This window comes from Schistocerca cancellata, chromosome 2, assembly GCF_023864275.1.
Source record: "Schistocerca cancellata isolate TAMUIC-IGC-003103 chromosome 2, iqSchCanc2.1, whole genome shotgun sequence".
Classification (NCBI taxonomy): Eukaryota; Metazoa; Arthropoda; class Insecta; order Orthoptera; family Acrididae; genus Schistocerca; species Schistocerca cancellata.
The window spans coordinates 963019219-963091307 of NC_064627.1; the positions used below are offsets into that span (position 1 = coordinate 963019219).

A 72089-nucleotide genomic window follows, 5' to 3' on the forward strand; every position below is an offset into this window, starting at 1 on the left:
ATCGCTGCCCGAGGCAGGATGCGAACCTGCGACCGTAGCGGTCGAGCGGTTCCAGACTGAAGCGCCTAGAACCGCTCGGCCACAACGGCCGGCTATGTAGTTTACAGTTCGCTCCCATAATTTAGGTGCCAGAGGTGGATACGTTAAGTTAAATGTTAAACAAAATGATGAACAGGCACATGTAGAGACCTTCAATGTTTAAGATCCGAATGTGTTCATTGTGGGAGAGAAAAGAAGTTAATAAATACAGGCTTTGCTATGGGGAGAGTGGATAGCTCCGGAAAGTGAGGCAGAGTGCATGGTGTTTGAAAGTTTCGAGTGATTGACAATTTTGGTGGAGCGCAAATCCAGGAGACAATTGCATAGGAGAGATCAAACCAATGATTTACAGTACGGAAGATGGTTGAGAGTGCAGACGCAATGTTCGCTCGGTTAGTAGTTTAGCTTGTTGTGTACATTTTTGTAAGGTTATAAAGCGAGGTTTTCACATTAGCTTTGAGGTTCGCCGATGACATTGTAATTCTTTCAGAGACAGCAAAGGACTTGGAAGAGCAGTTGAACGGAATGGATGGTGTCTTGAAGGGAGGATATAAGATGAACATCAACAAAAACAAAACGAGAATAATGGAATGTAGTCGAATTAAGTCGGGCGATGTTGCGGGTATTAGATTAGGAAATGAGACACTTAAAGTAGCAAAGGAGTTTTGCTATTTGGGGAGCAAAATAACTGATGATGGTCGAAGTAGAGAGGATAAAAAACGTAGACTGGCAATGGCAAGGAAAGCCTTTCTGAAGAAGAGAAATTTGTTAACATCGAGTATAGATTTAAGTGTCAGGAAGTCATTTCTGAAAGTATTTGTATGGAGTGTAGCCATGTATGGAAGTGAAACATGGACGATAAATAATTTAGACAAGAAGAGAATAGAAGCTTTCGAAATGTGGTGCTACAGAAGAATGCTGAAGATTAGATGGGTAGATCACATAACTAATGAGGAAGTATTGAATAGGATTGGGGAGAAGAGAGGTTTGTGGCACAACTTGACCAGAAGAAGGGATCGGTTGGTAGGACATGTTCTGAGGCATCAAGGGATCACCAATTTAGTATTGGAGGGCAGCGTGGAGGGTAAAAATCGTAGGGGGAGACCAAGAGATGAATACACTAAGCAGATTCAGAAGGATGTAGGTTGCAGTAGGTACTGGGAGATGAAGAAGCTTGCACAGGATAGAGTAGCATGGAGAGCTGCATCAAACCAGTCTCAGGACTGAAGACAACAACAACAACAACAAACAGTTGATTCTTAGTTGCAAATATTTTTGCATATTAGGATGGTTCAAATGGCTCTGAGCACTATGGGACTTAACTTCTGATGTCATCAGTCCCCTAGAACTTTAGAACTACTTAAACCTAACTAACCTAAGGACATCACAAACATCCATGCCCGAGGCAGGATTCGAACCTGCGACCGTAGCAGTCTCGCGGTCCCAGACTGTAGCGCCTAGAACCGCTCGGCCACTCAGACCGGCATATTAGGATGATTTAAGTGGTTAGGCAGATATTACAGGGGTGGAATCTGCGTCTAGCTTGTCCTGTAATTATTACTTGTATTTTGGATTGGTTTGTGTTGACAAAACGTTGGTTGTCTGAGGAGACAAATGGTTTGCATTCGAGATGACGGGATCATTGGGGTATCAGGAGAGTGATGTATGGAATTAAGGAAAGTGGTGTATCAGTGTACTGGAGAGGGTGGACAGGAGGATTATCTATAGGCATGTAAGTGCTGTCCCAACTGCTAAGGATAAAGCCGCGAGGGTTAACCGCGAGGTCCGGGGCGCCTTGTCACGGTTCGCGCGGCTCCCCCCGTCGGAGGTTAGAGTCCTGTGTTGTCCTTAGCGTACGTTAGTTTAAGTTAGATTGAGTAGTGTGTAATCCTAGGGACCGATGACCTCAGCAGTTTGGTTCCATAGGATCTTACCACTACCACTAGGGATGAATGGTGCAAGGAGGTTCCCAAAAGTCAGTTTTAAAGTACTTCATTTCTCAGCTTACAGGTACTCAGAAGACACAAGCCTATTCGGATGCTTTGTCGAGGACGGGAAGCGCTGAAGGCTCTCCTCGTAGCAGTGAATGCAGTGGCCCTGCTGCGTCTGACGGTAGCTGCACCACGGAGGCAGGATGGGGACTGCCAGCTGGCTCCCCTGCAGGACTTGTTCCTCTGGAACGACGGGAGGGGTCCGGACTGTGCCGTCCAGCTGGTCTCTGTAGAAAGCGAAGGCGCCGTGGTGTTGCCCGCCGAGAATCAGGGGCCGCTGTCGTCCATCGACGCAGCTGGGAATACGTCTAAGTGTGACGAAGATCAGATCATCATTCATCTGCGTCGCCTGCAGGTTACATCACATTACAAATTCTTTTTTTATCAGTCTGATTGAACGTCATTTCATAATGATAAGACATTCTGATACCCTCCACGAACCACAGTGTTTAATACTGGAAAAGCAGTTTACAACTAAAGCAATTAACGTGTAAACTAAAGATGTAGAAATAGAAAGTTTTAGAGGAAGGCTAAAATTGTGAATCTGGGTATCTGTCGCTTGTACGAGGGTCACTCCAAAAGAAATGCACACTATTTTTGTAAGAATACAGTCTTCATTCTGCATGTGTGAAAGTTTTACAGTGTGTAGATCTTCGACCATAAATGTAATAGACTGGCCCTGACGTAATTTTCGTGGCTCCAGTATCTCTGGGCTAAAGTCACGTGAATGTTGGCAAAACATGGTTGTTTCGTGTTGCGCTTATGGCTGTACTCAGCGTTTTGTCGGGGGAAATGGCATTACATTTCACGTGTGTTTCTATGATAGTGCAGATGCGTTTATTGAAATCTGCTGGCGTGACTTTTATATGTTTTTTACACTTGAAATAGAGTATCACGTAAAATGGCTCTGAGCACTATGGGACTTAACATCTACGGTCATCAGTCCCCTAGAACTTAGAACTACTTAAACCTAACTAACCTAAGGACGTCACACAACACCCAGTCATCACGGTATCACGTAAATTAAAGTGTTGAAAGTGATGCCTGTAAAGTCAGACTAATATTAATTTTGGAAAGTGTCTGTGATAATTCGGTTACAGAAGTAAGTATAACTGCTTCTCGTTCCTACTCATAGGTTTCCTAAGGACGAAAACCGAAGGCAGCTTTGGATGCAGGCCCTGAAACGGAAATACTTTAAGCCATCTGCACATACGCGCCTTTTTGTAGATACAAGTGAAATTATAAGAAGGTAAGAGCACCTATAGTCGACACATGAAGAGAATTTTTTTCTACCTTCTGATACTATTAAATAAATGTAGGCTCCAAAATTATTTTCTGAAACTTCAAAGTCTCACCTTTCATCTAAAATATCATTTTTTTAAAAAAACTGGTAGTTTAAACTTTTGTAAAAATAGTAGGAACTGAACCTTTGAAGTGCACCTAAAATTGATACTCTAAAATGGACCTGCACCTAAAGTCGACAATTTTGGCACCTATAGTTGACATAATTCCCATATCCCATTTTCTTTTATAAGTGACTAAGAGCTCAAAACGAGGCGAATCCAATGTTTAAAGTTTTGACACGAGCCCACTCTTACCGTTTAAAAGAATTTTTACGACATTTTATTGTGATTGATAGTTTATAGTTATTTCGTCCTGTTGCCCACCAGAGGGGCGTTCGATGTATTTGTTAGATTTTATAAATAGTACCGTGAACAAATCTAGGTCAAATGTAGTTCTGACATAATTTTTCGCAAATAAAAAAGTAATTTTTGTTGGAAGCGTTTGGCAGTCAACTGAGAAATGTGGGTAAAATACGATACAAAAATAGGATGGCAGACCGCTGATTTGAAATCCCGCCACGTTTTGCCAACAGTCACGTGGTTAATGTTGGAGCCACACTAGCCCTATAGCTTCTGCACAGCAAGGCCAGTCTACTAGTATCTATGGTCGAAGGTGTAGATACATCCTTCCCGCTTGTTTTCGGACTTAGTTCAACCTGTTCCCGTGAGTGGCGCCGTCACAGCATGTCTTTAAGATGGCTGCTACACTTGACGTTCCTCAGAAGCAACGTGCTGTCATAGAATTCCTGTGCTGTGAAAACGAGACAGTGGGAAACATCCACAAGAGGTTGAAAAAGGTGTATGGAGATGCTGCTGTCGATCGCAGTACAGTTAATCGGTGGGCAATATTGAGGATTGTCCTCGCAGCGGCAGGCCTCGTACTGCACACACTCCAGACAATGTGCAGAGAGTTAACGAATTGGTGTCTGCTGACAGACGCATCACAGTGAACGAATTGTCACGCTACGTTGGGATAGGGGAAGGAAGTGTTTGCAGAATACTGAAAGTGTTGGCGTCAAAAAAGGTTTGTGCCAGGTGGGTTCCCGGGATGTTGACAGTGGCTCACAAAGAAACAAAAACGGTACTCAGCGAACTTTTGGAACAGTACGAGAATGGTGGAGATGAATTTCTTGGAAGAATTGTGACAGGTGATGAAACATGGCTCCATCATTTTTTACCGCGATGAAGAGGTAATCAATGGAGTGGCATCATGCAAATTCACCCACGAAAAAAAAAATTCAAAACCACACCTTCTGCTGGAAAAGTTATGGCTACAGTGTTTTTCGATTCTGAAGGACTCTTGCTTGTGGACATCATGCCAAGTGGAACCATCATACATTCTGATGCATATGTGACGACACTAAAGAAACTTCAAGCTCGACTGAGTCGTGTTCGAACACATCGGCAAAAGCAGGATGTTTTGCTGTTGTACGACAATGCACGGCCACATGTCAGTCAAAAAACCATGTAAGCGACCACAAAACTCGGATTCACAACACTGAAACACCTGCCTTACTGTCCTGATCTGGTGCCATGTGACTATCGTCTCTTTGGGAAACTGAAAGACTCTCTTCGTGGAACAAGGTCTGAAATGATGACTCCCTTGTGCACGCTGCCAAACAGTGGCTCCAACAGGTTGGTCCAGAATTTTACCGTGCGGGTGTACATGTGCATAAGAGATCTTTCACACGTTTAGCATTGTGGGGCGGAGTTTCATCCTGCATAAAAATCGTACCTTTCAGCAGGTGTTTATCAGCCAGGCTAGCGATGATGCGATTCTGTAACATATAGGTATACCTTTCACTCCTGCCGCTGACTGTTTGAAAAACAGCACTCCGCATTTCCTCGAAGTAAAACTGTCCGATCATAACTGATGAGGCAAATCCGCACCACACACTTTCTCGCCATGCATGGTGGTTTGCACGGCAGTTCTAGGCTTTTCGGTAGCCCAGATTCTGCAATTATGGGAGTTGACAGAACTTCCGAGTGTGAAATTTGTGGGCATCGTCGGTTCATAACACGTCTGACAACCATTCATCTTCCCCCATTTTTTGGAGTGTCGACAACGAAAATGCTCTTCACATCACAAAATCGTTGACTAAGAGTTCATGATGACGCTCGATTTTGTACCAATAGCATTGCACGGTTCATATGAGTACACTTCAAACAGTAATGCGTGGGCTGCCAGTGCGACGTGTGACTTCACGAGCTCTGATTCATCTGTTCAAGTCTCCATATTTTCCTGAACTGTACGAGCAGCAGAAGCAATTGTGTATGGTCGCCCACTACCGGGTCGATCATCTAAACAACCCATGGCTTCGAACTTCGTGATTATTTTCTTCACAGTGACACTTCTCAAATGATCTTTACCCATTCGAATACCCTTGTTATGGCGATAGGATCATAAAGCTGCAATCACGGATTCTCCATTGCAACAGTAAAGCTTCGCTAACAGTGCCTTTTCTGGTAACGTCAACATGCCGTGATTGCTGGCATGTACGATTCCCGTGCGGCGTCCATGACATATTGCTGTCCAGAGTCATCTGTTGGCCGGTTTTTGCAGTCTGTTTGGTTTCAGTAAAACCCTACGTCGTTTCAGGCAAGTTTTATCTCTCTACTTACATTATTCAGTGAATTAGTGCGGTTTCAAGTGTTAACGGACCTGTGCGTCACCATGTACATTATCCATAAGATACGACCAAATTAAGTATCTTTGCAAACATCTGACTGCCTCTACCTGAGGCAGTGTACATTTTTTATTTACCTGCATGAAAATAACGTATTTATTCCTATTATTCATAACAACCATTGATTATGTTACCATCAAGAGTGGCGAACCTTACGAGGTTATTAAACCAAAGATGGGAATTGTCGCCCGGAGTGCTCTGCTAAAGTGGCTACAGTCTCGTACCGCACTGCTGGACACGAACTCAGTTTCAAACCATCAGGCTGCATATCGCAACTGGTTGAAAATTTTTATGACCCAAAATTTTTATCTGGTAGGCCGAAATCGAGGCAATTATCGCTAACGTTATTTTGCTATTTGTATCTGATTTTGTAATTGTGAAAATGGACAGCTCGAATAGAAGTGAAATGAAACCTGTTTAGATCGTTATAATATTGGGAGGAGGGAGTTCGAGCTAAACTTTTAAGTTTCGATGAAGGGTCAGTTAAAATCCTCAAATTTTGATTCAGTATCTCTTGCAGTGTGTGAAAAAACAGAAACTTGGAGAAAAGTTGGTTTGCCATTCTGGTGATTACACTAACACTAATTTTGGTGGTATGAAGAGAAAGGGGAATGAAAATGTCTTCAGAAAATTTCCAAGTGATTTATAAAGACCTATTTTAGAAATTTTGTTCAGTCTCAGTGGCACACAAACCATTTCTGAAAAAAGTCGTGTCTAGTGAAAAATATAAATGAATAAATAAAGTTTAATGTTTTGGTAAACTGTTAAGACTTACAAGTAATTTCGGAAATATGTCCTGGGTTAGCCCAAAAGAAGACTGTAAGCCCACGCAAAAGCCAAAATTGCTATAGTGCAATAAAACAGTTGAAAGCGAACGTGACATTTTAAAAAAATTACAAAAGTTGTGGAGTCATATTTCTGGAAATTAATGGTTACTTTTTTTCTTACTTTCACGATGTTGGGCTGCGACTCCGTTCTGCAGTCATGCTTTAATATGTTGCCGAAGCGTGTATAATGTCTACAGCGTTGATCAGTCTCTCAGCAAATGCCCAGCGTGTGTGCAGTAAAGAAACGTCTCTTTAAGTTTTGATTACTAGTAGGTTACAGTACTCACTTCTGCTGCGTGTTATTACGTTTGTCTCTGGTTTCTTTATTCTCAGTTTGAGTTATGTTCTTGACACCCTGGCCTCTTTCTTGTAATATTTCTTATTGTAGGTAAAAGAGCACTACTACGAGGGTCACTCCAAAAGAAATGCACACTATTTTTTTTAAATCCATCTTTTATTCTACAAGTTTGAAAGTTTTACAGTTTGTAGATATATCCTTTAGGAACAATATTTTCAATTCTCTACATAATTTCCATCACTCTAAAAATGTTCAAATGTGTGTGAAATCTTATGGGACTTAACTGCTAAGGTCATCAGTCCCTAAGCTTACACACTACTTAACCTAAATTATCCTAAGGACAAACACACACACCCATGCCCAAGGGAGGATTCGAACCTCCGCCGGGACTAGCCGCACTGTCTATGACTGCAGCGCCTAAGACCGCTCGGCTAATCCCGCGCGGCTCCAGGATCGCGTGCTGAGCCACAACTTCCGTCATGCGTGGCCTTCCGGGACCCCAGACTTCAATATGTGTGATGAGTAGTTGTGGGGATACCTCAAGTCGCAAGTCTACTGCTATTGTCCAGCCTCATTAGAGATACTAAAAGGCAACATCCGATGGTAATTTCTCGCCATACACACTTACACTGAGGTGTAAAAGTCATTGGATACCATCTAATATCGTGTCGGATCTTTTTGCTCGGAATAGTGCAGCAGCTCAACATGGCATGGAATCAGCAAGTAGTTGGAAGTACCTTGCAGAAATATTGGGCGATGCTGCCTTTATAGCCGTCCACAATTGCGTAAGTGTTGCCGGTGGAGGATTTTGTGCACTAAATGACTTCTCGATTATGTACCATAAATGTTCGATAGGATTCATGTCGGGCGGTCTGGATGGCCTAATCAATCTCTCGAACCGTACAGAAGATTCTTCAAACCAATCACGAACAGTTGTTGCCTGGTGACATGGCTCATTGTCATCTACAAAATTTCTATTGTTGTTTGGGAACATGAAGTCTGTGAATGGCTGCACATAATCTCCATGCAGCCGAATGTAACAATTTCTCGTCAACGATCGGTTCAGTTGGACCACCAGCTCTTACCAGTTGAAATCAGGACTCATTTGACCAAGCCCAGTTTTACAGCCATCTAGAGTCCAACGGATACAGTCATGAGTTTTATGTTGTCTCGTTGTCTCTGTAGAGCTGTCCCATGGGAAGCAAGGACAGGATGTTATTTGATGGCCAGCATCCTGTTTCCAGAAAACAAAGTACATGCATAGATTAACTGGATTCTTTATTCATAAGAATGGAAAGTTTACTTATCTCAAGATCGACTTGTGGTACAAAGTCTCTGTATAATCCACGTTAGCCTCATTGCTGGTAAACAGCAAAGTCCGATTTGTTTACAGTTATGGTTGCTATGTGCTGCCTGTCTCTGAGTTAGCAGCAGAGCTAACTGATACTGCAATTCCTTCTGTAGTGTGGCTGATGATACTGGAACATACTCGGTGCGACAGACTGGGACAGACTCGAACAGACTCGCCCTCCAGTCCGCAGTGGCGATCCTAAGTGCTGGCGGCCGAGTGGGCGTTGGCGGCGCGTTTCTTGCGAGTCTGTTGTTAGCCTCTATCGATCGCCTCGCAACCTCTATGCCGCATGGTGTGCTGACGCCAGATTACGCCAGGACATTCCTTCCTCTCGCCCTCCCCCCCCCTCTGAAATGCCGCACTGTTGTCGTGCAGTGAGGCTGTGAACAACAATGGGGAGAGAGGCAGGAAGCTGGACATAGAGATAGGCTGGGAGCTGTCAATGTGGAGGAAGACGTACTCCTGACCATACCCCACCATCTGGCTTGTGAGGCAAGAGGAACACCCTCTGGGAAACTACTGCCAGGGCACACGTCCAGGCCTGAGGGCCTGTGCTGGGGCGATGACTGTGACTGCGATAGTGATGGCGGGTCCAGGTCTACATCTACATCTACATTTATACTCCGCAAGCCACCCAACGGTGTGTGGCGGAGGGCACTTTACGTGCCACTGTCATTACCTCCCTTTCCTGTTCCAGTCGCGTAGGGTTCACGGGAAGAACGACTGTCTGAAAGCCTCCGTGCGTGCTCGAATCTCTCTAATTTTACATTCGTGATCTCCTCGAGAGGTATAAATAGGGGGAAGCAATATATTCGATACCTCATCCAGAAACGCACCCTTTCGAAACCTGGCGAGCAAGCTACACCGCGATGCAGAGCGCCTCTCTTGCAGAGTCTGCCACTTGAGTTTGCTAAACATCTCCGTAACTCTATCACGCTTACCAAATAACCCTGTGACGAAACGCGCCGCTCTTCTTTGGATCTTCTCTATCTCTTCCGTCAACCCGATCTGGTATGGATCCCACACTGATGAGCAATACTCAAGTATAGGTCGAACGAGTGTTTTGTAAGCCACCTCCTTTGTTGATGGACTACATTTTCTAAGGACTCTCCCAATGAATCTCAACCTGGTACCCGCCTTAACAAAAATTAATTTTATATGATCATTCCACTTCAAATCGTTCCGCACGCATACTCCCAGATATTTTACGGAAGTAACTGCTACCAGTGTTTGTTCCGCTATCATGTAATCGTACAATAAAGGATCCTTCTTTCTATGTATTCGCAATACATTACATTTGTCTATGCTAAGGATCAGTTGCCACTCCCTGCACCAAGTGCCTATCCGCTGCAGATCTTCCTGCATTTCGCTACAATTTTCTAATGCTGCAACTTCTCTGTATACTACAGCATCATCCGCGAAAAGCCGCATGGAACTTCCGACACTATCTACTAGGTCATTTATATATATTGTGAAAAGCAATGGTCCCATAACACTCCCCTGTGGCACGCCAGAGGTTACCTTAACGTCTGTAGACGTCTCTCCATTGATAACAACATGCTGTGTTCTGTTTGCTAAAAACTCTTCAATCCAGCCACACAGCGGGTCTGATATTCCTAGGCTCTTACTTTGTTTATCAGGCGACAGTGCGGAACTGTATCGAACGCCTTCCGGAAGTCAAGAAAAATAGCATCTACCTGGGAGCCTGTATCTAATATTTTCTGGGTCTCATGAACAAATAAAGCGAGTTGGGTCTCACACGATCGCTGTTTCCGGAATCCATGTTGATTCCTACAGAGTAGATTCTGGGTTTCCAAAAACGACATGATACTCGAGCAAAAAACATGTTCTAAAATTCTACAACAGATCGACGTCAGAGATATAGGTCTATAGTTTTGCGCATCTGCTCGACGACCCTTCTTGAAGACCGGGACTACCTGTGCTCTTTTCCAATCATTTGGAACCTTCCGTTCCTCTAGAGACTTGCGGTACACGGCTGTTAGAAGGGGGGCAAGTTCTTTCACGTACTCTGTGTAGAATCGAATTGGTATCCCGTCAGGTCCAGTGGACTCTCCTCTGTTGAGTGATTCCAGTTGCTTTTCTATTCCTTGGACACTTATTACGATGTCAGCCATTTTTTCGTTTGTGCGAGGATTTAGAGAAGGAACTGCAGTGCGGTCTTCCTCTGTGAAACAGCTTTGGAAAAAGGTGTTTAGTATTTCAGCTTTTCGCGTGTCATCCTCTGTTTCAATGCCTTCGTCATCCCGGAGTGTCTGGATATGCTGTTTCGAGCCACTTACTGATTTAACGTAAGACGAGAAGTTCCTAGGATTGTCTGTCAAGTCGGTACATAGAATTTTACTTTCGAATTCACTGAACGCTTCACGCATAGCCCTCCTTACGCTTACTTTGACATCGTTTAGCTTCTGTTTGTCTGAGAGGTTTTGGCTGCGTTTAAACTTGGAGTGAAGCTCTCTTTGCTTTCGCAGTAGTTTCCTAACCTTGTTGTTGTACCACGGTGGGTTTTTCCCGTCCCTCAAAGTTTTACTCGGCACGTACCTGTCTAAAACGCATTTTACGATTGCCTTGAACTTTTTCCATAAACACTCAACATTGTCAGTGTCGGAACAGAAATTTTCGTTTTGATCTGTTAGGTAGTCTGAAATCTGCCTTCTATTACTCTTGCTAAACAGATAAACCTTCCTCCCTTTTTTTATATTCCTATTAACTTCCATATTCCAGGGTGCTGCAACGGCCTTATGATCACTGATTCCCTGTTCTGCACATACAGAGTCGAAAAGTTCGGGTCTGTTTGTTATCAGTAGGTCCAAGATGTTATCTCCACGAGTCGGTTCTCTGTTTAATTGCTCGAGGTAATTTTCGGATAGTGCACTCAGTATAATGTCACTCGATGCTCTGTCCCTACCACCCGTCCTAAACATCTGAGTGTCCGAGTCTATATATGGTAAATTGAAATCTCCACCTAAGACTATAACATGCTGAGAAAATTTATGTGAAATGAATTTTCTCTCAGTTGTTCTGCCACTAATGCTGCTGAGTCTGGAGGTCGGTAAAAGGAGCCAATTATTAACCTAGCTCGGTTGTTGAGTGTAACCTCCACCCATAATAGTTCACAGGAACTATCTACTTCTACTTCACTACAGGATAAACTACTACTAACAGCGACGAACACTCCACCACCGGTTGCATGCAATCTATCCTTTCTAAACACCGTCTGTGCCTTTGTAAAAATTTCAGCAGAATTTATCTCTGACTTCAGCCAGCTTTCTGTACCTATAACGATTTCAGCTTCGGTGCTTTCTATCAGCGCTTGAAGTTCCGGTACTTTACCAACGCAGCTTCGACAGTTTACAATTACAATACCGATTGCTGCTTGGTCCCCGCATGTCCTGACTTTGCCCCACACCCGTTGAGGCTGTTGCCCTTTCTGCACTTGCCCAAGGCCATCTAACCTAAAAAACCGCCCAGCCCACGCCACACAACCCCCGCTACCCGTGTAGCCGCTTGTTGCGTGTAGTGGACTCCTGACTCCAGCGGAACCCGAAACCCCACCACCCTATGGCGCAAGTCGAGGAATCTGCAGCCCACACGGTCGCAGGACCGTCTCAGCCTCTGATTCAGACCCTCCACTCGGCTCCGTACCAAAGGTCCGCAGTCAGTCCTGTCGACGATGCTGCAGATGGTGAGCTCTGCTTTCATCCCGCTAGCGAGACTGGCAGTCTTCACCAAATCAGATAGCCGCCGGAAGCCAGAGAGGATTTCCTCCGATCCATAGCGACACACATCATTGGTGCCGACACGAGCGACCACCTGCAGATGGGTGCACCATGTACCCTTCATGGCATCCGGAAGGACCCTTTCCACATCTGGAATGACTCCCCCCGGTATGCACTCGGAGTGCACATTGGTTTTCTTCCCCTCTCTTGCTGCCATATCCATAAGGGGCCCCTTTACGCGTCTGACGTTGGAGCTCCCAACTACCAGTAAGCCCATCCTCTGCGACCGCCCGGATCTTGCAGACTGAGGGGCAACCTCTGGAACAGGACAAGCAGCCATGTCAGGCCGAAGATCAGGTCAGCGGGTCAGCGAGCAGGTACGGCAAGGGTGAGGGTGCATTCTCCATCCACTCCTCATGGGGTGCTCTGGTGACACCAGTGGGCGGCTGCAAAGGCCACATGGTCCTGTGAAGTCGTGAATCTGGGGGAAGAAAAGCAGCAGATCATGAAGCAAATGACATAGGCAAATTTGGTTCTGGTGGAGGCACTGCGAAACATCGGAACCTTCAATTATTTACATATATGAGCCAATATTTTCCTGGATTATGCCTCTTTCCCTGCGCCCACGGTTGCCATAAACCCTGAATACAACAAGATCATGCAGCGCAAAGCGATACATGTGGACCACTGGCTGTGCCAGATGTTGCGGTAGATGTAGCAAATGTAGCAGCATCCGATGGCGACGGCCATGCAGAAGTTCCGCCGGTGATGGTCCGTCTCGTCGGTGGGGGCGCTAGGAGGCGAGAAAGAGTTACAGCGTCTGTCCCCATGTGTTGTTGGTGTGAAGTTTTGCCATCTGTTGTTTAAAAGCGCATACAAAGGATTCTGCTTCTCCGTTGGACTGCGGATGAAACGGAGCACTTGTTAGATGACAGATGCCATTGCGTTTACAATACTGTTCAAAGTTACATGAAGTGAACTGTGGTCCGTTATCCGACACAAGTACTTCTGGCAAATCTTCGATGCAAAATATGGAGGACAATGCTTGAATGGTGCTACGTGATGTGGTAGAGTTCAAAGGCATCGCAAATGGAAACTTACTGAAAGAGTGTACCACGATGAGCCAACGAGTGTTCCAGAATCGTCCTGCAAATGTCAATGTGCACTCGTTGCCAAAGCGATTGAGTCTCAAGCCAAGCTGAGAATGTTTGTGGCGGAGCGGATTGGTTCTCCGTGATTGCGCCACAATGTGTCGTCGTAACTGCCGTCTGCTTCACATCTCCTGTGCAGCAAGCTACGTAAATTTAAGTATTAACTGTGTTTTTCTTACTTGTCACTTCTTTTTCCGTGTTTTTTTTTTGCTTTTAGGAAGCTTTAATTTTCGAGTACTAGTAATAGTGTTCCATAGATTTCGTGTTTATTTTGAATACAGTCCAGAGGCAGTTAGTGCTTATTTTCATTGTTTTCAACAAAAAGTGTCTAGTAACCACAGTTTAGTCAGCCATCAGCCGCCTTTAGTGAATTGGCAATCTAGTTAAAAGATGATTACTTAACTCTCTACAGTAAATTTTTGATTTCTTAGGATGGATAGGTTGTGTGACTGCTGAGTACGGACGCAGGAGGAGCTGGCCACTGTTCGCGAACAGCTGAACGTGCTGATAGCCGCGGTCAGCCGTCTTCAGGCTGCTGCCTTGGAGTGTAGCGGCGGTGGGGAGTCTGGTGCGTCGCATGGTACACTCCAGGTGTTACATGCTTCACCCACGGCCCCTGCTGTCGAGACATCTTCGCGGGTACCGGGCGCGGTTGGGCCACCCTCTCCCCAAGGGGAGTGGCGGGTTCAACGGCGTTCACGTCGCACGAGGCGGAGGGTCAGTGTAGAAGTTGGCAGTGTAGCATTGCCCACTCTGCCTGTGAGGGGATATGTGGCCGCTCCTTTAGCAAGATCCGAGCAGGCACACGGGGGGAGGGGTTTATTAGTGATTGGGAGCTCCAATGTTAGGCGACTAGTGGAGCACCTTAGGGAAATAGCGGAAAGGTCGGGGAAGAAAGCCAGTGTTCACTCTGTCTGTTTGCCGGGGGGTCTCATCCGAGATGTGGAGGAGGCCCTGGCGGCGGCGATAGCAATGGGTGCGCCCGACTGCAAATTGTTGCTCATGTCGGCACCAATGACTTCTGCCGTCTGGGTTCAGAGGTCATCCTCAGTTCATACAGGTGGTTGGTGGAGTTGGTCAAGGCGGAAAGCCTCGCTCGCAGGGTGGAATCTGAGCTAACTATTTGTAGTATCGTTCCCAGAACCGATCGCGGTCCTCTGGTTTGGAGGCGAGTGGAAGGCTTAAACCAGAGGCTCAGACGATTCTGTGGAGATCTGGGGTGCAAATTTCTCGACCTCTGCTATCGGGTGGAGAAATATAGGGTCCCCCTGAATAGGTCAGGCGTGCACTACACGCAGGAAGTGGCTACAAGAGTAGCGGAGTACGTGTGGAGTGCACATGTGAGTTTTTAAGGTTAGAGAATTCCCTCCCTAGACCCGACAAGACGCCTCCTGAGGTGCGACAAGGTAGCAGTAGGCAAAACGCAACAGGGAATGACAATATTAATGTGGTAATAGTAAACTGCAGGAGCGTCTATAGAAAGGCCCCAGAACTGATCACATAGTACTAGGGACGGAAAGCTGGCTGAAACCAGATGTAAACAGTAATGAAATTCTAAACTCAGATTGGAATGTATACCGCAGAGACAGACTAGACAGTAAAGGGGGAAGCGTGTTTATAGCGATAAAAAGTGCAATAGTATCGAAGGAAATTGACGGAGATCCAAAATGTGAAATAATTTGGGTGAAGGTCACGGTTAAAGCAGGCTCAAACATGGTAATTGGATGTCTCTATAGACCCCCTGGCTCAGCAGCTGTTGTGGCAGAACACCTGATGGAAAGTTTGGAAAATATTTCGAGCATATTTCTCGACTATGTTATAGTTTTGGGTGGAGATTTTAATTTACCAGATATAGACTGGGAGATTCAAACGTTTATAACGGGAGGCAGGGACAAAGAATCCAGTGAAATTGTTTTAAGTGCATTATCTGAAAACTACCTTGAGCAGATAAACAGAGAACCGGCTTGTGGCGATAACACATTAGACCTTCTGGTGACAAACGGACCCGATCTATTTGAAACAGTTAACGCAGAACAGGGAATCAGTGATCATAAAGCGGTTACAGCATCGGTGATTTCAGCCGTAAATAGAAATATTAAAAAAGGTAGGAAGATTTTTCTGTTAAGCAAAAGTGACAAAATGCAGATTTCAGAGTACTTGACGGCTCAACACAAAAGTTTTATCTCAAGTACAGATAGTGTTGAGGATCAGTGGACAAAGTTCAAAACCATAGTACAATATGCATTAGATGAGTATGTGCCAAGCAAGATCGTAAGAGATGGAAAAGAGCCACCGTGGTACAACAACGGAGTTATAAAACTGCTACGGAAGCAAAGGGAACTTCAAAACATAAACATAGCCAAAGCCTTGCAGACCAAAAAAAATTACACGAAGCGAAATGTAGTGTGAGGAGGGCTATGCGAGAGGCGTTCAACGAATTCGAAAGTAAAGTTCTATGTACTGACTTGGCAGAAAATCCTAAGAAATTTTGGTCTTATGTCAAAGCGGTAGGTGGATCAAAACAAAATGTCGAGACACTCTGTGACCAAAATGGTACTGAAACAGAGAATGACAGACTTAAGGCAGAAATACTAAATGTCTTTTTTCCAAAGCTGTTTCACCGAGGAAGACTGCACTGCAGTTCCTTCCCTAGATTGTCGCACAGATGACAAAATGGTAGATATCGAAATACATGACAGAGGGAGAGAAAAACAATTAAAATCGCTCAAAAGAAGAAAGGTCGCTGGACCTGATGGGATACCAGTTCGATTTTACACAGAGTACGCGAAGAAATTTGCCCCCCTTCTTGCAGCGGTGTACCGTAGGTCTCTAGAAGAGCGTAGCGTTCCAAAATATTGTAAAAGGGCACAGGTCATCCCCGTTTTCAAGAAGGGACGTCCAACAGATGTGCAGATCTATAGACCTATATCTCTATCGTCGATCAATTGTAGAATTTTGTAACACGCATTATATTCGAGTTTCATGACTTTTCTGGAGACTAGAAATCTACTCTGTAGGAATCAGCATGGGTTTCGAAAAAGACGTTCGTATGAAACCGAGCTGGCGCTATTCGTCCACGAGTCTCAGAGGGCCATAGACACAGGTTCCCAGGTAGCTGGCGTATTTTTTGACTTCCACAAGGCGTTTGATACAGTTCCCCACACTCGTTTAACGAACAAAGTAAGAGCATATGGACTATCAGACCAATTGTGTGATTGGATTGAAGAGTTCCTAGACAACAGAACGCAGCATGTCACTCTCAATGGAGAGAAGTCTTTCGAAGTAAGAGTGATTTTAGGTGTGCCGCAGGGGAGTGTCGTGGGACCGTTGCTATTCACAGTGTATATAAATGACCTTGTGAATAACATCGGAAGTTCACTGAGGCTTTTTGTGGATGATGCTGTACTATATTGAGAGGTTGTAGCAATGGAAAATTGTACTAAAATGCAGGATGATCTGTAACGAATTAACGTATGGTGCAGGGAATGGCAATTGAATCTCAATCTAGACAAGTGTAATGTGCTGCGAATACATAGAAAGAAAGATCGTTTATCATTTGGCTACAATATAGCAGGTCAGCAACTGGAAGCAGTTAATTCCATAAATTATCTGGGAGTAGGCATTAGGAGTGATTTAAAATGGAATGACCATATAAAATTAATCGTCGGTAAAGCAGATGCCAGACTGGGATTCATTGGAAGAATCCTAAGGAAATGCAATCCGAAAACAAAGGAAGTAGGTTATAGTACACTTGTTCGCCAACTGCTTGAATACTGCTCACCGATGTGGGATCCGTGCCAGATAGCGCTGATAGAAGATATAGAGAAGATCCAACGGAGAGCAGCGCGCTTCGTTGCAGGATCATTTAGTAATCGCGAAAGCGTTACGGAGATGATAGGTAAACTCCAGTGGAAGACTCTCTGCAAGAGAGACCCTCAGTAGCTCGGTACGGGCTTTTGTTGAAGTTGCGAGAACATACCTTCACCGAGGAGTCAAGTAGTATATTGCTCCCTCCTACGTATATCTCGCGAAGATGCCATGAGGATAAGATCAGAGAGATTAGAGCCCACACAGAGGCATACCGACAATCCTTCTTTCCACAAACAATACGAAACTAGAATAGAAAGGAGAACCGATAGAGATAGTCAAGGTACCCTCCGTCACACACCGCCAGGTGGCTTGCCGAGTATGGATGAAGATGTAGATGTAGAATGTGACGACATCTGCTAACGTGGGTGTCCATGCCCTGAATTGTACAGTGCAGTCGCGCTAACTGTTTAGGGGGAACAATTACCCAATGTGCTTCATGCAGCAGTCACAACACATACTTTTGCAACACTTTGGGAATAAGCACACGTGAGTGTCCATTGTCATTTTCAATTAGAATCACATCCTGTTGAACTGAGAGGCTATGCCGACGTGCAAAATATCGACGCACTACTAAGTTTTAGATACTGTTCAATTGACGAGACCAAGACATGCGAATGTAATGCAATAAAATCTTGAGGTCTAGTTTTGTTTCTGTGGCCTGTGCTATTTTTCTGTAGTGCAAGAGAAAAGACTCCAGCAATTCAGAATCCTGCGCATCGATTTGGGAACAAGATGCGGCAGATGCATCAAAGCCAGAGTCTGGGTCAATCGGAAGGCGGGATAGGGCGTCTGTAGTGCCATGCTTTGCTGTAGGTCTGTACACAATTTCATACTGATACTGCGAAAACAACAAAGCCCAGCGTTGCATTTTTTGAGCGGTTCGTGTAGGAACTGGCTTTCATGAATGAAACAATGACTGCAAAGGCTTGTGATCTGTCACTAAATAGAACTTGCGACTATACAAATAGTGATGAAATTTTGTCACACCATACACAGTAGCGAGAGCCTTTTTTTCTATTTGAGAATAACTGCACTCACTTTGAGTGCGCAACTTTGAGGCAAAAGTAATCGATCTGCCTGATACACCAATTCTGTGCAAAAGCACAGCGCCGATTCCATAAGAAGCAGCGCCGACTTGCATAACGACTGTCTTGTCCGGGTCAAAACGCACTAAACATCTGTCACTAAGCAACGGATTTTTTGAGTTCCTGAAATGCGTCTTGACAATCTTTAGTTCACACAAAGGGTACATTTTTGTATGCAAGCAATGCAATGGAGCCGCGATCTGAGCGGCATTCGGTATGAACTGAACGTAGTGCGTCATCTTGCCTAGTACTGACTGTATTTTAGACACATTGCAGGTCACGGATTGCAAGTAAATGAGAAGGCTTAGGCAACGAAACTAGTGGACGTACCCATTGACTAGCTTGTATGGGACCAATTACACCAGTATCTTGCAATTCTTTCAATTCACTGGCTACTTTGTCTCTTAAAGCAATTGGAAAGGAGAGGGCAGAGAAAACTTAGGATTGCATTGTCTTTCAATGTAACATGCGCTACCAAGTTATTGGCTTTTCCAATTCCTTCTGAAAATAGTTCAGGAAATTCTTTAAGCAAGCTATCTACACTGTCTTGCGGCACAAATGTAGAGAGCGACAGTACTTTATCTTCGACGGTAAGCCCAAACAAATCAAAGGCATGTAAACCGAAAATGTTCTCACTGTGTCTTGATTTCAACACAGTAAAATTCAATGTCCTGGTGTGAGATTTGTAAGTGACAGGCAAACTACTCTGTCCAAGCACTGGAATTTCCTGTCCGTTGTAAGCAGTGAGGTGCTTGCTAGATTAGAAAGGCTTGCTGGGCCTAGCTGGTCGTACGTGGCAGTATTAAGCAACGTGACTGATGCACCTCTGTGTAACTGAAAGTACACACGACGGCCAGCAATTAGAGAAATAGTTTGTTAGAACGTCATTACACAGCACTAGGGAGAGAAGGAGGCACAACCTCAATCTTACTTTTGTCAGAACCTTTGTAGGTTCACCGCATGTGCACGAGCCTTTTTTTTTGCTAGAAGAGGGAAAAATTGACATTTTTGTGCCGTTGCAAACTGCTTGGACATGGCCTTTTTTTCTAGACGCGTAACACGTTGCATTACGTGATGGGCAATCCCGTCTTTAATGGCGAGCAAAACATCTAGGGCAAGACTTCACTAAGTTCACAGGTATGTTTACGTGGCTGCCCGTGCGCTGTGTTCAAAAAATGGTTAAAATGGCTCTGAGCACTATGGGACTCAACTGCTGTGGTCAAATAAAAAATGGTTCAAATGGCTCTGAGCACTATGGGACTCAACATCTTAGGTCATAAGTCCCCTAGAACTTAGAACTACTTAAACCTAACTAACCTAAGGACATCATACACACCCATGCCCGAGGCAGGATTCGAACCTGCGACCGTAGCAGTCCCGCGGTCTGCTGTGGTCATCAGTCCCCTAGAACTTAGAACTACTTAAACCTAACTAACCTAAGGACAGCACACAACACCCAGCCATCACGAGGCAGAGAAAATCCCTGACCCCGCCGGGAACCGAACCCGGGAACCCGGGCGTGGGAAGCGAGAGTGCGCTGTGTTCGCGCTCGCTGTTGTGGCTCCTTGGTGCGGTTATGAGCAAGGGGCGACTCGACCCGACAAATCGGGGCCTGGTCAAACTTGTCGACCGCTGTGCCACCCGAATCATATTGCTCTAAGATTTGGAACACTGAAGGAAGTGAAGGATCAGAGTACTTTAGGATCTGTTCCTGTATTCTGCTATCAGGAACATTGAATGTTATAGCATCCATAATCATTAAGTCACTGTAAAAGTTGCCACAACTATATTTAAATTTACAAAATGGCTCTGAGCACTATGGGCCTTAGCTTCTGAGGTCATCAGTCTGAAGCGCCTAGAACCGCACGGCCTCTCCGGCCGGCTTAAATTTACACTTTCTAGCCATGCCCGTTAATTCTGTATGCCACTGATGGTACATCTCCTCCGGCTTTTTCTGCAAACGAAAAGACTGGTATCTGGCTGCAGCTTCTTGAACTTGCTGGTCATAGTACTGAGTTAATGCGGCGATTACTTCGTCATAACTCAGTTCATCGCGAGACGCAGTTGGGAATAGTTTTTGTATTAACCTGAACACTGGGAACCCGGCAATCGAAAGAAAGTATTGTATCATCACAGTACCTTGAACGCGATGAACTGCACGATGAGCTTGGAACTGTGTCAGGTATTCGAGGCATTCCTCTTCTGTGTCGTTAAATTCCTGGAATATTGGTATACTGATCGGTGGCACTTGTTGGGCTTTCCGGATCGTCTGCTGGGCGGCCGATGCGACTTGTGCAGCCAGTAGTTGTTGTACCGTCGTCAGCAAGGCAGCAGTTTGTTGGTTCTTAGACTGAAAAGCTTGTGTTAGACCCATCAGACCGGCCGTCTGCGGGTGGGACTCGGGGGCACAGAGTGGAAGGGGTGAGGTAGCCATGGCTGACGCAAATACGTTACACCAAAAAAGAAGCAAGCAAAGCCTCTGAAAAGAGAAATTTGATTAGTTTTGCGGGTCCCCTCCTGGAATACATACAAGAGCACAACAAAAATTCATCAAACACTTGGATACGATCACCCCTGCAATCTGAAACACAAGAGAAGCAAGCAAATTCTTCTTCACTGATGTTTTCACGTTTTTGCTTTAAAAGATCACAATTAAAAAATACAGCTGACGGCCTAGTTAAAGAACTTGAGATGCCTTCTGGGCTTAAGGCCCAAACCCACACCAAAAACAAGAACGGCTGAAGGCCTGGCTTAGAAATCAAAATCAATTAAAAATAGAAGGTAATTTTTTCCTTTTTTAAAAAAATGCACTTGAAAACAATTAGCGGTTGAAGGCCTACACTACACGTCTGAAGGACAACTATAATTAAAACAAATTAATAAACAATTTTTCCAACCAAGAAATTTCTTTTTAAACTTACAAAAGAACGGCCAAAAGCCTAATAAAAGAAATATTAACTCATTGAACGGCTAAACAAATTTGAAACAGCGGCTGAAGGCCTGAACAACAAGTCAGACAAACAATTTAAAATGAACCCCTTTCCTTCTTATAAAAAATTTTCCTTTCAGCAGTAGACTCGGCTGAAGGTCTTATTAAAAGGGGTTCACGTAAATCGTCGGTGAAGGCCACACATAACACATCAAACAATTAACGGCTTAGGGCCTGGATTACAAACAATTTCAGATAGAACCAATTTTAAGGAAGAATTTTTATTCATTTTTAAAATAAAATCAATCTTCAAAATTTTAATTTAACACAGCTGAAGGCCTTTATGTAAAATTTAAAAAAGAACTGAATTAATACACGGCTGAAGGCCTCGCACAATACTACAAACTAAAATGAAAATCAGAATCTAAAACAAACAGAACAAGTGGTGCTCAGAAGTGTTCCAAGGGTCGGCCTGAAAAGGTAGCTCAAACATAAGGCGAGGTGAGGCAGGCAGCCAAGAGTTGAAGTTAAATAATCGGATGGCAACCCAAACTAGGGACGGCTCAAGGAACGACCAACAGTTTAACCAATTCCCTTCCGTCCGACCAACGCCACAACTTTGGAAAATATCGGCCAAGGACGAGGATACGAACAGTACTGCGTCTTCAGAAATTGAAGTCTAAAAACAGCCAAGGGACCAATAACCACTCTAAGCAAAATATGAATCAAACAAGTTAAATGGCTGTCGAATTACGCGCTGTGCTGGACAGCATCAACACGACGAGGAAAGGCACACTGCCGGAAAATTACACTAACGACCAGGGTAGGTAACTGGGACGTTAACGGCCACAGGGCAGAATACACCGCTGGTGCACTTTACTGGCAAGTAACAGTTAATTTAATAATTAATCACAATATAGGGAGATGGCTGCAAGATTTCGCCAACTCCAACACATCATATGTTGCCGCTAGCCCGAACGGCCCAGAAGTAACAACCCACAAATGAACGAAGAGATGCCACAGTAGTTGAGGTTTCATAACAGGTTAACTGATCACTCAAACTTCCGCGTCCAGGTTTGGCAGCCAGCGAACTTTGTCACTCTCACAGCTAGCGCCTCACGATCCGACAGCGCATACAAGCCACCAGCGGTCCCAGCCTGGCTCCGCATCGCAGAGACTTCCTCACTGCTCCATCCCAACCGACTGACTACCTCAATCCAGCACGCAGACAGCGTTAAAATAACTGCTCAGTCAAAACTACACAAGCTGTACACAGTTCCGCGAAAACACTTCCACAAACAACTTGAACAATACTAAAACTAGTCACTGTGGAACAACTAGGAGGAGTCACAAGTCGACACACACAGAGAACCCAGAAGCATTTGGCGACCAAATACACATCGTCCGGTGAGACGACCGACCGAACGACCAACCAAGGTCGTCCCCACTGAAGTCATGTGTGCCGGCAACGGCCGGGCGAGTCACGCCTGTCCGGACCTCACTGCTTCCCCATCCCCACTGCACTCCCGACACAAGATGACCCAGAAATACTAGCAGTCACTCCAAAGATAGTATGACAGTGTTCTTATCGATAAGCGCTGCTGCTGCCACTCATGGGCAGGCAAGCCAGGAACTTAGTGACGCCAGTAAATCGAATAAGAAACGAGATGGGAGTACCGCCAAGACAAGATGTCAAGCAGGAACGGCAAGAACATGAGCCGCGCACGGCTCAGGCATCTTTTATGTCGTCTCATTGTCTCTGTAGAGCTGTACCATCGGAAGCAATGAGAGGATGTTGTTTGGTGGCCGGTATCCTTTTTCCATAACATGAACTGCATGCATAGATTAACTGGGTTCTTTATTCATAAAAATAGAAAGTTTACTTATCTCAGGATGGTCGTTGTGGTACAAGCTCTCTGTGTAGTCCACATTAGCCTCAGTGCTCGTGGAGTACAAAGTCTGCTATGTTCTCAATTATGGTAGTTATGTGCTGCCTGTCTCTTAAGCTAGCGGCGGAGCTAACTGTTGTGTCTAGACAAGACAGCCTAGACACAATGAGAGGAAGCCGAAAGGCAAGCGCTTAAACTCACGCAGGCTGGCGTGAGGTCTGAAACAGGATACGTAATGAATGCTATAAAGAAAAGTACGTAGCTTCTGGAATACTTAACTTTAATCCACATTTGTAGAACATCGCTCTTGATGATACACTAATAGAATCTCAATATCTATACTGGTAATGGCGCCTTGCTAGGTCGTAGCAAATGTAGCTGAAGGCTATGCTAACTATCGTCTCGGCAAATGAGAGCGTAATTCTCAGTGAACCATGGCTAGCAACGTCGGCTGTACAACTGGGGCGAGTGCTAGTACGTCTCTCTAGACCTGCCGTGTGGCGGCGCTCGGTCTGCCATCAGTGACAGTCGCGACACGCGGGTCCGTCGTATACTAGCGGACCGCGGCCGATTTAAAAGCTGCCACCTAGCAAGTGTGGTGTCTGGCGGTGACACCACACTAACTGCTACCGCAATTCCCGCAGGGCTGCGACTGATGACAATGGAACTTACTCGGTGCAACAGACTGCGACAGACTTCAACAGACTCGGTCCGCGGTAGCAATCCTAAATACTGGTAGCCAAAAGGGTGTTGGCGGCGCGTTTCCTGCCAGTCTGTTGTAGGCCCCTATCGATCGTCTCGCAACCTCTATGCCGCATGGTGTGATGCAGCTAGCTTACGCCAGCACAATGAGACCAGGAGGGCACTGCAGGTGATGTCGTGCTGTTAGCAAAGGCCCTTTCGTCGGTCGTTTGCTGCCTTAACCTATTAAAAACGTATTTTCCACACTATTCTAATGCATACGTTTGTGGTACCTCCCACAATGCTTTATGCAGTTATTTTATGCAGTGCTGCTTCTTTGTTAGCACTGATAACTGTGCACAGCCACTGCTGCCAGTGGCCATTATGTGTGGGCAGTTGGCCACTGCATTGCCCATGGTGAGGGGTAATGCCTAAAATTTGGTATTCTCGGCAGACTCTTGACACTGTGGATCTCGGAATACCAAATTCCCTAACGATTTCCGAAATGGAATGTCCCATGCATCTAGCTCCAACTGCCATTTCGCATTCAAAGTCTATTGTGCGGTCTTAATCGCGTCAGAAAACTTTTCACGTGAATCGACTGAGTACAAATGACAGCTCTACCAATGCACTACTCTCTTACACCTGTTTACACGATAATACCGCCACTTGTCACCCACCCCCCCCCCCCATCAAGAACCACGGACTTTGCAGTTGGTGGGGAGGCTTGCGTGCCTCAGCGATACAGGGTCGTAGGTGCAACCACAATGGAGGGGTATCTGTTGAGAGGCCAGACAAACGTGTGGTTCCTAAAGAGGGGCAGCAGCCTTTTCAGTAGTTGCAGGGGCAACAGTCTGGATGATTGACTGACCTGGCCTTGTAACACTAACCAAAACGGCCTTGCTGTGCTGGTACAGCGAACGGCTGAAAGCAAGGGGAAACTACAGCCGTAATTTTTCCCGAGGGCACGCAGCTTTACTGTATGGTTAAATGATGATGGCGTCCTCTTGGATAAAATATTCCGGAGGTAAAATAGTCCCCCATTCGGATCTCCGGGCGGGGACTACTCAGGAGGACGTCGTTATCAGGAGAAAGAAAACTGGCGTTCTATAGATCGGAGCGTGGAATGTCAGATCCCTTAATCGAGCAGGTAGGTTAGAAAATAAAAAAGGGAAATGGATAGGTTAAAGTTAGATATAGTAGGAATTAGTGACGTTCGCTGGCAGGAGGAACAAGACTTTTGGTCAGGCGAATACAGGGTTATAAATACAAAATCAAATAGGGGTAACGCTGGAGGCGGTTTAATAATGAATAAAAAAAAAAGGAGTGCGAGTAAGCTACTACAACCAGCATAGTGAACGTAGTATTGTGACCAAGATAAACACGAAGCCCACGTCTACTATCTACTACAGTAGTACAAGTTTATGTACCAACTACCTCTGCAGATGACGAAGAAATTGAAGAAATGTGTGATGAAATAAAAGAAATTATTCAGATAATGAAGGGACACGAAAATCTAATAGTCATGGGTGACTGGAATTAGGTAGTAGGAAAAGGGAGAGAAGGAAACGTAGTAGGTGAATATGGATTGGGGCTAAGAAATGAAAGAGGAAGCCGCCTGGTAGAATTTTGCACAGAGCACAACTTAATCATAGCTAACACTTGGTTCAAGAATCATAAATGAAGGTTGTATACATGGAAGAAGCCTGGAGATACTGACAGGTTTCAGGTAGATTATATAATGGTAAGACAGAGATTTAGGAACCAGGTTTTAAATTGCAGAACATTTCGAGGGGCAGATGTGGACTTTGATGACAATCTATTGGTTATGAACTGTAGATTAAAACAGAAAAACTGCAAAAAGGTGGGAATTTAAGGAGATGGGACCTGGATAAACTGACTAAACCAGAGGTTGTACAGAGTTTCAGGGATAGCATAAGGGAACAACTGACAGGAATGGGGGAAAGAAATACAGCAGAAGAAGAATGGGTAGCTTTGAGGGATGAAATCGCGAAGGCAACAGAGGATCAAGTAGGTAAAAAGATGAGGGCTAGTAGAAATTCTTGGGTAACAGAAGAAATATTGAATTTAATTGATGAAAGGAGAAAATATAAAAATGCAGTAAATGAAGCAGGCAAAAAGGAATACAAACGTCTCAAAAATGAGATGGACAAGAAGTGCAAAATGGCTAAGCAGGGATGGCTAGAGGACAAATGTGAGGATGTAGTGGCTTATCTCACTAGGGGTAAGATAGATACTGCCTACAGGAAAGTTAAAGAGACCTTTGGAGAAAAGAGAACCACTTGTATGAATATCAAGAGCTCAGATGGAAACCCAATTTTAAGGAAAGAAGGGAAAGCAAAATGGTGGAAGGAGTATATAGAGGGGGTACACAAGGGCACTGGACTTGAGGACAATATTATGGAAATGGAAGAGGATGTAGATGAAGATGAAATGGGAGATACGATACTGCGTGAAGAGTTTGACAGAGCACTGAAAGACCTGAGTCGAAACAAGGCCCCGGGAGTAGACAACATTCCATTAGAACTACTGACGGCCTTGGGAGAGCCAGTCATGACAAAACCCTACCATCTGGTGAACAAGATGTATGAGACAGGCGAAATTCCCTCAGACTTCAAGAAGAATATAATAATTCCAATCCTAAAGAAAGCAGGTGTTGACAGATGTGAAAATTACCGAACAATCGGTTTAATAAGTCACAGCTGCAAAATACTAACGCGAATTCTTTACAGACAAATGGAAAAACTGGTAGAAGTCGACCTCGGGGAAGATCAGTTTGGATTCCGTAGAAATGTTGGAACACGTGAGGCGATACTGACCATGCGACTTATCTTAGAAGAAAGATTAAGGAAACGTAAACCTACGTTTATAGCATTTGTACACTTAGAGAAAGCTTTTGACAATATTGACTGGAATACTCCCTTTCAAATTCTAAAGGTGGCAGGGGTAAAATACCGGGGTGCCAAAGGCTATTTACAATTTGTACAGAAACCAGATGGCAGTTATAAGAGTCGAGGGACATGAAAGGGAAGCAGTCGTTGGGAAGGGAGTGAGACAGGGTTGTAGCCTCTCCCCTATGTTGTTCAATCTGTATATTGAGCAAGCAGTAAAAGAAAAAAAAGAAAAATTCGGAGTAGGTATTAAAATCCATGGAGAAGAAATAAAGACTTCGATATTCGCCGATGACATTGTAATTCTGTCAGAGACAGCAAAGGACTTGGAAGAGCAGTTGAACGGAATGGAGAGTGTCATGAAAGGAGGGTATAAGATGAACATCAACAAAAGCAAAACGAGGATAATGGAATGTAGTCGAATTAAGTCGGGTGATGCTGAGGGAATTAGACTAGGAAATGAGACACTTAAAGTAGTAAAGGAGTTTTGCTATTTGGGGAGCAAAATAACTGATGTTGGTCGAAGTAGATAGGATATAAAATGTAGACTGGCAATGGCAAGGAAAGCGTTTCTGAAGAAGAGAAATTTGTTAACATCAAGTATAGATGTAAGTGTGAGGAAGTCGTTTCTGAAAGTATTCGTATGGAGTGTAGTCGTGTATGGAAGTGAGACATGGACGATAAATAGTTTGGACAAGAAGAGAATAGAAGCTTTCGAAATGTGGTGCTACAGAAGAGTGCTGAAGATTAGATGGGTAGATCACATAACTAATGAGGAGGTATTGAACAGAATGGGAGAGAAGAGAAGTTTGTTGCACAACTTGACTAACAGAAGGCATCGGTTGGTAGGACATGTTCTGAGGCATCAAGGGATCATCAATTTAGTATTGGAGGGCAGCGTGGAGGGTAAAAATTGTAGAGGGAGACCAAGAGATGAATACACTAGCAGATTCAGAAGGATGTAGGTTGCAGTAAGTACTGGGAGATGAAGAAGCTTGCACAGGATAGAGTAGCATGGGAGCTGCATCAAACCAGTCTCAGGACTGAAGACCACAACAACAACAACAACAGGTGACAACGGGCTTCCCATTGCCACTCCATTGTCCGATATGTTGAGCATTTGCTAAAAAGCAACTGTTATGTTAATGATGGCTTTTGTACGAGGATATGAAGTGCCATCTGTTGCTAATTTTTTTTTCTATACAACCCAATGTAACTTGAAGCGCGTGTGTCAATTTTAGACACCTACCTATACTATTCCGTGAAGTATTGCATTTGTAAGTAGACTGTATAGTTTTTTTTATTGGTAACGCCACATAGCGCTCTGTATGAAAATCACTGGCTGTGCTGTGTGCAGTCTGTGGCTGGTTTGCATTGTTGGCTATTGTAGTGTTGGGCAGCTGGATGTGAACAGCGCGTAGCGTTGCGCAGTTGGAGGTGAGCCGCCAGCAGTGGTGGATGTGGGGAGAGAGATGGCGGAGTTTTGAAATTTGTAAGACTGGATATCATGAACTGCTATGTATATTATGATTTTTCAACACTCTTAAGGTAAATACATTGTTTGTTCGCTATCAAAATCTTTCATTTGCTAACTATGCCTATCAGTAGTTAGTGCCTTCAGTAGTTTGAATCTTTTATTTAGCTGGCAGTAGCGGCGCTGGCTGTATTGCAGTAGTTCGAATAACGAAGATTTTTGGTGAGGTAACTGATTTGTGAAAGGTATAGGTTAATATTAGTCAGGGCCATTCTTTTGTACGGATTTTTGAAAGTCAGATTGCGTTGCGCTAGAAATATTGTGTGTCAGTTTAAGCACAGTCATGTATAATTTTTCTAAAGGGACGTTACACATTTTCAAATGTTATCCGACTTTTTGGTCACCCTGTAGTTTAGTGTCGAACGTCTTTCGGAAATGTAGGAAGATAGAATCCACCTGTTCAGCTGTATCTGTTGTTTTCGAGACGACGGTAGCACAACAGAAAGTGAGGCGGCCGTGCGATGCCGGCAGGCGATCACGCCGGAGAGCATCGTGCTGCTGGTGACGGAGGAGGACCTGGACGAGCTGTGCGGGCAGGTGCGCGACAGCCTGGACGCGCTGGCGCGGGTCGCGGCCTCGTGCGCCGCGCTCGGCGACGACGACCGCGACGTCTACCAGGCGCTGCTGCGCGGCGTCGCCACGCTGCACGCGGACCTCTGCGCGCCCTCGCAGCCCGCCGGGCTGCGCGCGAGCTTCCTCCAGCACAGCGCCTGCCTCAGGTGCGCCGGGCCACCGTGCCGCCTCCTGTTCAGCTCCTGCCCTTTTTCTCAACATGAGGCATTCGAAGCTCAGCGCCTGGACACGAATTTCCCAAAGCATTATGACGCAGTTCGCAAAAAGAAAACTCGAAAAACTCGCATTTGAAGTTTAAATTAGTACTGTTGTGCGATTTGCAGGGGGGATGGGGGGATTTCCCCCCCTCTACATCAGACCATCCCCTCCTCTGATTTTAGTTTATGCATCCCAACCTGGGATGTTTATTTCCACGCACTGGAGTAAAACTTAACATATAATTTAAATTTGTGGAGCCGAACACTGAAAGTTTTTAATACAGTCTTAATATTAATATGTTTGCTTATTAATTTTGAAAAAGTGTTATGTAGTAGGTAAGCATTTCAAAACATTTAGAACAAAACGACAAGACGTCGCCCCAGCGTAAACGAGGCTTTTTGAGCCAGGTCTGTATTGTATGGTGAATGTGATGTGTTGCGTACGAAACTGAAACCTGCTATCAGATCCAAACGTCGTGGAAAACTGTGAAGAGGTGTCATCCTACAGCAAGATAACGCTCGCTCACATTCTGCCAAACGGACAGACGACGCAATAAAGGAGTTGAGATTCGAGGTGCTGGAACATCCACCATACAGTCCAGACCTGGCTCCAAGCGATTTTCACATGTTTGGACCCTTAACGAAAGCACTACAGGAAAGAAGATTTGAAAGTGATGAAGACGTCATTGCTGCGGTGCAAAATTGGTTACAGATGCAACAGAAAAACGTATTTTCTGATGAAATAAAAAAAACTCGTAAAACGTCGGTAAAACTGCATTGAAGTCCAGGGAGGTTACGTAGAAAAATAACGCATGTTTCAGTGTTCTATCATCAAAATAAGTTCAGCTTTTCACAAATGTGCTTTTACTTTTTGAATTCCCCTCGTATACCTGTATGTAGATGATTTTGTAAATAAGCTTTACCTATAACGTACTTTTAAAGATATAACAAGGGATGGCTTTTCTGATAGTGCTTAGATTTTGTAAATAAGCTTTACCTATAACGTACTTTTGAAGGTATAACAAGGGATGGCTTTTCTGATAGTGCCTACACGTGAATAGTGAGTTTCGGCTTTAACAACTATTTATAAATAACTGTTTGACCATGGGTAACGCCACGGTCCAAGCTAGTAACATGTATAATTATACTAACCCCCTAAGACATCCCCCCCCCCCCCCACTGGTAAAAGCACAATTGAACACTGATTAGTACAAAACATTTGTCACATGTCAAGGTAGTTTATCATGTAATTATACACTACTGGCCTTTAAAATTGCTACACCACGAAGATGACGCGCTACAGACGCGAAATTTAACCGACAGGAAGAAGATGCTGTGATATGCAAATGATTAGCTTTTCAGAGCATTCACACAAGGTTGGCGCCGGTGGCGACATCTACAACGTGCTGACATGAGGAAAGTTTATAACCGATTTCTCATACAAAAATAACAGTTGACCGGCATTGCCTGGCGATGCCTCATGTAACGAGGAGAAATGCGTACCATCACGTTTCCGACTTTGATAAAGGTCGGATTGTAGCCTATCGCGATTGCGGTTTATCGTATCGCGACATTGGTGCTCGCGTTGGTCGAGATCCAATGACAGTTAGCAGAATATGGAATCGGTGGGTTCAGGAGGGTAATACGGAACGCCGTGATGGATCCCAACGGCCTCGTATCACTAGCAGTCGAGATGACAGGCATCTTACCCACATGGCTGTAACGGATCGTGCAGCCACGTCTTGATCCCTGAGTCAACAGATGGGGATGTTTACAAGACAACAACCATCTGCACGAACAGTTCGACGACGTTTGCAGCAGCATGGACTATCAGCTCGGAGACCATGGCTGCGGTTACCATTGACGCTGCGTCACAGACAGAAGCTCCTGCGGTGGTGTACTGAACGACGAACGTGGGTGCACGAATGGCAAAACGTCATTTTTTCGTATGAATCCAGGTTCTGTTAACAGCATCACGATGGTCGCATCCGCGTTTGGCGACATCGCGGTGAACGCACATTGGAAGCGTGCATTCGTCACCGCCATACTGCGGTATCACCCGGCCGTGATGGTATAGGGTGCCATTGGTTACACGTCTCGGTCACCTCTTATTCGCACTGACGGCACTTTGAACAGTGGACGTTACATTTCAGATGTGTTACGACTCGTGGCTCTACCCTTCATTCGATCCCTGCGAAACCCTACATTTCAGCAGGATAATGCACGACCGCATGTTTCAGGTCCTGTACGGGCCTTTCTGGATACAGAAACTGTTCGACTGCTGCCCTGGCCAGCACATTCTCCAGATCTCTCACCAACTGAAAACGTCTGGTCAATGGTGGCCGAGCAACTGGCTCGTCACAATACGCCAGTCACTACTCTTGATGAGCTGTGGTATCGTGTTGAAGCTCGTGTTCGAGTATAATGACTTTTCTGGAGACTAGAAATCTACTCTATAGGAATCAGCATGGGTTTCGAAAAAGACGGTCATGTGAAACCCAGCTCGCGCTATTCGTCCACGAGACTCAGAGGGCCATAGACACGGGTTCACAGGTAGATGCCGTATTTCTTGACTTCCGCAAGGCGTTCGATACAGTTCCCCACAGTCGTTTAATGAACAAAGTAAGAGCATATGGACTATCAGACCAATTGTGTGATTGGATTGAGGAGTTCCTAGATAACAGGACGCAGCATGTCATTCTCAATGGAGAGAAGTCCTCCGAAGTAAGAGTGATTTCAGGTGTGCCGCAGGGGAGTGTCATAGGACCGTTGCTATTCACAATATGCATAAATGACCTGGTGAATGACATCGGAAGTTCACTGAGGCTTTTTGCAGATGATGCTGTGGTGTATCGAGAGGTTGTAACAATGGAAAATTGTACTGAAATGCAGGAGGATCTGCAGCGAATTGACGCATGGTGTAGGGAATGGCAATTGAATCTCAATGTAGACAAGTGTAATGTGCTGCGAATACACAGAAAGATAGATCCTTTATCATTTAGCTACAAAAAAGCAGGTCAACAACTGGAAGCAGTTAATACCACAAATTATCTGGGAGTACGCATTAGGAGTGATTTAAAATGGAATGATCATATAATGTTGATCGTCGGTAAAGCAGATGCCAGACTGAGATTCATTGGAAGAATCCTAAGGAAATGCAATCCGAAAACAAAGGAAGTAGGTTACAGTACGCTTGTTCGCCCACTGCTTGAATACTGCTCAGCAGTGTGGGATCCGTACCAGATAGCGTTGATAGAAGATATAGAGAAGATGCAACGGAGAGCAGCGCGCTTCGTTACAGGATCATTTAGTAATCGCGAAAGCGTTACGAAGATGATAGATAAACTCCAGTGGAAGACTCTGCAGGAGAGACGCTCAGTAGCTCGGTACGGGCTTTTGTCAAAGTTTCGAGAACTCTTCACCGAAGAGTCAAGCAGTATATTGCTCCCTCCTACGTATATCTAGCCAAAAGACCATGAGGATAAAATCAGAGAGATTAGAGCCTACACAGAGGCATACCGACAATCCTTCTTTCCACGAACAATACGAGACTGGAATAGAAGGGAGAACCGATAGAGGTACTCAAGGTACCCTCCGCCACACACCGTCAGGTGGCTTGCGGAGTATGGATGTAGATGTAGATGTAGATGTAGAAGCTGCACTGGCAGTTGTACCTGCACACGCCATCCAAGCTCTGTTTGACTCAGTGCCCAGGCGTATCAAGGCCGTTATTAGGGCCAGAGGTGGTTGTTCTGGGTACTGATTTCTCAGGATCTATGCCTCCAAATTGCGTGAAAATGTAATCACATGTCAGTTCTAGTATAATATATTTGTCCAATGGACACCCGTTTATCGTCTGCATTTCTTCTTGGTGTAGCAATTTTAATGGCCAGTAGTGTATAGGAAATATACTTAAAATGCAAACTGTTTTGAAACTGTGCATGACAGTGCAACAGAGACGAACCATTGTTTGGTATAAAGGTTGTTTTAATTTTATTATTATTATGCTTTTACTGCTTCATTGGATCACTTCAGTTAGTTATTTTCTTGTCATCTTTTTCTATAAGTTTTCCTTTAAAATTGCCCAGTACCTTTTCATTCGTTTGATTTTTTTCGTCGTTCCTCACTTGTAAATACTGTTTCCACTGTATGTCTTTTGCGTATTTTTAGTTTAAATCTTATTTTTCATGTTTTTCAGTTTCTTTAAATATTCTGTTTTGTTTTTCAAATCGTTCAGGTCTAAGTATAGCTCTTTCATATCCTCCCTGATTTCGTTCGTCCTTCTTACTGGTTGCTTCATGTTCCGAAGTTTCCCTCTAGTTTCTCCTGACAATCTGATTTCTGGTGTCCTCACAATGTGACAGAAAAAAAAGAGATCCTTTCCTTCCGTTTAGTGTATGTAACGGGTTCCAGTTCACTGTACATCACTTCATATGGCATTGTCAGCCATTGTCAATCTTTCTGATACTTCATATTTATGGATATTCTAGCTATTCTTCTTTCCGCTTTTAGGATTTTGTCGAGCCTGTTTTCCTGGGTGAGTTCGAAAAGAGTTTCAATTCCGTATCTAAACCCCGCTGAGCCACAGTCTTGTCAAATTTTAATTTCATTGTGATTGATAGCCATTTTTATTGTGAGTAGACCATGTTAATTTTTGAGCTTTTACTATTTTATTAGATCTTTCTTTCCATGCAGGTTTCTCGTCCAAGTTGTATGTTATAATTTCTCCAAGATGATTAAATCGTTCCACTATTTTTACTTTCTTATTATGTACTGTTATGTGGTTGATTATTAGTGGATATGCTACCATTATCTCAGTCTTGTCTACCGATATCTGGGGTCATATTTTTTGTGCTGTATCCTGTAGGCGTTTTATTTGATATCTAGCTTCTTGAATGTTATTAGCTAGTAACGATAAGTCATCTGTGAATCCGAGTAATTTAAGTTTCTTTAATCTTTATTGGTTTTAATTCTTATGTTTTTTTAGATTTTCGTTGTACGATTCATTGCATCATCATGTACTCCAGCGCGCAGTGGAAAAGTAATGGTGATAAACCATCTCCCTGTCTTAACCCTGTTTTAATTGTAAATGGTTCAGGTATTTTACATTTGGTATTTGTTAGAGTTAATTTTTTTTCATTTTTATTACTTTGGGATGGAGTCTAAAACACGATAGTATCTTCATCGTTGAAGACCTGTGCATATAATCATTAAGTTTTTTGAAGTCTGACTGTTATTATTATTATTATTATCATTCTTTCCTGTGTCAGACATTATGTCTGGTTGAAAATGGAAAGTGACGTGGACCTTGATCAAACGTGATTTCCTTTTCACTGTATGGTATATGTTACATTTCATTTAGGAACTTGCGGGTAATTGAACGTGAATCAATAATTACATATTTCTGTAGTTATATAAATATGTTTGGATGTAACTGTATTGCGTTGATGTACTGGTGGATATTGTGTGGTATGACTCCTGTAGTTGATTGTATAATTGGTATAATGTCAACTTTATCCTGATACCACATGTCCTTGACTTCCTAAGCCAGTTGGATGTAGTTTTTCAATTTTTTCTCCTGTTTTCTTCTCTATATTTGTTGTATTGGGTATGGATATTTCGATTAGTTGTGTTAATTTCTTCTTTTTATTGGTGAGTATGATGTCAGGTTTGTTGTGTGGTGTTGTTTTATCTGTTATAATGGTTCTGTTCCAGTATAATTTGTATTCATCATTCTCCAGTACATTTTGTGGTGCATACTTGTATGTGGGAACGTGTTGTTTTATTACTTTATGTTGTATGCAAGTTGTTGATGTATTATTTTTGCTACATTGTCATGTCTTCTGGTGTATTCTGTATTTGCTAGTATAGTACATTCGCTTGTGATGTGATCTACTGTTTCTATTTGTTGTTTGCAAAGTCTGCATTTATCTGTTGTGGTATTGGGATCTTTAATAATATGCTTGCTGTAATATCTCGTGTTCATTGTTTGATCCTGTATTGCAATCATGAATCCTTCCGTCTCACTGTATATATTGCCTTTTCTTAGCCATGTGTTGGATGGGTCTTGATCAATGTGTGGCTGTGTTAGATGATACGGGTGCTTGCCATGTAGTGTTTTCTTTTTCCAATTTACTTTCTTCGTATCTGTTGATGTTATGTGATCTAAAGGGTTGTAGAAGTGGTTATGAAATTGCAATGGTGTAGCCGATGTATTTATATGAGTGACTGCTTTGTGTATTTTGCTAGTTTCTGCTCGTTCTAGAAAGAATTTTCTTAAATTGTCTACCTGTCCATAATGTAAGTTTTTTTTGTCGATAAATCCCCTTCCTCCTTCCTTTCTGCTTAATGTGAATCTTTCTGTTGCTGAATGTATGTGATGTATTCTACACTCCTGGAAATTGAAATAAGAACACCGTGAATTCATTGTCCCAGGAAGGGGAAACTTTATTGACACATTCCTGGGGTCAGATACATCACATGATCACACTGACAGAACCACAGGCACATAGACACAGGCAACAGAGCATGCACAATGTCGGCACTAGTACAGTGTATATCCACCTTTCGCAGAAATGCAGGCTGCTATTCTCCCACGGAGACGATCGTAGAGATGCTGGATGTAGTCCTGTGGAACGGCTTGCCATGCCATTTCCACCTGGCGCCTCAGTTGGAGCAGCGTTCGTGCTGGACGTGCAGACCGCGTGAGACGACGCTTCATCCAGTCCCAAACATGCTCAATGGGGGACAGATCCGGAGATCTTGCTGGCCAGGGTAGTTGACTTACACCTTCTAGAGCACGTTGGGTGGCACGGGATACATGCGGACGTGCATTGTCCTGTTGGAACAGCAAGTTCCCTTGCCGGTCTAGGAATGGTAGAACGATGGGTTCGATGACGGTTTGGATGTACCGTGCACTATTCAGTGTCCCCTCGACGATCACCAGTGGTGTACGGCCAGTGTAGGAGATCGCTCCCCACACCATGATGCCGGGTGTTGGCCCTGTGTGCCTCGGTCGTATGCAGTCCTGATTGTGGCGCTCACCTGCACGGCGCCAAACACGCATACGACCATCATTGGCACCAAGGCAGAAGCGACTCTCATCGCTGAAGACGACACGTCTCCATTCGTACCTCCATTCACGCCTGTCGCGACACCACTGGAGGCGGGCTGCACGATGTTGGGGCGTGAGCGGAAGACGGCCTAACGGTGTGCGGGACCGTAGCCCAGCTTCATGGAGACGGTTGCGAATGGTCCTCACCGATACCCCAGGAGCAACAGTGTCCCTAATTTGCTGGGAAGTGGCGGTGCGGTCCCCTACGGCACTGCGTAGGATCCTACGGTCTTGGCATGCATCCGTGCGTCGCTGCGGTCCGGTCCCAGGTCGACGGGCTCGTGCACCTTCCGCCGACCACTGGCGACAACATCGATGTACTGTGGAGACCTCACGCCCCACGTGTTGAGCAATTCGGCGGTACGTCCACCCGGCCTCCCGCATGCCCACTATACGCCCTCGCTCAAAGTCCGTCAACTGCACATACGGTTCACGTCCACGCTGTCGCGGCATGCTACCAGTGTTAAAGACTGCGATGGAGCTCCGTATGCCACGGCAAACTGGCTGACACTGACGGCGGCTGTGCACAAATGCTGCGCAGCTAGCGCCATTCGACGGCCAACACCGCGGTTCCTGGTGTGTCCGCTGTGCCGTGCGTGTGATCATTGCTTGTACAGCCCTCTCGCAGTGTCCGGAGCAAGTATGGTGGGTCTGACACACCGGTGTCAATGTGTTCTTTTTTCCATTTCCAGGAGTGTATATTTGTGGCATTGTGATAGTGTAAGTGTATTGAGTGCTTCTAGGGCTGTGTTACTCCATTTCACTACTCCAAATGAGTAGATCAATATTGGTATAGCATAAGTATTTATAGCTTTTGTCTTGTTTCTTGCTGTCAATTCTGTTTTCAGTATTTTTGTTAGTCTTTGTCTATATTTTTCTTTTAGCTCTTCTTTAATATTTGTATTATCTATTCCTATTTTTTGTCTGTATCCTAGATATTTATAGGCATCTGTTTTTTCCATCGCTTCTATGCAGTCGCTGTGGTTATCCAATAGGTAATCTTCTTGTTTAGTGTGTTTTCCCTTGACTCTGCTATTTTTCTTACGTTTGTCTGTTCCAAAAGCCATATTTATATCATTGCTGAATACTTCTGTTATCTTTAGTAATTGGTTGAGTTGTTGATCTGTTGCTGCCAGTAGTTATTATTATTATTATTATTATTATTAAGTGTAAGAGAAGAAAGTGACACTTTTGCGTTATATGTGTAATTTTATTATGTACAGAGTTTAATTAACAAACTGAACACATCAGTTTCATCCTACTATAACACATCATTCACACCATTAACGCAACTTTTCGTGTTGCCCAAGGCCAGGGGCAGAACGTAACCAGATTCAGAACTTAAGGGCTATTACTAATTTACATTTCCTCACAAGTTTAATTTTAAAATCTCCTAGAATCTACACCAACACAATAAGCGTATGACTTTACAAGCGGCAGAATGTTAGATGCCTCCAAAGAAACTGAGTCATCCAGATTTCACCCACAATTTTCTGTTCTTTATTAAACAGGTGTTTCAGATAGTTTTCCTCTACCAACTGAAAAGCTAACTCTCTGAACTCCTTCATTGTCAGTTCAGACGGTCTGCCATCTATGACTTTTAAATAATCGACAAGCTGTAACTCATGCTCATTCCAGAAAACGCGACAAAATTTTCCCTTTGACTTGTCAGTTTGAAAAGTCCCATTTTGAAGTCTATTCTGAACTTCACTCTGAAGAGTTGTTTTAGGAACGTTCAGCTTAACACTGGCTTTCCTAAATCCCATTTCCTTTTTCACAACAATTGTCACTGCGTGTTACATGTTTTCTGTGGATCTACTTTAACGATTAGTTTTGCTTTCATATCTTCTGGTCGTCTATCAAAAAAGAAGAGTTGCTACTAGGAACAACATGAAAAATCTGAAAATATAGTAACGTATCTTATAAATGTTCGAATAAACACGACTACAAAAAAATAAACCTTAGGATAGACTGGTATGCTACTTGGGGTAGAACCTCGGACCGTTCTATCCCGATCTGTGAGGTCAGATACAGTTCGGAGCCCACAAAGCGCATTGAAAAATAAACTTTCTCTAAGCATGCTAAAATAAAGTGCCTAGCATGCGTTTTGAGATTTTAAGAAAGAGAAAACTAGTAGATACATTTTTTTGCTTACAGTGCAGGTAAAGAATTACTAATGTTGTAATATGCACGCGAAAAGAAATCACAAACACGTTTCTAGCACAACAGCCATACACAAAGACTTCTACAGTGGCTTCTTACGATAATCGTCTTTTGACAACAGTTCCTCAATGTAATTCTAGAGTGCAGCACTTTTTTTTTTTAGTCATCAGTCTGGTTTGACGGGCCTTCCACGAATTCCTCTCCCGTCCCATCCTTTTCATATCAGAGTAGCACTTTCACACTATGTTCTCAGTTATTTGCTGGGTGTATTCCAATTTCAGTCTTCCCTACAGTTTTTACGCTCTACAGTTCCCTATAGCACCATGAAGACTATTTCCTGATGTCTTATCAAATGTCCTGTCTTCATGTGCCATCTTCTTGTCAGTGTTTTCCATATATTCCTTTCCAACCCGATTCTGCGGAGAACCTCCTCATTCCTTACCTTATTAGTCCACCTGATTTTCAGCATTCTTCTGTAGCACCACATTTAAAATGCTTCGATTCACTTCTGTTGCGGTTTTCTCACAATCCATGTTTCACTAAGATTGGGTGCTGTGCTCCAAACGCACATTCTCAGAAATTTCCTCATCATGTCAAGGCCTACGATTGACACCAATAGACTTCTCTTCGCCAGGAACGCCCTGTTTGCCAGTGCTAGTGTGTTTTTGATGTCCGCCTTGCTCTGTCCGTCATGGGTTATTCTGCACCCTACATAACAGAATTCCTTGACTTCGTCTGCTTCATGATCCCCAGTTCTGATGCTAAGTTTCTCGCTGCTCTCATTACTCCTACTTCTCATTACTTTTCTCATTCACTGAGGATAGCAGAGTCATCAGCGAATCTTATTATTGATATCCTCTCACCCTGAATTTCGCTTCCGCGCTTGAATCTCTCTCTGGTTTCCTTCATTGATTCTTCGACGTATAGATTGAACAGTAGGGGTGAAAGAGTCAATCCCTGTCTTACACCCACTTCAATCCAAGCACTTGGACCTTGGTCTCCCACTCTTGTTATTCCCTCTTGTCTCTTGCAAATATTATATATTACCCATCTTTGCCTGTAGCTCACTCCTACTTTTCTCAGAATTTCAACAACTTGCACCACTTTACACCGTCGAACGCTTTTTCCGGGTCGACAAACCCTACGAACGTGTCTTGATTTTTCTTGACTCTTGCTTTCATTATCAACCACAACGTCAGAACTGCTTCTTTGGTGCCTTCACCTTTCCTAACGCCAAACTTAACGTCATCAGACACATCGTCAATTTTCTTTTCCTTTCTTCTGTATATTATTCTTGTAAGCAACTTGGATGCTTGTTCTGTTAAGCTGATTGTGCGGTAATTCTCGCACTTGCCAGCTCTTGCATTCTTCGAAATTGTGTGGATGGTATTTTTACAAAAGTCAGATGGTGTTCCGCCAGACTCATACATTCTACACGCCAGCGAGCATAGTCGTTTTGTTGCCACTTCCTCCTATGATTCCAGAAATTCTGTTAGAATGTCATCTATCCCTTCTGCCTTATTCGATTTTATGACTTCCAAAGCTCTCTTAAATTTTGATTCTAACACTGGATCCCCTATTTCTTCCCTATTCGTTCCTGTTTCTTCTTCTGCCATGTCAACAGGCAAGTCTTCCCCCTCATAGAGGCCCTGGATGTTCTCTTTCCACCTATTTGCTCTCTCCACTGCATTTGACAGTGCAATTCCCATTGCACCCTTAATGTTAATCGCCCTTGCCTTTAATTCCACCGAAGGTTGTTTTAATTTTTCTATATGCTGAGTCAGTTCTTCCAACAATCAATCCTTTTTCGACTTCTTCACATTTTTCATGCAGCCATTTCGCCTTAGCTTCCCTGCATTTCCTAATTACTTCAGTCCTAAGTGACTTGTATCTTTGTATTCTTGAATTTCCATGCACGTTTCTGTACTTCCTTTTTTCGTCGAACCGCTGAAGTATTTCTTCTGGTACCCATGGTTTCCTCAAAGTTACCTTCCTTGTACCTATATTTTTTATTCCAGCTTCTGTGATTGCCCTTTTTAGAAAAGTCGATTCCTTTTCAATAGAATTGTTTACTCAACTATCTACACACATCAAAAAAGGTTTTGCATCACCTCGGTTCCGACAGTTCCGGAATCTGCACAGAAAATTTGAATAGAGATCAACATAAATATCATTTCCGCCCTTTTTATTGCTCATTAAAACCACACATTGACGTCAGAGACCTTCAGAGGTGGTGGTCCAGATTATTGTGCACAGTTTGAGTCGTAACACGACGTCCTGTGGCTGCACGAAAAGCATTATTCGACATGGTGGCGTTGCTGTCAGGGTTCCTCCGAGCGATAATCCATAGGTAGCGGCCATCCAATGCAGTAGTAGCCCTTGGGCGGCCTGAGCGAGGCATGTCATCAACAGCTCCTGTCTCTCTGTATCTCCTCCATGTCTGAAGAACATCGCTTTGGTTCTCTCCTAGATTCCTGGACACTTCCCTTGTTGAGAGTCCTCCCTGGCATAAAGTAACAATGCGGATGCGATCGAACCGCGGTATTGACCATCTAGGCATGGCTGAACTACAGATAACATGAGCTGTGTACCTCTTTCCTGGTGGAATGACTGGAACTGATTGGCTGTCGGACCCCCTCCATCTAATAGGTGCCGCACATGCATGGTTGTTTACATCTTTGGGCGGGTTTAGTGACATCTCCGAACAGTCAAAGGGACTGTGTCTGTGATACAACATCCACAGTCAACGTCTATCTTCAGAAGTTCTGGGCACCAGGGTGATGCAAAACTTCTTTTGAAGTATGTATTATCGCAGTATCTATAGCCTCAGAGAAATTGTGCTGGCGTAAGCTGGGATCAGCACACCAGGCGGCATAGAGGTTGCAAGAAGATCAATAGAGGCCAAAGACACTCGCAAGAAATGCACCGCCAACGCTCTCTCGGCCACCAGTATTTAGATCACCATCGCAGAGCGGAAGTCGGGTGAGTTCCAGTCAGTCATCCAGCAAGTCAACGAGTCTGGTAATCAGTTGCAGACCTGTGAGATTCGCAGTAGCAGAGTTAGCTCAGCTTCTAGCTCATCGACAGGCAAAACACAGCGACCAGAGTAGTGTATATAACAGACTTGTACTTCACCAGCAGTGACTCTAGCCTGGACTATCTTAAGTAAGTAGCTCTTTGTGTATGTGAATAAAGAACCCTGTTATTAGTGTGTGCAGTTTGTGTTAGGGAAAGAGGATACTGGCCACCAAACAACATCCTCTCCTCCCATGGTACAAAAATGAAACGATCATACGGCATTGCCAGCCAGGGGGCCCCTCCAGGGAAGTTCAGCCACTGAATGGTTCAAATGGCTCTGAGCGCTATGGGACTTAGCATCTGAGGTCATCAGTCCCCTAGAACTTAAAACTACTTAAACCTAACTAACCTAAGGACATCACACACATCCATGCCCGAGGCAGAATTCGAACCTGCGACTGTTGCGGTCGCACGGTTCCGGACTGAACTGCCTAGAACTGCTCGGCCACATCGGCTGGCCTCAGCCACTGAGTGCGAGTCTTCTTTCAGTCGACACCACTTTGGGCGACTCACGTGCCAGTGATAAGGCTGAAATGATGATGAGGACAATACAACACCCACTCCACGAGTGGAGAAAATCTCCAACTCGGCTGGGAATCGAACCCGTATCCGTTGCATGGGAGGCAAGAACATAAGCACTCAGCTAAGCAGGTGGACTTCCCATGGTACAAGCCTACAGTGACAGTGAGATACCACAAAATAAATTCAAGCATCCTTCTTCATTTCTTAGTATTTCTGTTCTTTGTACATTGTATTGTATTTTATTGAACTGGGGACCTAGAAACGACGGAGATGCTTCGTCCCCATTGTAGCCTCAGTGGTTCACAACCCCACAACAGGCTACAGCAGTCCACTCACCCCACCGCCGCCCCACACCAAACCCAGGGTTATTATGCGGTTTACCCAATCCCCCCCCCCCCCCCACACACACACACACTGGACGCCCCTGGGAACGTCTCATACCAGACGAGTGTAACCCCAAATGTTTGCATGTATAGTAATTATGGTGTACGCGTACATGGAGAAAGCGTTTGCTCAGCAATCATCGACATAGTGTAACTGAGGCGGAATAAGGGAAACCAGCCCGCATTCGCCGAGGCAAATGGAAAACCGCCTTAAAAACCATCCACAAACTGGCCGGCATACCGGACATCGAAACTAATCCACTGAGCGGATTCGTGCCGGGGACCGGCATGCCTTCCTGCCTGGGAAGCAGTGCGTTAGACCACACAGCTAACCGGGTGGGCTCTTTGTATATAGTTTTTTCCTGACTAGTTCTTAACCTTCAGCCTACTCTTCATCATTACTAAATTTTGATCTGCGTCTATATCTTATCACTTATCAGTCGAAATAAACACCTATTCTACCCCGTGTGTCCGCCCTGCCCTGTCTTCCCGTATACCTTCCCTAATCGGCTATAGATCTGACCATGTGTACTTCCTACTCTAACAACCCTACAACAACAAAGGTGAAAAATTAATTATGATTGTAGTGTTGCTCACGCTGCTAAATATGGCATTTTCGGGCTACAACAAAGTCATATTATGTGGCAGGTGTCATTAGAGCACAGTTAATAAAGTCATTTCTTGAAATAATGGATAAACTAGGCACTCATCTTGTCGTGTTTCCCACGCTGGTCTCGTTGTGAACTCATGGCTCAATCGTCAATGATGATTCGAAGCTCGGATGCAAAGAGGCCTAGGTGTTATTCTGCGATATTAAAAAGTTTTATAGATGTGTTTCATAAAGCATTATTGAAGATTAAACTTTTACAAGTTAGGACAATGGTGATGTAAAAAAAGTAATCAGCACTTCGAATTTAAGTTACACTTCTTTTTTATTACTTTTGTTGCAATATCACGTAACTCGTTCCAAAACATCACTTCACAATATGAAACATACTTGAAAATATCTTCCTCACTGTTAAAGGTCACATTTCATAAACTGACTACAGTTTGCGTCTTTTTAACATGACGACCAAAGCTTGACTCTCCAATAACCGCTTACGCGCCCAAAAATAAGAGTTACAAGTACGTCAATGATCATAGTGACAAAAGAAAGAATACACATAAGAATAACATCATTGCAATATACAGGGTGTTACAAAAAGGTACGGCCAAACTTTCAGGAAACATTCCTCACAAACAAATAAAGAAAAGATGTTATGTGGACATGTGTCCGGAAACGCTTAATTTCCATGTTAGAGCTCATTTTAGTTTCGTCAGTATGTACTGTACTTTCTCGATTCACCGCCAGCTGGCCCAATTGAAGGAAGGTAATGTTGACTTCAGTGCTTGTGTTGACATGCGACTCATTGCTCTACAGTACTAGCATCAAGTACATCAGTACGTAGCATCAAACGGTTATTGTTCATCACGAACGTGGTTTTGCAGTCAGTGCAATGTTGACAAATGCGGAGTTGGCAGATGCCCATTTGATGTATGGATTAGCACGGGGCAATAGCCGTGGCGCGGTACGTTTGTATCGCGACAGATTTCCAGAACGAAGGTGTCCCGACAGGAAGACGTTCGAAGCAATTGATCGGCGTCTTAGGGAGCACGGAACATTCCAGCTTATGACTCGCGACTGGGGAAGACCTACAACGACGAGGACACCTGCAATGGACGAGGCAATTCTTCGTGCAGTTGACGATAACCCTAATGTCAGCGTCAGAGAAGTTGCTGCTGTACAAGGTAACGTTGACCACGTCACTATATGGAGAATGCTACGGGAGAACCAGTTGTTTCCATACCATGTACAGCGTGTGCAGGCACAATCAGCAGCTCATTGGCCTCCACGGGTACACTTCTGCGAATAGTTCATCCAACAATGTGTCAATCCTCATTTCAGTGCAAATGTTCTCATTACGGATTAGGCTTCATTCCAACGTGATCAAATTGTAAATTTTCACAATCAACATGTGTGGGCTGACGAGAATCCGCACGCAATTGTACAATCACGTCATCAACACAGATTTTCTGTGAACGTTTGGGCAGGCATTGTTGGCGATGTCTTAATTGGGCCCCATGTTCTTCCACCTACGCTCAATGGAGCACGTTATCATGGGATACTCTACCTGTGCTGCTAGAACACGTGCCTTTACAAGTACCACACAACATGTGGTTCATGCATGATGGAGCTCCTGCACATTTCAGTCGAAGTGTTCGTACGCTTCTCAACAACAGATTCGGTGACCGATGGATTGGTAGAGGCGTACCAATTCCATGGCCTCCACGCTCTCCTGACCTCAACCCTCTTGACTTTAATTTATGGGGGCATTTGAAAGCTCTTGTCTACGCAACCCCGGTACCAAATGTAGAGACTCTTCGTGCTCGTATTGTGGTCGGCTGTGATACTATACGCCATTCTCCAGGGCTGCATCAGCGCATCAGGGATTCCATGCGATGGAGGGTGGATGCATGTATCCTCGCTAACGGAGGACATTTTGAGCATTTCCTGTAACAAAGTGTTTGAAGTCACGCTGGTACGCTCTGTTGCTGTGTGTTTCTATTCCATGATTAATGTGATTTGAAGAAAAGTAATAAAATGAGCTCTAACATGGAAAGTAAGCATTCCCGGACACATGTACAAATAACATATTTTCTTTCTTTGTGTGTGAGGAATGTTTCCTGAAAGTTTGGCGGTACCTTTTCGTAACACCCTGTATACATATTGATGTATCGAAGTACTGTAACGTTGTTGCTTTAATTTGTGGTGTAAGCGGTGCTGATAGCCAATAAAAGCGGGTTAAAAACTGTGAGCTGTCTGGGGAAGTTAACCTTGCATTACTGCGCAACTGTTTCACCAGGTATCCAGTCTAGCTTACCAAATTCCCAACCAGACTAACATTAATTATAATCTTTTAATAGTCATACGACAACCGGTGATATATATATATATATATATATATATATATATATATATATATATATATATATATATATATATATAAGAGAATTTAAATAAAAAGAAATAAATCAGTTTATATTTGGAAATTTATTTCAACATTGATCATTGAAATTTCAGCATATTAAACTTGAGTCGTAACTAAGCTGGTGCCTTATTTAGGATTGTGAAAATGTGAGATTGTAATCTTACGGAACACATCAAATATGGAGCCAAGATTGGGAGACTGCATACAACACTGCATTCATAAAAATAACACACGAAGAACGTTGAAACATATGCAAGAGGAAATTAACCACAACCAACCGATTCAATTTTCCCCAAAGAAGTTACGTTCGTAGCGCAATCCTGTTCGTCATGTAATTACCACACACTGGTATACTAAGTTCATACTAACTCTCTGTGAAATCTTCCCGAAAAGAATAGCTGAGGGCTTCTTTGATTATTACACCACATGCTTCACGTGGTCAAGTTGGTTTACACAAAGAGTGTAACTCCACAATAATTTTGATAATTACAATAAATTAGATCGAAATGCAATTTACAAGAGAAAAACCTCGAACTGGTTACTATCGTCTTACTATTAACCTGATGGGTCAAACAATTGTGTAAGCACGTGGTACTGATCTCACAAAGTACACCCCACGTGGGTTGAACATAAAGAAAAGTTGCTATATTGAAAAATATTGTCAAGACGAAACGTTATAATCTCACGCACATTCGCATTGAAGATTGATGATGCTAGTTAGAGTTACTGATCAACACGTGGTTCCACTTTACTCACAAAGTAGTGACAAAGCAACTACCGGAATATATTCTGAACTGTACACTCGAATCACACTGCGTTGCAATTTAAGATAACATTAGATATTTTAGAGCTAAACCTGAAATAAAGGTGATTAAATTTTCAGTTAGGCTGAACTTAAGAAATCCATTGTCTTACGGACTTAGCAGAGACGCGCTTAGCCGGAGATCTTACCACTTCAGACGCTCGCCACGGACAGACTGACCTGGTCCCTTCCTGAGGGTGGCTCACAAATACAAACGGAAGTGGCCAGAGGGGCAGCTTCCTATACCAACATGACAAGGGATGGACAGGACCATACTAAGGATAGAAACCTCTTTGCTTTTAGAAAGCATAGCTACCTGTTCCGACGTTGGTCCTACTGTTCTCTAACAGACAGACTTGTCTGCTACCCTCAAGCATGCAACTAGAAATACATTTGCTCATTCATCCTCTCACACAGAATGGAAGGGGGATGACAGTATCTTATCATATACAGTATATAAAAGAAAGCGGATGTAGGTTCCGTATGAGACTGTGTGACATGAATTACATATAAACTGTGTTTTAAAGTGTGGTGGTGTGACAGATCGTTCTTGTTTATGTGTAAAAGTAACACGTTCCACTACTCAGTCTCCTCCCAGATAGTTAGAAACGCCACAGTAAATTTAGAAGAGGAGTGTATGCCGTAAATGGCAACATATTTCAGAAATTAACATGAAAGGAATCCAACAGAGACCTTTCAGTACCTCTACATTAATGAAATCAAATCTGAATGTTGTCACAGAATTATGTTAACTATTTTACAGAAACACAGTAAAATATTGCTGGTATCGAGAGGTTGAGGTGATGTGTCGTAATGGTTACGTAATTCAAGTACCATTACACTACTCTACAGTATATGCACAATATGTAAAATTTCGTCATTCGCTTTCCTCGCTGTTGTTGCAATTTTAAAAGCCATCAGTTGGTAATTAATGTCTGGAATGCTCGGCGCCGTTTCCGAGAGTGACCGCAGCGGTTCCCCGCGAGGCAGGAACCTGTCGCAGCAGCTGCAGGAGTGCGCCGGGCCGCGCGACTGGACGGAGTCTGAGGACGAGCGCGCCGTGTGCGCCACCTACGAGCGCATCGCCACCTGCTACCACTCCGCCACGGCCGTCGCGTGCGGCTCCGAGGCCGCCGACCTCATGCGCCAGCTCGTCGTCTCCGTTGCCAGCAGCGTTCTCGGTGAGTGCAAGGGCAAGCTCGCACACACCGAGTTATCGTAAGTAGGTAGGCGTCACCCCTGCAGCAGTTTCCAGAATCAATCTTTCACTCTATACTACAGAGGCTGGGTAAAACCGACTGGTTAATACCGGTATTTCAGTTATAAAAATCGGTTTTTTCGGTATTTGTCTGGTCTCGGTTACAACAGGTGTTTTTAATTTTTCACTGTGTTGTTGTTGTGGTCTTCAGTCCAGAGACTGGTTTGATGCAGCTCTCCATGCTACTCTATCCTGTGCAAGGTTCTTCATCTCCCAGTACCTACTGCAACCTACATCCTTCTGAATCTGTTTGGTGTATTCATCTCTTGGTCTCTCTCTGCGATTTTTACCCTCCACGCTGCCCTCCAATACTAAATTGGTGATCCCTTGATGCCTCAGAATATGGCCTACCGACCGATCCCTTCTGTGGTGTCACCGCCAGACACCACACTTGCTAGGTGGTAGCCTTTAAATCGACCGCGGTCCGTTAGTATACGTCGGACCCGCGTGTCGCCACTATCAGTGATTGCAGACCGATCGCCGCCACACGGCAGGTCTAGAGAGACTTCCTAGCACTCGCCCCAGTTGTACAGCCGACTTTGCTAGCGATGGTTCACTGACAATTTACGCTCTCATTTGCCGAGACGATAGTTAGCATAGCCTTCAGCTACGTCATTTGCTACGACCTAGCAAGGCGCCATTACCAGTTACTATTGATGCTGTAAAACATGTACCGTCAAGAGCGATGTTCACCAATTATGGATTAAAGTTAAGTATTCCAGCAGCTACGTACTTTTTTTACTAGTCTCAATTCCTTTAACTGTTCCAGACCTCACGCCAGTCTGCGTGAGCGTAAACGCGTGCCTTTCGGCTTCCTGTCATAGTGGGTTGACTGTCTTGCCAATCCACAACACCTTCTTCTAGTCAAGTTGTGCCACAAATTTCTATTCTCTCCAATTCTATTCAGTACCCCCTCATTAGTTATGTGATCTACCCATCTAATCTCCAGCATTCTTCTGTAGCACCACATTTCGAAAGCTTCTATTCTCTTCGTGTCCAAACTATTTATCGTCCATGTTTCACTTCCATACATGGCTACACTCCATACAAATACTTTCAGAAACGACTTCCTGACACTTACATCTATACTCGATGTTAACAAATTTCTCTTCTTCATTGCCATTGCCAGTCTACATTTTATATCGTCTCTACTTCGACCATCATCAGTTATTTTGCTCCCTAAATAGCAAAACTCACGAACTACTTTAAGCGTCTCATTTCCTAATCTAATTCCCGCAGCATCACCCGATTCATTTCGACTACATTATCCTCGTTTTGCATTTGTTAATGTTCATCTTATATCCTCCTTTCAAGACACTGTCCATTCTGTTCAGCTGCTCTTCCAGGTCCGTTGCTGACTCTTACAGAATTACAATGTCATCGGCGAACCTCAACGTTTTAATTTCTTCTCCATGGATTTTAATACCTACTCCAAATTTTTCTTTTGTTTCCTTTACTGCTTGCTCAATATACAGATTGAATAACATCGGGGAGAGGCTACAACCCTGTCTCACTCCCTTCCCAACCACTGGTTCCCTTCATGCCCCTCGACTCTTTTAACTGCCATCTGGTTTCTTTACAAATTGTAAATAGCCTTTCGCTCCCTGTATTTTACCCCTGCCACCTTCAGAATTTGAAAGAGAGTATTCCAGTCAACATTGTCAAAGGCTTTCTCTAAGTCTACAAATGCTACAAACGTAGGTTTTTCTTCCCTTAATCTACTTTCTAAGATAAGTCGTAGGGTCAATATTGCCTCACGTGTTCCAACATTTCTATGGAATCCAAACTGATCTTCCTCGAGGTCGACTTCTACCAGTTTTTCCATTCGTCTGTAAAGAATTCGTGTTAGTATTTTGCAGCAGTGGCTTATTAAACTGATATTTTGGTAATCTCCCAAGGCTGTCAGTAGTTCTAATGGAATGTTGTCTACTCCCGGGGCCTTGTTTCGACTTAGGTCTTTAAGTGCTCTGTCAAACTCTTCACGCAGTATATATCTCCCATTTCATCTTCATCTACATTCTCTTCCATTTCTATAATATTGTCTTCAAGAACATCGCCCTTATATAGACCCTCTATATACTCCTTCCACCTTTCTGCTTTCCCTTTTTCACTAATAACGAGCAAAAAAACCAAAATATCAATTAACCACAGCAGCAGTGCCAAAATTTTTCGGTTTTAAATAAATCTTTTTTTTAAAAAGGAGTAGTATTTATTCGTAAAATTTGCATTGGTTTGAAATATTGCGTTATTGCAGACAATAAGGAAACCCATCAGTGTTATTTTAATAACAATGCCGACAGAAACGGGCAACAAACACATGTCATAAAAGTTGGTACGCCATTGCTGAGACAATAGTGTCCCTGTTACCTTGTGTCGTGGCTTACGTATGGTATCCCTTCACTAGCACTAATAGCGCCAATGTTCTGCGACTGGTGCGAAATATGAATGGACATCATGTTTGAGATGTAGAAATATGCCTACCAACTAACTGCTAAAAACTGCTAATTCTCTTTTCTCCAAATCCTACTTTAATTCTCCTATAAGTGGCTACTAATTCTCTTGTAGTGATCCATGCTTCTATGGGTACTGCTTTGTCATTTTGCAATATTAATTTTTAGACATCATTCCCTTTTGTCTGATTCATTTACTGAAATTTCACAATTTCTCCTTTCATCAACAAAATCCACTATTTTATGTGTTGTTGTTGTTTTTTGGGGAAGGAGACCAGACAGCGAGGTCATCGGTCTCATCGGTTTAGGAAAGCACCTGGAAGGAAGTCGGCCGTGCCCTTTGAAAGGAACCATCCCGGAATTTGCCTGGAGCGATTTAGGGAAATCACGGAAAACCTAAATCAGGATGGCCGGACGCGGGATTGAACCGTCGTCCTCCCGAATCCGAGTCCAGTGTCTATCCTTCGCACCACCACCTTCGGTATTTCATGTGTTATCCAAGGATTCCTACTATGTATTGTCCACATGTGGGCAATGAATTAATTTGGTAAACAGCAGTGACAGCTCTGCAAAATTTTAACCAGTGTGTTAAAATGTGGTGACGTGTAGCCTTTGACACACAAGGGAAGTAATCGGAAATAAACTGAATATATTAACTTTATGTATGTATTAAGTTGCTGCATAGGTTCATGTACTATAGAAAACAGGTACACCTGACAGTAATTTTAGTCAACAGTAATACACTTTCCTTCCCCATTTACAGCAGTCTGGCAAACCTGGGGTAGCTTTTCAGTTCCACAACTTGTAACCTCCCACTTCCTAATCGGCCTGCTGGACTGCAATATAGCTGACCGTGATCGCATATCTACATCTACATCTACATGGTTACTCTGCAATTCAGGCTTAAGTGCCTGGCAGAGGGTTCATCGAACCATTTTCATACTACTTCTCTGCCATTGACTCTTCAAGATGTCTCAGTTGTTGACAGCAGTGATGGTTACACCTACACATATGACCACCCGCTGATTTTCGTGATTTCAGCTTATAGCAAGCGATACCCATACACCCGATTTTTGAACCTTCCACACTGCGGTAAACGTCGCACGATGTGAAATGATCACACTTCATCACATTTGCTAGTTCTGGAGTATACGGACTGGGTCGTTGTGGATTACTGCCTTTAAGTCATCTTCATCAAACGCCAAAGGTCTTCCCAAATGTGTGTCGTCAGTAACCTCAAAATGATCCTCCTTGAACGAGAAAACCATTTTCTTCCCATGCCCTGTCCAATGGCATTATCCTCATACATAGCACAAATGTTTCTGGCTGCCTCAGCTGCTGTGTCCCTTCTACTGAACTTAAACAGAAGAGTATGTCGGCAATGTTCCGATTTCTCCACTTGGCAATCCATTTTCAAGCGTCCACAGTTCCATTTACTATCTCCAAATGTCAAAATGACAATACCTAAATTCAAATATCAACAGAGAATTACATATAAAAAATGGCAATCTGCAGATAAACCCATAGCAATTGGAATACCAACACGCAAAACAAGAACGTTACAAACATATGGATCAACCTAATAAATAGAACTGTTGAAATTTAATTAAATTTCGTAATTAATTAAAATTTTATATTTGTGGGATCCACAGCATACAGATGTTTAATAATCGTAGACAATGTCCGTACTTGGCTATAAGGTGATTTTTATTTAATTGTGAGATTAGCTAATTTTGACTACTTGCCATTGTCAAGCACCTCACATTAAGATAAAAGATTATTAAATAAAAACCACATTACAACCTACAGCGAACCATGTTTACGTTTATTATAATTAATTGCTAAACATTGTCAGGGATAAAATAAAACGGAAAGTAAAATGATAGTATCAGCAGGAATGAAACCTAAGCCAACGCTGGTTTCAAAACGGAAAACCTAAATCTGGTTGGCGAGACGGCAATATTAGGACAACCAATACAACCCCAAAGTACCGTTATCCAAGATGGAGGCGATGACGTCATCCAAGATGGTGGCGATGACGAAGATGGCAGCAATGACATCAGCCGATGACGCAATTACCGTTATCCAAGATGCCGAATTTTGGCGGGAAGTTTGAATTTTGGCAGGAACGTGCCATGCTCCTCTCCCCCAGAAAAATGGCGGAAAGTTCAAAGTCCAAGAGGATAATGGACCACACCATGGTTAGCTCTATTAAGCAAAGAAATTCGCCGGAAGATAGCTCACTTGGCCTACCTCCACTAACATAAGTCACCCGACCGTCACTTCCTCCTACGAATTGGCGCCAAGTTTGAATTTTTGTGGTAAACAAAGGTCACTTGAGGTTTCGCTACCAACCTAAGAAAACTGTGGAAAGATAGGTCACTTGTACTAACCTAAGTCATCCGACCGCCACCTCCTCCTATGAAATGGCGCCAAGTTTGAACTACAACAGGATAATGCATAACACTCCGGTTATCTCTATTAAGCAAAGAAAATTGTGGGAAGATAGGTCACTTGACCTATGTGTATTATGTTTATTTCTGGATTCATTTATGAAATAATAATTGAAACTAACAGAAATTCATTTGTCAAGAAGAATTCTAAACCCTTCGGAATATGATTATTACCGTAGAGTGATGTGATCGGACATATTTTTGTATTTTGTGCAAACAATGTGATTGCAGCTTTGTTAATGTGATAATTGAAACGACTGTGTAGTACACTAAGTTATGACAAAATAAATTAATGTAGATACAAAAATTCTGCAACAACAATCTTAAAAATTATTTAGATCACTTCAACCATAAGGACCTAAAATGTGAGAATTACAGCTTCAGGAATCAGACTCCTAGACAAGAACTGGATCCAATACTACAAGAAAAAAAAAGTAAACTAAAAAGTTTATTGTAATCTTACTCCTCTTGGATCTTCAGAAAAGACTTTACGTATAGTGGCCAATAGCTGCTAGGAGTAGGAGGGAGATTACAGAGAGAGAGAGAGTGTTTTAATCCAAAAGCTTCCTTTTTTGTGTGTGCCTGCCTGTGGATGACTTAATGCTTCAGCTTTTCGGTGAGTGGTTACCTTTATTTATTCCAAAGAATTTTCATATTGGTAGTTTACATATAAAACAATGGAAACTCCATGTAAGAGTATCAGCAATGTAGGAAAAGACATGTAGAGTTTTGGTAGGGTATTGAGTCCCATGAACAAACTTCTTACAGCACAATAACTATTTATTCGGATAACGTTCACAGGTTAACATCACCGTGCAAGAGTAAACACTCGACTACTTCCCACTCTCTAGGCGAAGCAGACCCAGATATCGTAAATATAGCAAAGACATATACATAGGTATGCACGGAAGTACAGGTTATTACTGTACGATCGCTACAGAGACCCCCCCCCCCCCCCTCCAGCACGGAGTGATAGGAATGCGGGAGAGTGACAAACAGAACAAACAAGAAAAAAAAATACATGTACATTAAGAAAGAAAAAGGTACACATCGGTACATTGTGAAAAATGTCAAAATTAGTGCTAATCAATACACAGTCACTGAGTGTCAAGTAATGCTGAAAAGGAAAGTACAAGAAATCTACACAAAAAACTGTCTAATTGCAGTCATAATCCTCTAAGTAGCGCGGAGGAACGAGGAGGCCGCCAGCCCGGCGTGTGCACTAGGGTGGGGGGGACATCATCACACACAGTATGGCCTCCCGAGTAATCATTACACGCATCATCATTGTCACACGCAGTATCATCACCTGAATACTCGTCACACGCATCATAGTAGGTCGTGTCAGTGTGAACAACAGGTGGAGTGGGCGGGGCGGTGGTTGGGACGGGTTCATCCAATTGTTCGGAGAGCGTCCAGGCTGGTTTCACACGATGTGTCGAAACAGTAACTGTTTTTTGATTAATATCAATGTCCATGGTATTTACACCCCGTCAGACCATCCGGTTTGGGCCTGAATAAGTTGGTTGTAAAGCTCCGCGAATCGTGTCGTCGCGTAACATGACATGTGTGCGGGTTGCCAACGGTCTGTGGGCGAAAACTCGTGGCGCCGAGTGTGTCTTGGGAGCTGGTACGCGGAGTTTCGAGATAACGGATCGTACTCGCTCCAATAAAGGGGGCAAGTCAACAGTTGGCAACGGAGGTGAGTCATCGACGTATTCGGCGGGGAGGACGAGGCGTTCCCCGTACAACACCTCTGCGAGTGAAGCATTTAGATCCTCCTTGACTGCGCTTCGCAAGCCCAGTAAAACCCATGGGAGGGCGTCTGTCCGCTGGCCACCATGTGCCATGATTCCTGCTTTTAAGGTGCGGTGGAACCTCTCCACCAGGCCGTTGCTCTGAGGGTGGTAAGCTGTCGTACGGAATCTGTCTACACCGCACAGTTGGCAGAGCCGTGCAAAGAGGTTCGCTTCAAACTGGCGCCCCTGGTCCGTTGTTATAGAGGAGGGACAGCCAAAATGTGAGATCCACGACTCGATAAAGGTGTGGACTATCGTTGTGGCGGAAGCGTTGGTGATGGGCGTGGCCTCGACCCAGCGGGTCGCTCTGTCTGTCATTGTGAATAAGTAGTTAAATGGGCCCACAGGGGGTAGGTGTCCCACGATGTCAATGTGGACGTGGCGAAAACGTCCGGTACGTACATCAAAGGGGGCGAGAGGAGGGTGGGTGTGACGGGAAACCTTGCTATGTTGGCACACCACACACGCTTGTGCCCATCGTTTGCAGTCCTGATGTATGCCAGGCCACACAAAACGTTCAGTCACAAGGCGGATCATGGCCCGGACGCCTGGGTGTGCTAAATCACGGAATGCATGGAAAATGGGTTGTCGCATGGATGGTGGGACCCATGGTCGAGGTCGTCCGGTTGAAATGTCACACCTTAGTGTAAGGTCTGAGTCCGGGAGCGGAAGGTCTTCAAATCGAAGAGTTGAGGATGAGCTATCAAACTCAGCATGGGTTTCATGTTCAGTCTGCTGGCGGCGTGCAAGTTCGGTGAGGGATATGTCAGCTGAGACCACTGCGATCCTCGACCAAAAAGTCAGCGACCACATTATCGGAACCGTGAACATGTTGTGCGTCGGTTGAAAACTGTGAAATGTATTCCAAATGGCGAAGTCTGCAAGGGGGAGCGTTGGCGCTCGGATTGCGGATCGCCTCCACAAGGGGTTTGTGGTCGGTGCAAATGACAAAGGCACGTCCCTCGAGGTCATCCTGAAAGTGGCGAATGGCGGCGTAAACCGCGAAAAGTTCTCTATCAAAAGTTGACCATTTAGTCTGAGCAGGTGACAGTTTTTGCGAAAAGAAGTGTAGCGGTTCGACAGAACTACCTAAATGTTGGTGGAGCACGGCGCCGACTGCTGAGTCACTTGCATCTGTCGTAAGCGAAAGCTGTGCGTCCAGCATAGGATGTGAAAGAGTCACTGCTATCTGAATGGCCGTTTTGAGTTTGTCGAAAGCCGTCGTCATTTCATCTGTCCATTGAACTTTGCGCATGCCCGAAGTATTCTTCCCACGAAGCGCATCGGTAAGCGGAAGTTGTAATGCCACGGCATGGGGAATGTGTCTTCTATAAAAATTAACCATGCCGAGAAACCGTCGTATCCTTTGAAAGTCATTCAGTCTTGGGACTTTGGTAATTATCTCCACGCGAGGGGGTGGTGGAGCGATACCTGCAGCGGAAACCACGTGTCCGACGAAAGTTACTTGTGAAAGAGAAAGTTGCGATTTGTCCTGGTTGATTTCAACACCTGCGCTGGACAAAGTGTCTGTGATAGCACGTAGATGGGCTTGGTGATCCTCGCTAGAGGGGAAGAAGATTGAAATGTCATCTAAATATGCGTACGCAAAAGGGAAAGGTCGTAACACCTCGTCAATAAATCTCTGCCAGGTTTGCGCGGCGTTTTTTAACCTGAAAGGCCAGTATAAGTATTCAAAGAGCCCGAAGGGTGTGATATCGTCTGGTGCCATCGGTATCTGATGGTACGCTTTTTTACAGTCTATCACTGAGGAAACCTGAGAGCCATGTAACCACTGTGTGAATTCCTGAATATGTGGCACCGGATAGTTATTCACGATTGTTCTGAAATTCAAAGCGCGGTAGTCACCGCGAAGTCTGTACGTCCCATCGAGTTTATCTACTAAACGAATAGGAGACGACCAACTGCTACTAGAGCGTCTGATGCTGTTGGCGTCTATGAGTTCGGATATGATGGCACATGCACTCAGGAGTTTCTCCGGATTAAGCCTTCGGGCTTTGTGTCTGATCGGTGGCCCCGGTGTCGTGAGAATATGATGTACAGTACCCGTTGTTACTGTGCACACTGACGTGTGGAGTCGTCGACCTGACTGTCCTAGCGGGGCAACAGAGGGAGATGCTGGACTGACCTGTATGTGGCGCCCCGAGGGCGTCGGTGTGGATGTGGCGGCGGCGGCGGCACGTGTGCCGGCAGAGCTCGGAACGAGCGTCGTTACTGCAACCGGCGCCTTGTAGGTCAGTGGTGGAGGCGTCGTGGTGACAGCTACAGGCGACGAGGGCACGCGTAAGGCATGCCCGGTGTTGTGGCGGTGTGGTGGGGTCTGGGTGGCAACCGGGCGCCGCTCGATAACCCTCGGCACCGCGGCGTCATGCTGGGTCTGCGAGGTGTCAGCCACGGCATCGGTAGCCCCGGCGTCCTGTCGAACACGGTGACTAGAAAAGGAGCGGTCCGGCGTCAAAACAACGTTGTGGGGCGGAGTAAGAGATGCAATTGTGCGGTCGCAGGAGTCGATTTCAGCCTGTAATTCACAAAGACGGCACCGAAGAGCGCTGTTGAGGGCTGAGGATTCACGTTGGAGGCGGATGAGAGAAGACGTGGTTGTAGCCAAATCGTCGGGGAGTGCCGCACAACGGCAACGTTCCTCGATGATAGAGGATGAGGTGTCGGTGGTGCGTGTCGTGAATGGAATTCGAATGCCTCATTTTGAGAGTAAAGAAGAATCATCGATGTCCACTAATAGCTCGTAGTGATGGAGGAAGTCTATACCAATGACGGGTTCATCAACTGAAGCTACGCAGAAGGACCGTGGGAATGTAGTACCAGTATTGAAATCGAACTGGACGAGAGCTGTGACAGGAATGCGTGTGCGGTTAGCCGCTAAAAGATCAACAGGTGGAGCAGAGTCAGTGGCAGGGGTCACAGAGGCAGGTAATATACTCATTTCTGTGCCCGTATCGATTAAGAATGAAGAGTGGCACCTATGATCATATACGTACGGGCGCGCAGATGGCGTCGGAAGGCTCGAAAAATTAGTACATGATTGTAGACGCAGAGGTTCTTTAGGACAGAGTGGCGCGCCTAAACTGCTCCGTCCGCGGAGTTTAAAGCGTTGCAGGGCGCGCGGCACTTCACGGTTTTATCACTGAGTGTTGCATGGTACCAGCAGATTGATGAAAGAGCCCTGTTGCCGTTGGTAGAAGCCGCGGAGTCATCTGTCCGCCGGATGACCCGGTACCGGGCGCATTCGGTTTGGTGTGTGGTTTAATGCTGGCGTGCGTAGCCGGTTGTGTAGCTGCACGTGCGGAGTTGCCAACCTCAGTTGGTGAAGAGTGCGTCACGTCCTGCGTGGTCGCCGGGGGATGTAGGAAGGTGTAATGATTGTATGATGAAACTTTGTTGGAACCAGCAACTGGTTGATGGGGTTTGAATAGGGAATGACCTTCATCTGCTAGGCGCAGCTTAGCATCTAGGGGAAGGTGTCCCTGTGGCAAGAGCGTTAACTGCAAGGTTAAAGGTAATTTATCCAACCAAATAGTCCAAAGGGAGTCGTCTGGCAGGGCTTCCTTAGGAACCATAGCTCGTAAGTATCGGCAGTACTGAGACGGAGACTGGTCTCCGGGTGGTAACAATTCAGTTTCGGAGCATGAAGCACACTCGATAATAGCTTGTTTAAGTGCAACATATTTGTCATGTGCAGCTGGGTCAAGTATAATATCAGAAAATAACTCCGTGAAATTATGGAGGTGACTGACGAGGAGAGCAAATTTTGTGTCATACTCGTGAATTCGGAGAAAATGATAAATACTGTCCACAATGGCGAACCAGACGCATGGGTTAACCCGATAAAACGGCGGTAAGTCAGGCTTGTGAGCTGGTGGGTAGTACAGTGCGGCAGCAGACGAGGGTGGGCCACAGGATGGGGGTACCATAAACTGGGCCGAGGAAACGGGGGCAGACCCCGCGTTAGCGGTGGGCAATGACTGACCTGTACTCAACGGTGCGGAGATGTGTGATGTAGGTTGGTTGTAGAGCCACTTGAGACGTTGCTGCGGTGCAGGAAGAGCCGTTGAGGTGATGTCCCACGTAGCCAGGTTGGAGTCCGACACGGCAACGGTGACCGATTGCACCAGAATTGCGGGCAGCGGTGGGGATGCATGAAAAGTACCCAAGTCAGGCACAAAATACACTGAAACGTCGCCATCGAAGTGCGGCGCAGTTGCAACCGTCGCGGTTGTCATGTTAGTGGGTGGAATCATTCCCCGAACACGCCACGCGGCACGCACGGCAGAAACCGTGGTTGGCGGTTGCGGCGGGAAAGTTTGGTTTTGAATAGCCTTCTGAGCTATACAGAACTGGTTTGGCGTTGAGTCCATTGAAGGTAGTGCACTGTCCATGATCGGCGGTACACACAAATTGGTCCATTGAGCACATTGTGCAACATTTAGCGATATATGACAATTCGGTTCAAACGGCGAAAAATGTTGTGCCGTGGAGTCAGGAAAACCGTGGAACGGCGATTGTGACATGTCTGAGTCAAAAGCACTGTCTGTAGCACTGTTAACACTGTAACGGTTAAAAGTCACACGAGGCGTCGAAGAATTCTGTGTGGGTAAACACACATTCAGAGCATTATTATGCGGAAGCACTGTGGAAAGAAAACCTGATTCTAAGTCAATTAAAACATCCGTAGAAGGCGGAACCGATAACCTGGCAGTTGGCACGGTATCGTTGTTTGGATGCATTGTCGGTTACATAATTTGTTCGAAAATTCCGTAACTGAGCGGCAATAGCTCACGTTATGCAGAATTAACTTATCTGGGGTCACCAATGCAGAGTTTTGGTAGGTATTGAGTCCCATAAACAAACTTCTTACTGCACAATAACGATTTATTCAGATAACGTTCACAGGTTAACATCACAGTACAAGAGTAAACACTCAACTACTTCCCACTCTCTTGGTGAAGCAGACCCAAAGATCATAAATATACCAAAGACATATACATAGGTATGCACGGAAGTACAGGTTATTACTGTACAATCGCTACAGACAGATCACTACTTACCATAAAGAAGACATGTCAAGTTGCAGACAGGCACAGTTAGTAGACACTATCATGTAACATTCAGCCATAACCTTTATCAGTAAAGACACAAAGACACACACACACACACACACACACACACACACGCACACACACACACACAGCATTCACATACAGACACAAGCAAGCACACCTCACACATACATACAACTGCCAACTCCAGCATCTTGGGTCAGAATTCCTGCGTGAGATGTTGGAATTGGCAGTAGTATGTTTGTGAGATGTGCTTGCTTGTGTGTGTATGTGAATATTGTGTACCTTTTGGCCATAGTCTTCCCCAATACTTTTGAAACCTGGAATAAATTTTGTAATTAGGAATATCCTCTCATTTATTCTAAAACTATGCCAACAACAACATCAAGATGGATTGGTAATGAACAGAAGTTACGTAAAGGAAAATTTTATGAATAATTTCAATTTAATGTTCATGGACGTTTCTAGACTTTTCTCTTATTTGTCCTCAATGTATGACAAAATATGCAGCACATAAAATTGCAGAAGATACTTGTGTGGTGTTCTATCTAAAATCCGGCCACGGTGGCCTTGCGGTTCTAGGCGCTGCAGTCCGGAACCGTGGGACAGCTATGGTCGCAGGTTCGAATCCTGCCTCGGGCATGGATGTGTGTGATGTCCTTGGGTTAGTTAGGTTTAAGTAGTTCTAAGTTCTAGGGGACTGATGACCTAAGATGTTAAGTCCCATAGTGCTCAGAGCCATTTTAATCCATTTTTTCTATCTAAAATAGCTTTAGTATATCATAATTTCAACACATTACATTACGAGGTTGGTTAGAAGTTCAATGCAGTGAGAAATAACATATTTAGTGAGAAAAATTATATAAGTGTGAACAAGTGAACTCATTATCAGGTACTTTAGTAACCAAGAATTGTAGTAGTTAATCATAACTTTATATGGGCAGTTACACCATAAGAATACACTGACCAGGGAAACTGTCAAACATCCTTTGTGTTGAAAACAGGGCACGTTTGCCTTCCTTACCATATGAGAAATGTAATGCCTCCTGTCCAAATTACTGACTGTTTGAACAAGAGGTGATTGTGTTGGGGACTTGGCGGCACCCCATACCATTGTACCTGGTGCTAGGACTATGCAATTTTTTTTTTCATTTAACAGTAGGTAGGAAATTCACCTTTGTGAAACTACATCGATAAAATGGTAGCCACTCAATAATAAGCATGAGGTAGGGTGTGATTTTGGACTAACTCAATCCAGCTAATTGCATTTTACTCAGATATGGTGATTGTGGCCAAGATAGACATGAAGCCCATGCCTACTACAGTAGTACAAGTTTATATGCCAACTACCTCAGCAGATGACGAAGAAATTGAAGAAACGTATGATGAAATAAAAGAAATTATTCAGGTAGTGAAGGGAGATGAAAATTTAATAATCATGGGTGACTGGAATTAGGTAGTAGGAAAAGGGAGAGAAGGAAACGTAGTAGGTGAATATGGATTGGGGCTAAGAAATGAAAGAGGAAGCCGCCTGGTAGAATTTTGCACAGAGCACAACTTAATCATAGCTAACACTTGGTTCAAGAATCATAAAAGAAGGTTGTATACATGGAAGAAGCCTGGAGATACTGACAGGTTTCAGATAGATTATATAATGGTAAGACAGAGAATTAGGAACCAGGTTTTAAATTGTAAGACATTTCCAGGGGCAGATGTGGACTCGGACCACAATCTATTGGTTATGAACTGTAGATTAAAACTGAAGAAACTGCAACAAGGTGGGAATTTAAGGAGATGGGACCTGGATAAACTGACTAAACCAGAGGTTGTACAGAGTTCCAGGCAGAGCATAAGGGAACAAATGGCAGGAATGGGGGAAAGAAATACAGTAGAAGAAGAATGGGTAGCTTTGCGGGACGAAGTAGTGAAGGCAGCAGAGGATCAAGTACGTAAAAAGACGAGGGCTAGTGAAATCCTTGGGTAACAGAAGAAATATTGAATTTAATTGATAAAAGGAGAAAATATAAAAATGCAGTAAATGAAGCAGGCAAAAAGGAGTACAAACGTCTCAAAAATGAGGTCGACAGGAAGTGCAAAATGGCTAAGCAGGGATGGCTAGAGGATAAATGTAAGGATGTAGAGGCTTATCTCACTAGGGGTAAGATAGATACTGCATACAGGAAAATTAAAGAGACCTTTGGAGAAAAGAGAACCACTTGTATGAATATCAAGAGCTCAGATGGAAAGAAGGGAAAGCAGGAAGGTGGAAGGAGTATATAGAGGGTTTATACAAGGGCGTTGTTCTTGAGGACAATATTATGGAAATGGAAGAGGATGTAGATGAAGATGAAATGGGAGATATGATACTGCGTGAAGAGTTTGACAGAGCACTGAAACACCTGAGTCGAAACAAGGCCCCTGGAGTAGACAACATTCCATTAGAACTACTGACAGCCTTAGGGGAGAGCCAGTCCTGACAAAACTCTACCATCTGGTGAGCAAGATGTATGAGACAGGCGAAATACCCTCAGACTTCAAGAAGAATATAATAATTCCAATCCCAAAGAACGCAGGTGTTGACTTATGTGAAAATTACCGAACTATCAGTTTAATAAGTCACGGCTGCAATATACTAACGTGAATTCTTTACAGACGAATAGAAAAACTATTAGAAGCTGACCTTGGGGAAGATCAGTTTGGATTCCGTAGAAATATTGGAACACGTAAGGCAATACTGACCCTACGGCTTATCTTAGAAGCTAGATTAAGGAAAGGCAAACCTACGTTTCTAGCAATTGTAGACTTAGAGAAAGCTTTTGACAATGTTGACTGGAATACTCTCTTTCAAATTCTGAAGGTGGCATGGGTAAAATACAGGGGGCGAAAGGCTATTTACAATTTGTATAGAATCCAGAGGGCAGTTATAAGAGTTGAGGTGCATGAAAGGGAAGCAGTCGTTGGGAACGGAGTGAGACAGGGTTGTAGCCTCTCCCCGATGTTATTCAATCTGTATGTTGAGCAAGCAGTGAAGGAAACAAAAGAAAAATTTGGAGTAGGTATTAAACTCCATGGAGAAGAAATAAAAACTTTGAGGTTCGCCGATGACATTGTAATTCTGTCAGAGACAGCAAAGGACTTGGAAAAGCAGTTGAATGGAATGGACAGTGTCTTCAAAGGAGGGTATAAGATGAACTTCGACAAAAGCAAAACGAGGATAATGGAATGTAGTCGAATTAAGTTGGGTGATGCTGAGGGTATTAGATTAGGGAATGAGACACTTAGAGTAGTTAAGGAGTTTTGCTATTTGGGGAACAAAATAACTGATGATGGTCGAAGTGGAGAGGATATAAGATGTATACTGGCAATGGAAGGAAAGCATTTCTGAAGAAGAGGAATTTGTTAACATCAAGTATTGATTTAAGTGTCAGGAAGTCATTTCTGAAAGTATTTGTATGGAGTGTAGCCATGTATGGAAGTGAAACATGGACGATAAATAGTTTATACAAGAAGAGAATAGAAGCTTTCGAAATGTGGTGCTACAGAAGAATGCTGAAGATTAGATGGGTTGATCACATAACTAATGAGGAGGTGTTGAATAGGATTGGGGAGAAGAGAAGTTTGTGGCACAACTTGACTAAAAGAAGGGATCGGTTGGTTGGACATGTTCTGAGGCATCAAGGGATCACCAATTTAATATTGGAGGGCAGCATGGAGGGTAAAAATCATAGAGGGAGACCAAGAGATGAATACACTAAGCAGATTCAGAAGGGTGTAGGTTGCAGTAGGTACTGGGAGATGAAGAAGCTTGCGCAGGATAGAGTAGCATGGAGAGCTGCATCAAACCAGTCTCAGGACTGAAGACCACAACAACAACAACAACACAGTGAGTTTATTGTAAGGTATTTATTATTACTCAAGAACAGGGAGTGAAATGTTAAATATATTTATCTTTACGTGTGGATGCCTTCATCAGTTGTTGATCACTCAATCCATTATTTTCCAAAAATTCTGAATTTTTAATTATTTTCCTTTATTGTAATTCCAGTTTCAGATCACAATGTTTATTTGTAAACAGTTTATTAATTTCAGTCAGTAAAACCATCTTCAGATCTAGAAAATATAAGCACATAGAGGTAGCCTAATTTACAAAACGCTCCTAAATATACAAATGCCAACCACAAAACAAATGTAAAACTATACATACCAGAGTAAAAATGTGTTGTGCTGCCCTTGTTATGCTATTACATGTGATGATGAATCACGATCTGTAGCCATTTCATGTGCACCAAGAAAATAATATTATGGTACCTAAAGAGCACCATTAACGTCTATGTATTGCACATGAAGAAAGACTCAGTTATACTGCCATGCAGCAGCAAGAAATGTGCATCTCCCCAAGCCCATTAAATGTCACTGCTGCATGTCAGTTTATATGATTTCAAAGAAGTACATTTCTTATACTTGAGTATATAAAAGGAAAAGTGAAAGATAAAACAAAAATGATTGTGTTTACACATCCTATAGTAACTTTAATGGGAAAGAAAGCTTTATTAGAACAAACACGCATGTTAGAAGATTACATAGTCCCTTTACACAATCAAAACAATTTAATTACAGCTCACTAGTGAAAACATTTTCAAACATGGACAATGAGCTTATGCAGCATGCCCACCAGACAGGAGCTCACAACAGACCACAGATACAACAGTAAAATGGAATAAAAATGTAACTGCATACCACAGCATCACTGCCACGTCATCCAAACAACCACTATAGTTATAAAGTGTCAGTATGTTAAAACTAGATGTTACAAAATTATACAGCCTAAAAAGAAGTAGAAACATACATACCACATCAAAAATCCCACACCACTGTACAATATAGCTGTTCATGGCATTTCAGATATTTGGCTCATAAATAGAACAATATTTTTAGTGGGCAGGCTATGTTCCTGCATTCCACTTTCTAATCAAGAGTGGATAAAACTGCTCACACAAAGGCAACAGGAAAATGTAAAAAAGACTACTGGAAAACTGTAATGACTGTTCTTGTGAGCATGATTGGTTTTTTCACTATCAGATAAGCTAAACAATTTTGTGTACTATGTACAATAACTTTGCACAGGGCAATCAGTATTAACACACACACATAGAAAGAAGAGAGGAAAAAGAAAGGAAAAAAGAGAGAGATCCTCCAGTTTGATAAATAAACCCAAAAAAATTCATTGAACATTCCTCAGTAATATTTTTATTCCATTTACTGGTGTACCTGTGGTTTATTGTGAGCTCCTGTCTGGTGGGCATGTTACATGAACACATTGTCCACATTTGATAATTTTTTTCACTGGTGAGCCATAATTCTGTAATTAAATTGTTTTGATTGCGTAAAAAGATTATGTAATCCTCTAATAAAGCCTCCGTTCCCATTAAATGTATTATCACATGAAAGTCCAGTCATTTCTGTTTTACCTTATACATTTCATTTTATAGACTGTGAATTAAGTTCTTATATACTTGAGTATAAGGAATGTGCTTCTTTGAATTCATTTAAACTGACGTGCAGTGGCAGCATCTAGCAGGCTCACATGGAGGCATGTTTCTTGCCGCAGCATAGTAGTATAACTGAGTCTGTCTTCATGTGCAGTATGTGCACTTCAATGGTGCTCCTTATGTATCATAGTTTTATTTTCTTAGTGAAGCTGAAATAGGAATGATTTTGACTGCACCATCATGTGTAATAGCTCAATATGGTTAATGCAACACATTTTACTACAACATGGTTATATTGTACAGTTGTTTTATATTTGTTTACTGCTTTCCAATTGTATAGTTACGAGTGTTTTATAATTTAGGTTACCTCTATGTGCTTACATTTTCTAGGGCTGGTGGTGGTCATTACCTACTGTAAATAATAGCCCATTTACAAATAAACATTGTGATTTGAGACTGGAATTATGATAAAGCAAATATTTACCTGTGTTGCTGGAAACTTTTTTGTGATATGCCACAATTCGTTCATTATTTTGAATATATCACATGAAACTGGTGTTTCTTAAAATCAAATCCAGCATTCAATGTTCATAACATGTTTACCCACATCCTATTGAACATACTACATTTTGTACGAATGCATGGTGCCTGTTCTTTCTGACATGATTGAAAGAAGAGACACCATGTGGAATCTGCAGTTGTGATACCTATTATGTAAAATGTAAATTGAGGGTGAAGGGGGAAGAAAGGAAAGGAACTCATGATTTCAGGCGTGTTGGGACTTTATGCAGAATCAGTGGTGACAGGTGAAAACATGTGCCAGATCAGGACGCAAACCCAGGATCTTCTGCTTACTAGGAAGTTGCATTAACCAATGTGCCGCTCGGACACAGTGTTTATCACAAGTGCACAGATGCACATTTATGTGTGACCTACAGTGGGAATCTAAAATTTGTGAGCATGAAAGACATGAACAGTGAGTGCAGACAGGTGTCACTTGTTGGACGTGTGGGAGCATGCTAGATAGTCTGCACATTAGTGATAAACGCTGTGTCTGGGTGGCACAGTGGTCAATGCAGCTGAAATCTTAGGATCAAATCCCATTGCACACACATTTTCACTCATTGCAGCTGATTCTGCATAAAGTCCTGATGCAGTTGATATCATTCGTTCCTTCTCTTTCCTTTTCTCCCCCTCCACTTCGATTTACACAATATATAACATTTTAAACATGTTCTTCCACTCTGCTTGTGTGGCTGCTACTTTACACACTTTTAGCCATATTACATCTGTGGAACTGTGGTTTATTAATCTCATGATACATATTTACAATCCATTTGGTTTACATGCAGGAGACTTGTCAAAAATTTATAACCCAGTTACAATGATTTTTACACTAATAAATAATGTTACTAAAATAAATAATAACCCTAAGATGATATATCTTGAGATGTGTAACACATTCTATCCAGCTCAAATTTCCAGTTCATCCAGCATGAATTCATTCACTGAGTAATAAAATTTCAGTGTCACTGCATCTTACAGCTTTCTGTTAAGTGGACTTAAATCCATCTGCATTAACTTTTTCCCTTTTAATTTATTATAAATTTTCATTCCCTTCTTCTGAAGTCCCTATGCATACAGTTTGATGCACTGGGTGGAAAGCAGAAAAGTTTTTTTTTTACTTGTATGTGAATGAACAAAATGGTTTCCCTCAAATAATACATGTCTGGTATGCAAAAAGATAATACTCTCATTTATGTACAAGGATGGCAGAGCTGATATTCTAAGTTTTCTAAATAATGGGTGACATAATTCCAATGTTTTCAGCATCCACACTATGTTTGTCAAGCTATCCCAAAAAACAATACTGTACCTAATAATGGATTCAAAGCAGATTGTGTATGCTAATTTTTATGTGTCCATGTAAGTTGCAGTTGATAATATTTGCATAGCAAATGCAAAGCTTATTACATACCTTGTCATATTTCAGCTTGTAATTCCTCAGTGTCAGTGATCATGGCAAAAAATTGGCTTTAAATATGGGTGGGTACAGCACTCTATACATCCAGTAATGTAGTTGACACACACACATTTGGTTTCACAGGTTTCACTTCCACAGAAGTCAGACCCTCCATATTGAATTAGTTATGACCAGTCCATCCCCTAATTAGATAGTTAATTCTCATTTATCAGATATGCACCTACTACACGATACGATAAAAGCCCGTGTTCAGTATAACCTAAGCAACCATCAGCAGTCTCACTCAAATGAATGATACGTGTGGCACTTTTAATGAGCAATCATTGTTAATTGTCCCACTTCACTGCCCATCTTCTTATTCACAACAACATTGCACCGTTACATTATTGCTGTTTTGAATGACACATGTTTCATACTCGAAATCTCAGAACAGATTGACTTTTTTTTGGGTTCAGACCCAGTGGTTATATAGCTTTGCAAAAATATCCAAGAAAGTTTTCACAGTGTTGAATACATAATTTCAGTCATTTACAATTAGAATTTTACATCTCCTTTGCAACCGCAAAAGTAGCTAAATAAACAATACCATGTACAAAAGTGTTAATTACCTGAAAATTAATTAAGTGTTGATTTTCCTACCATGTTTTGGAAGTTATGTACATGAATACGATGAAGATTTCTATGGTTTATTTTTCTAACTTTTATATCATAAATTAGTAATTACATGTGTCTACTTGTGAACACTGACTGGAATAGGAAATAATTACTGTTAGTTAATGGAACTTAGCATTAGCAAAATTAGTTACTTGAAATGGTTCAAATTAATTAGGAAATTATACTGGCTAATGTAATTTACCAAAGTTGGGCCTGGTCTTATACTTGGAATTACAGGATGACAGCTTTATCTAATGGCACATTTCTCACTAGCACTAATGATAATTAAGAAAGGAAAAAAATCATGTAAGAGGCAAATAACAAAACAAAATGGAAATGGGTCCCAGCTTGCTTTGCTGCATAACCCCTCACTGAACTGACCAGATAGATATTGAAAATAGCTAACTGGAAAATTCAGTAACAGAAAACAAACCATGAATAATATTCATAAGTTTACACATAGTATGATACATATCTAGAAAACCTTTTTACAAAAATACAACATATGCATTAGACATAATCTGATTACTGGAATTGTAGAGATAACTGCAATACAAAGGTGTACAAATTGAATATTGTGTAGTCATATAAAAAAATTTACATAGAACACAAAAAACACTATGAAACAATTAAGGAAGGGAAATCCTATTCCAGTTCATTACAAATTTCATTTCACTCTTCATTGGTAAACTTTCCCACTACCCACATTTCAAGGAATGGTAGCTTCACTTCCAGTTCACATTACACTATCACTTGGCATCACCTCACCTTTCGCACTATATAGCACTTAGGTTCACCAGTAGGTCTGTGCATTTTGTCAGCTCCAACTGGTAGTGGGTGTGGGACTAATTACTGTCAGTGTGCTTGGTGGTGTTTCTCCTCTGCAACAATACATGACAAACAAAATACCCTACTTTAGTACGTTGCTTCGTCAGGAAAGAGGGAAGGAGAGGGAAAGATGAAAGGATGTGGGTTTTAAGGGAGAGGGTAAGGAGTCATTCCAATCCCAGGAGCGGAAAGACTTACCTTAGGGGGAAAAAAGGACAGGTATACACTCGCACACACACACACATATCCATCCGCACATACACAGACACAAGCAGACATTTGTACAGGCAAAGAGTTTGGGCAGAGATGTCAGTCGAGGTGGAAGTAAAGAGGCAAAGATGTCGTTGAAAGACAGGTGAGGTATGAGGGGTGGCAACTTGAAATTAGCGGAGGTTGAGGCCTGGTTGATAACAAGAAGAGAGATATACTGAAGGGCAAGTTCCCATCTCTGGAGTCCTGACAGGTTGGTGTTAGTGGGAAGTATCCAGATAACCCGGACAATGTAACACTGTGCCAAGATGTGCTGGCCGTGCACCAAGGCATGTTTAGCCACAGGGTGATCCTCATTACCAACAAACACTGTCTGCCTGTGTCCATTCATGCAAATGGACAGTTTGTTGCTGGTCATTCCCACATAGAACGCTTCACAGTGTAGGCAGGTCAGTAAATCTTTGACGAAGGCTGTTTGGTTGAATCTGGGAGTGGGGCTGATGGTGAGGCCTTTGGATAGGACAGAGGTTTCGGATTGGGAGAGAGGTTTGGAGGAAAGGTTAACTACTGAATTAGGGTGTTGTGGTTCCAGATTGTGTTGATTGGAATTTTGAGGTTTTGGAGGGAGTGGAGCTGGAAGTGGGAGATTGAGTAGATGGGAGGGACTGGGTTTATGTGCAATGAGAGGAGGTTGAGGTTTGCTGGAAAGGTTCTGAAGGGTGAGTGACTTGCCTTTCCGGAGGTGGGAAACCAGGAGATTCGATAGTTTTTTAAGGTGGAGGGTGGTATGCTGTTCTAATTTGCAGTTGGCCTGTAGGAGGATGCTCTGAACCGCCAATGTGGATGTGCGAGAGGAAAGATTGAGGACTTTTATTAAGGATAGGAGTTGACAGGTGTGTTCATTGGCTGAGTTGATGTGTAGGTGAAGGATTAGGTGGGTGAGGGCAATGGATTGTTCAGTTTGGAACTGGTATAGCGACTGATGAAAAGAAGGGTTGCACCTAGAGATGGGAACTTTAAGTGTGAGGCCTTTGGGGGTAATGCCAAACTCTTTGCCTTTACAAATGTCTGCTTGTGTCTGTGTATATGCGGATGGATATGTGTGTGTGTGCGAGTGTATACCTGTCCTTTTTTCCCCCTAAGGTAAGTCTTTCCGCTCCCGGGATTGGAATGACTCCTTACCCTCTCCCTTAAAACCCAAATCCCTTCGTCTTTCCCTCTCCTTCCCTCTTTCCTGACGAGGCAACCATTGGTTGTGAAAGCTAGAATTTTGTGTGTATGTTTGTGTGTCTATCGACGTGACAGCACTTTCGTTTGGTAAGTCAAATCATCTTTGTTTTTAGATATATTTTTTCCCACTTGGAATGTTTCCTTCTTTTTATATATATATATATATATATATATATATATATATATATATATATATATATATATATATATATGTGTGTGTGTGTGTGTGTGTGTGTATATATATATATATATATATATATATATATAATAGAGGGAAACATTCCACATGGGAAAAATATATCTAAAAACAAAGATGATGTAACTTAACAAACGAAAGCATTGGCATGTTGATAGACATACAAACAAACACAAACACACACACAAAATTCAAGCTTTTGCAACCCACGGTTGCTTCGTCAGGAAAGAGGGAAGGAGAGGGAAAGACGAAAGGATGTGGGTTTTAAGGGAGAGGGTAGGGAGTCATTCCAATCCCGGAAGCAGAAAGACTTACCTTAGGGGGAAAAAAGGACAGGTATACACTCGCACACACATCCATCTGCACATATACAGACACAAGCAGACATTTGTAAAGGCAAAGAGTTTCAACTCTTTGCCAGACATACCAACAATTAAAGGGAACAGCCATGGGTACCAGGATGGCCCCCTCATATGCCAGCCTTTTCATGGGTCGCTTAGAGGAAGCCTTCTTGGTTACCCAGGCCTGCCAACCCAAAGATTGGTACAGATTTATTGATGACATCTTCATGATCTGGACTAACAGTGAAGAAGAACTCCAGAATTTCCACTCCAACTTCAACTCCTTTGGTTCCATCAGATTCACCTGGTCCTACTCGAAATCCCAAGCCAGTTTCCTTGACATTGACCTCCATCTGTCCAAGAGCCAGCTTCACACATCTGTCCACATCAAACCCACCAACAAGAAACAGTACCTCCATTATGACAGCTGCCACCCATTCCATATCAAACGGTCCCTTCCCTACAGCCTAGGTCTTCATGGCAAACAAATCTGCTCCAGTCCTGAATCCCTGAACCATTACACCAACAACCTGAAAACAGCTTTCGCATCCCGCATCTACCCTCCCAACCTGGTACAGAAGAAAATAACCAGAGCCACTTCCTCATCCCCTCAAACTCAGAACCTCCCACACAAGAACCCCAAAAGTGCCCCACTTGTGACAGGATACTTTCCGGGACTGGATCAGACTCTGAATGTGGATCTCCAGCAGGGATAAACTTCCTCAAATCCTGCCCTGAAATGAGATCCATCGTTAATGAAATCCTCCCCACTCCACCAAGAGTGTCTTTCCGCCGTCCACCTAACCTTCGTAACCTCTTGGTTCACCCGGAAGGTGTACACAATCAAAGGCAGAGCCACATCTGAAAGCACTCATGTGATTTACCAACTGACATGCCTACACTGTGATGCTTTCTATGTGGGAATGACCAGCAGCAAACTGTCCATTCACATGAATGGACACAGGTAGACAGTGTTTGTTGGTAATGAGGATCACCCTTTGGCTAAACATGCCTTGGTGCACGGGTGGCACATCTCGGCAGTGTTACACCGTCCGGGTTATCTGGATACTTCCCACTAACACCAACTTATCAGAACTCCAGAGATGGGAACTTTCCCTTCAATATATCCTCTCTTCCCATTACCCACCAGGCCTCAAATGGTTCAAATGGCTCTGAGCACTATGGGACTTAACAGCTATGGTCATCAGTCCCCTAGAACTTAGAACTACTTAAACCTAACTAACCTAAGGACAGCACACAACACCCAGCCATCACGAGGCAGAGAAAATCCCTGACCCCGCCGGGAATCGAACCCGGGAACCCGGGCGTGGGAAGCGAGAACGCTACTGCACGACCACGAGATGCGGGCGCACCAGGCCTCAACCTCCGGTAATTTCAAGTTGCTGCCGCTCATACCTCACCTGTCATTCAACAACATCTTTGCCTCTGTACGTCTGCCTCAACTGACATCTCTACCCAAACTCTTTGCCTTTACATATGTCTGCTTGTGTCTGTATATGTGCGGATGGATATGTGTGTGTGTGTGAGTGTATACCTGTCCTTTCTTCCCCCTAAGGTAAGTCTTTCCGCTCCCGGGATTGGAATGACTCCTTACCCTCTCCCTTAAAACCCACATCCTTTCATCTTTCCCTCTCCTTCCCTCTTTCCTGATGAAGCAACCGTGGGTTGTGAAAGCTTGAATTTTGTGTGTGTGTTTGTGTTTGTTAGTGTCTCTATCAACATACCAACACTTTCATTTGGTAAGTTACATCATCTTTGTTTTTAGACATACTTTGTTTTTAGACATACTCTTGACCTTAACTCTGACTAAAACTAATGGAACTTGAAAGCAAACTCTATCTGTTTTATTGGAAAATTACAAAACAACACATCTTCAAATTACATTTTTTCAGTAGTGT

At 43.5% G+C, this 72089-nt stretch overlaps 1 protein-coding gene across 1 annotated transcript; it reads left to right on the forward strand.

Annotated features, from left to right (window-relative positions):
* The first annotated feature begins 6851 nt into the window (after positions 1-6851).
* Positions 6852-47407, forward strand: LOC126160167 (uncharacterized). The gene is made up of 3 exons (XM_049916889.1): positions 6852-6879; positions 28749-29043; positions 47176-47407. The coding sequence occupies exons 1-3, from the start codon at positions 6852-6854 to the stop codon at positions 47405-47407; spliced, it is 555 nt and encodes a 184-aa protein (XP_049772846.1).
* The last annotated feature ends 24682 nt before the right edge of the window (positions 47408-72089 follow it).

Excerpts from the sequence above, each read along its gene's own strand:
- LOC126160167 (XM_049916889.1), top strand. The coding sequence starts at position 6,852 with ATGTCCTGGGTTAGCCCAAAAGAAGACT. Across the intron at positions 6,880-28,748 it reads GGTTAGCCCAAAAGAAGACT|ACGACGGTAGCACAACAGAA; the intron begins GTAAGCCCACGC and ends GTTGTTTTCGAG. Across the intron at positions 29,044-47,175 it reads CAGCACAGCGCCTGCCTCAG|GAACCTGTCGCAGCAGCTGC; the intron begins GTGCGCCGGGCC and ends CCCGCGAGGCAG.